The sequence below is a fragment of the Ranitomeya imitator genome, chromosome 1 (assembly GCF_032444005.1).
Source record: "Ranitomeya imitator isolate aRanImi1 chromosome 1, aRanImi1.pri, whole genome shotgun sequence".
In the NCBI taxonomy this organism is placed as follows: Eukaryota; Metazoa; Chordata; class Amphibia; order Anura; family Dendrobatidae; genus Ranitomeya; species Ranitomeya imitator.
The window spans coordinates 70963459-71023443 of NC_091282.1; the positions used below are offsets into that span (position 1 = coordinate 70963459).

Sequence of the window (59985 nt, forward strand, 5' to 3'; positions counted from 1 at the left end):
AGTATTCCTGTGTCCCATGTGAGTTTAGATTTACCGGCGGTGCTAATTCCAGGTTAATAACGATTAATAACTATTTTATACTATGCATCTGATTATGAGAATGTATACACAGTCACTGACTTTCCGGCAGAACCCGCTAAACTTGAAATCTGATTTACTTTGTCTATTTTTGATTCATAAGAATAGGCCAAGGCTCACTCTTGTCTCTGGGTGATGTCTGGGTGTGGATAGCTCTTGGGAGAAAAAAAAAACAAAAGCAATAAAAAAAAATGCAAGTGGCTCCATAATTAAGGGGGTTAAATAAGTTTATACCGCAGCTAGGTTTAAAAAAAAAAGTCTCTATTAGATACTTGCATATTCAGCTGTTGTATAAGAGGTAACCGGCTTCTGATTGGGGAATTATTGCACCTCTTGTTTTCGTTCTTTATGCCATTATAATAACACGCATTGTACAATGTACATAATTTGGGGGAGTGAGTCAGCGCCCGGTGGCACGCACGCCGTGACTCACGCAGAAAGGCCGGCTGCCTCCCTCCATACCGCTTCCAATTATTGCAGTATCACTTGTCAAGTTGGGTGTGAAGTTTATTTTTAGCTGCGATCAGACGAAAGGGGAAAGAAGAGCGTTCAGATGTTGGGTGTGTGTCACATGACCATGGGCCCCCTCACATGACCCCGCCGGGAAATACTGACAAAGCAAAAAACAAGAGATTTCCCAGGAACACAATGTTTATAAAGAAAAAGTAGCTGTATATACATATATAACTATATACATAATATACCCAGGTTATACCAGCTGTACATATATAACTATATACAGAAGATGCCCAGCTTATACCACCTGTAGATATCTATATAATTGTCTAAGGGGCACTTCCGTCTGTCTGTCTGTCTTTCTGTCACGGTTATTCATTCGCTGATTGGTCTCGGCAGCTGCCTGTCATGGCTGCCGCGACCAATCAACGACGGGCACAGTCCAGAAGAAAATGGCCGCTCCTTACTCCCCGCAGTCACTGCCCGGCGCCCGCATACTCCCCTCCGGTCACCGCTAACACAGGGTTAATGCCGGCTGTAACGGACCGCGTTATGCCGCGGGTAACGCACTCCGTTACCGCCGCTATTAACCCTGTGTGTCCCCAACTTTGTACTATTGACGCTGCCTATGTGGCATCAATAGTAAAAAATGTAATGTTAAAAATAATAATAAAAAAAAAAAAACCTGCTCTACTCACCCTCTGTAGTCCGCTGACCTGCTCGCGCCGGCCACCATCTTCCGTTGCAGGTTCCGGTGGCAAAGATGGTATGGGAGAAGGACCTGCCATGATGTCACGGTCATGTGACCGCGACGTCATCACAGGCCCTGCGCGCCTGCGCGAGAAGGACCTGCCATGACGTCACGGTCATGTGACCGCGACGTCATCACAGGTCCTGCGCTCATACCAACCCTGGGACCGGAAGCTTCCGTGGACTACAAGGGGCCCTCGGAAAGGTGAGTATATGTTTATTTTTTATTTTTTAAACTCTGACAAACCTGGCTGGGCAATATACTACGTGGCTGGGCAATATACTACGTAACTGGGCAATATACTACGTAGCTGGGCAATATACTACGTGGCTCTGTGCTGTATACTACGTCACTGGGCAATATACTACGTAACTGGGCAATATACTACGTAACTGGCCAATATACTATGTGGCTCTGTGCTGTATACTACGTCGCTGTGCAATATACTACGTGGCTCTGTGCTGTATACTACATCACTGGGCAATATACTACGTCACTGGCCAATATATTACGTGGCTCTGTGCTGTATACTACGTCACTGGGCAATATACTACGTCACTAGGCAATATACTACGTGGCTGCGCAATATACTACGTCACTGGGCAATATACTATGTGGTTGGGCAATATACTACGTGGCTGGGCAATATACTATGTGACTGGGCAATATACTACGTGGCTGGGCAATATACTATGTGACTGGGCAATATACTATGTGACTGGGCAATATACTACGTGACTGCAATATACTACGTGGCTGGGCAATATACTACGTGGTTGGGCAATATACTACGTTGCTGAGCAATATACTACGTCACTGGGCAATATACTACGTGGCTGGGCAATATACTACGTGGTTGGGCAATATACTACGTAGCTGGGCAATATACTACGTGACTGGGTAATATACTACATCACTGGGCAATATACTACGTGACTGGGCAATATACTATGTGGCTGGGCAATATACTATGTGGCTGGGCAATATACTATGTGGCTGGGCAATATACTATGTGGCTGGGCAATATACTACGTGACTGGGCAATATACTACGTGACTGGGCAATATACTATGTGGCTGGGCAATATACTATGTGGCTGGGCAATATACTACGTGGCTGGGCAATATACTACGTGGCCGGGCAATATACTACGTGGACATGCATATTCTAGAACACCCGATGCGTTAGAATCGGGCCACCATCTAGTATAGCTATAAACACAAGATGGCCAGGTTATACCAGCTGTGTATGCAGAATTATGTGCAAAAGATCCAAAGCTTACACCAGCTGCACATATATTATTATGTACAGAAGATGCCCATGTTATACCAGCTGTACATATAACGTGGATATCTTCTGTATATAGTTATATATGTACAGTTGGTATAACCTGGGTATTTTAAGCATATAATTATATCCTGTATGTACAGCTGATATAACCTGGGAATCTTCTGTATATAGCTATATATGTACAGCTGATATAACCTGGGTATATTATGTATATAATTATATGTGTACAGCTGATATAACCCGGCATCTTCTGCATATAATTATATATTTACAGCTGATATAACCTGGGCCTCTTCTGTATATAGCTATATATGTAACATAGTAACATAGTTAGTAAGGCCGAAAAAAGACATTTGTCCATCCAGTTCAGCCTATATTCCATCATAATAAATCCCCAGAACTACGTCCTTCTACAGAACCTAATAATTGTATGATACAATATTGTTCTGCTCCAGGAAGACATCCAGGCCTCTCTTGAACCCCCCGACTGAGTTCGCCATCACCACCTCCTCAGGCAAGCAATTCCAGATTCTCACTGCCCTAACAGTAAAGAATCCTCTTCTATGTTGGTGGAAAAACCTTCTCTCCTCCAGACGCAAAGAATGCCCCCTTGTGCCCGTCACCTTCCTTGGTATAAACAGATCCTCAGCGAGATATTTGTATTGTCCCCTTATATACTTATACATGGTTATTAGATCGCCCCTCAGTCGTCTTTTTTCTAGACTAAATAATCCTAATTTCGCTAATCTATCTGGGTATTGTAGTTCTCCCATCCCCTTTATTAATTTTGTTGCCCTCCTTTGTACTCTCTCTAGTTCCATTATATCCTTCCTGAGCACCGGTGCCCAAAACTGGACACAGTACTCCATGTGCGGTCTAACTAGGGATTTGTACAGAGGCAGTATAATGCTCTCATCATGTGTATCCAGACCTCTTTTAATGCACCCCATGATCATGTTTGCCTTGGCAGCTGCTGCCTGGCACTGGCTGCTCCAGGTAAGTTTATCATTAACTAGGATCCCCAAGTCCTTCTCCCTGTCAGATTTACCCAGTGGTTTCCCGTTCAGTGTGTAATGGTGATATTGATTCCTTCTTCCCATGTGTATAACCTTACATTTATCATTGTTAAACCTCATCTGCCACCTTTCAGCCCAAGTTTCCAACTTATCCAGATCCATCTGTAGCAGAATACTATCTTCTCTTGTATTAACTGCTTTACATAGTTTTGTATCATCTGCAAATATCGATATTTTACTGTGTAAACCTTCTACCAGATCATTAATCAATATGTTGAAGAGAACAGGTCCCAATACTGACCCCTGCGGTACCCCACTGGTCACAGCGACCCAGTTAGAGACTATACCATTTATAACCACCCTCTGCTTTCTATCACTAAGCCAGTTACTAACCCATTTACACACATTTTCCCCCAGACCAAGCATTCTCATTTTGTGTACCAACCTCTTGTGCGGCACGGTATCAAACGCTTTGGAAAAACCTGGTATAACCTGGGTATCTCCTGTATATAGCTACAGTGCCTAGGGAAAGTATTCGGCCCCCTGGAATTTTTCAACCTTTTTCCACATATCATGCTTCAAACATAAAGATGCCAAATGTAATTTTTTGGTGAAGAATCAACAACAAGTGGAACACAATTGTGAAGTTGAACGAAATGTATTGGTTATTTTTAATTTTTGTGGAAATTCAAAAACTGAAAAGTGGGACGTGCAATATTTTTTGCCCCCCCCCCCTTACTTTCAGTGCAGCAAACTCACTCCAGAAGTTCATTGTGGATCTCTGAATGATCCAATGTTGTCCTAAATGCCTAATGATGATAAATATAATCCACCTGTGTGTAACCAAGTCTCAGTATAAATGCACCTGCTCTGTGATGGTCTCAGGGTTCTGTCTTAAGCACAGAGAGCATCATGAAGACCAAGGAACACAACAGGCAGGTCCGTGATACTGTTGTGGAGAAGTTTAAAGCCGGATTTGGATACAAAATGATTTCCAAAGCTTTAAACATCCCCAGGAGCACTGTGCAAGCAATCATATTGAAATGGAAGGAGTATCATACCACTGCAAATCTACCAAGACCCGGCCGTCCCTCTAAACTTTCATCTCAAGCAAGGAGAAGACTGATCAGAGATGCAGCCAAGAGGCCCATGATCACTCTGGATGAACTGCAGAGATCTACAGCTGAGGTGGGACAGTCTGACCATAGGACAACAATCAGTCGTACACTGCACAAATCTGGCCTTTATGGAAGAGTGGCAAGAAGAAAGCCATTTCTCAAAGATATCCATAAAAAGTGTTGTTTAAAGATTGCAACAAGCCACCTGGGAGACACACCAAACATGTGGAGAAGGTGCTCTGGTCAGATGAAACCAAAATCGAACTTTTTGGCAACAATGCCAAATGATATGTTTGGCATAAAGGCAACACAGCTCATCACCCAGAAGACACCATCCACACTGTCAAACATGGTGGTGGCAGCATCATGGTTTGGGCCTGCTTTTCTTCAGCAGGGACAGGGAAGATGGTTAAAATTGTTGGGAAGATGGATGGAGCCAAATACAGGACCATTCTTGAAGAAAACCTGTTAGAGTCTGCAAAACACCTGAGACTGGGAAGGAGATTTGTCTTCCAACAAGACAATGATCCCAAACATAAAGCAAAATCTACAATGGAATGGTTCACAAATAAATGTATCCAGGTGTTAGAATGGCCAAGTCAAAGTCCAGACCTCAATCCAATCGAGAATCTGTGGAAAGAGCTGAAAACTGCTGTTCACAAACGATCTCCATCAAACCTCACTGAGCTCGAGCTGTTTGCCAAGGAAGAATGGGCAAGAATTTCAGTCTCTCGATGTACAAAACTGATAGAGACATACCACAAGCGACTTGCAGCTGTAATCACAGCAAAAGGTGGCGCAACAAAGTATTAAGTTAAAGGGGCCGAATAATATTGCACACCCCACTTTTCAGTTTTTGATTTTCCACAAAAATTTAAAATAGCCAATAAATGTCATTCAACTTCACAATTGTGTTCCACTTGTTGTTGATTCTTTGCCAAAAATTTACATTTGGTATCATTATGTTTGAAGCATGATATGTGGGAAAAGGTTGAAAAGGTCCAGGGAGCCGAATACTTTCGCAAGGCACTGTCTATATGTACAGCTGATATAACTTGGGTATATTATGTATATAATTATATATGTACAGCTGATATAACCTGGGTATATTATGTATATAAACAGCTGATATGACCTGGGTATCTCCTGTATATAATTATATATATATATAATATAACGCTGGGAGCGTCACTCTGTCCGAAGCCTTTATAGACTGCGCAAGCGCCGGCGTAGTCTGGACCCCACAGAGTGACGCTCCCAGGAGATCGCGGTATGCGTAAACACTGAACGCACATCGCGATCTCCAAAGGAGAGGCAGGGACCGCCAGGAGGGTGAGTATATTCACCTGTCCCCGTTCCAGCGCTGCGTGCGGCTCCGTCTCCCGGGTCCTCTGCCTGTGACGTTCACAGTTCAGAGGGCGCGATGACGCGCTTAATGCGCGCCGTCCTCTGACTGAACTGTCACAGCCAAAGGAGCCGGAAGAAGCGGCGGGCAGCACTGGAATGGGACAAACAGGTGAGTATAGCAAGTGCTGGGGGGGGCCTGAGCTGGCGGCGATACCGGCACCTGACCCCCACAGCGCGCCGGTGTCCCCGCCTGCTCAGGCCCCCCAGTACTCGGCGCCCAGCGACGATAGGTGAGTATGGTATTTTTTTTAATATATCGCAGCAGCATACGGGGCATATATTATGGAGCATCTTATGGGGGCCATAAACCATAATGGAGCAGTGTACGGGGGCATATATTATGGAGCATGTTATGGGGGCCATAAACCATAATGGAGCAGTGTACGGGGCATATACCATGGAGCATCTTATGGGGGCCATAAACCTTTATGGAGCAGTGTACGGGGGCATACAATATGGAGCATCTTATGGGGGCCATCAACCATAATGGAGCAGTGTACGGTGCATATAATATGGAGCATCTTATGGGGGCCATCAACCATAATGGAGCAGTGTACGGGGGCATATAATATGGAGCATCTTATGGGGGCCATAAACCATAATGGAGCAGTGTACAGGGGCATATACTATGGAGCATCTTATGGGGGCCATCAACCATAATGGAGCAGTGTACAGGGGCATATACTATGGAGTATCTTATTGGGGCCATCAACCATAATGGAGCAGTGTACGGGGGCATATACTATGGAGCATCTTATGGGGGCCATAAACCTTTATGGAGCAGTGTACGGGGCATATAATATGGACCATCTTACGGGGGCCATAAACCTTTATGGAGCAGCGTATGGGGCATATGGATGGGAGCAGCAAATTACAGAACGGTGGCGCAGGATGGGAGCAGCAAATTACAGAACAGGGGTGCAGGATGGGAGCAGCACATGACAGAATGGGGGCGCAGGATGGGAGCAGCACATGTCAGAATGGGGGGCAGGATGGGAGCAGCACATGACAGAATGGGGGCGCAGGATGGGAGCAGCACATGTCAGAATGGGGGCGCAGGATGGGAGCAGCACATGTCAGAATGGGGGCGCAGGATGGCAGCAGCACATGACAGAATGGGGGCGCAGGATGGGAGCAGCACATGACAGAATGGGGGCGCAGGATGGGAGCAGCACATGACAGAATGGGGGTGCAGGATGGGAGCAGCACATGTCAGAATAGGGGCGCAGGATGGAAGCAGCACATGACAGAATGGGGGCGCAGGATGGGAGCAGCACATGACAGAATGGGGGCGCAGGATGGGTGCAGCACATGACAGGATGGGGGTGCAGGATGGAAGCAGCACATGACAGGATGGGGACGCAGGATGGAGCAGCACATAACAGGATGGAGACCATATACCAATATAAATGCTCGCCACCCGGGCGTAGAACGGGTTCAATATATATATATATATATATACAGCTGGTATTACTTGGGCATCTTCAGTATAAAATTATATACTGACAGCTGATATAACCTTGGTATATTCTAAATATAGTTATACAACCCCTGGGACATGCCTGCTGTTTTTGACCGATTTGAGAGAACAAGCACACAATATCTTTCTCAATCCACCATAACACCTCCGCCTGCACCTCCCTCATGGTCCAGCAATTTGTCTGGTTCACCGTACTCCGCCATCTCTCTGCACTGCAGCCAGCCCACGGCCCCACAGTTGTGGTCACGTAAAAGATTGTTTCCTCCTACACATGACAAAGCTAAGAAGTTGAACTCCATCACCTCCAATGTGTTGGCCACAGAAATGCTGCCTTTCCGCTTGGTAGATACAGACGGTTTCCGAAAGCTCATGGCCGTCGCAGTCCCCCCAGTACTAGTTGCCCAGGCGCCAACGCAGTACGGATGTGGAGCATATCATGTTTATGGAGTGGGCAGAGATTAAGGACCAAAGACATACTGATAGGGAATTTAGATTGTGAGCCCCAACGGGGACAGCGATGATAATATGTGCAACCTGTAAAGCGCTGCGGAATATGTTAGCGCTATATAAAAATAAAGATTATTATTTTTAGGACCTCTGCACTCTTCTGCACAGTTTTGAAATGGCTACTAAGATGGTTAGCGATGATGATGCCATCATCAACATCACTATTTCGGTCATCTGTATGCTGGAGAAGATAGCATGCGGGAGGAGGAGGTGGTCACAGAGGAAGAGGAGGAAGCAGAGGAGGATGCGTAAGATATAACATTGTCTCAAAGTTCCAGACTGTTGTCACACAGGCGGGTGCCAAGGGAGGGTGGATTACTGTGATCGAGGGGGGCTGGTGATAACAGGCAAACTGTTATTGAAGGTGCAAGATCCGAGGAACAAATGGAGGAGGAAGAGGTGATGGGCAAGCAACTGTAAGGAGATGAAGAGGATAATCCTCCCCTCTCTGTTGTTTATAGTTGGCGGGAGGGGAAGGAGGAAACCAGTATCAGTGTTACCCAGCCACCAACACAGCATGGGCTTGGACCTCGTGGAAGAGCCCGACATATGAGTGCCTTCTTGCTGCACTATCTGCAACATGCTGCCCGTATAGTTATGATTAGGAATACTGCTGACTATTGGGTTGCCACTCTGTTAGATCCACGTTATAAGACCAAATTTTGCCAGATGCTTCCCGCCCTGGAAAGAGACGCGCGAATGCTGATGTATCGAAACACGCTTTTACACAACTTTAAAACAGCTTTTGCCCAAGACAGCAGTGAAGCACACAGTTCGCCTCGTAGCTCTACACTTCCAACCTCCGGCACATAAATTCATCAACGCCAAAACATAGGAAGCAGCAGCAGCAGTAGTGTAAGTGGCAGAAGCATTTTCTGGAAGCCTTGTTTTAGACCAGCTCATGCACCAGTCTGACATGTGGTGAATGAATTGCGAGGATGGTGCAGGAGTATCTAGAACTGAATATGAATGCCATCAGGGTGGGTCTGGACCCTTTCACATTTTGGTCTTCAAAAATGGATGCGTGGCCTGAGCTCATCCTCTTGGAGGTTTTATCATGCCTGGCAGACATCATTCTCTCAGAACGTGTCTTTGGCACTGCTTGTGGTGTCCTGATGGATAGGCGCAGCCGGCTGTCCCCTGAAAGTATAGACTGCCTAACTTTTATCAAGATGAACAAGTCATGGATCTCGAAAGACTTTTGCACTCCAATCACAGACTCTACGGCCTAGGCGATGTTGAAGTTTTTAGTGTGCTGCATTGATCTTGCGTAATTGCACTCTATGATATTTTTAGCGTGGCTTCTGGGCCTGCTGCTACTGCTCCTGCAGATGCTAACACCAATTTGTGGAAAATGTGAACCGTCATAGTTGGTCTCCATCTGCTGGGTTGGCTGTGGTGGAAGATGTGTCGGTCCCTATTATACTGTTTCTACTCTCGTGAGATTTATGCCACTTCGGTGGTGTCAGGCCCTCATTTTTTGAAATGTAAAGACTCCTGATTGGGTCTCCATCTGCTGGATAGGTTGTAGCGGAAGAGATATTGTTCTCCATTATACTATTTCTACCCTGGTGAAATTGTTGTCACTTCAGTGGTGCCTGGCCCTAATTCTTGGAAATGTGAACACTCCTGGTTGGGTGTCCATGTGATGGGTTGGCTGTAGTGGAAGAGATGTTGATCCCTATTATACTATTTCTACTGTGGTGAAATTTATGCTACTTTGGTTGTGTCTTCCACTAATTGTTTGAAATGTGAGCACTCCTGATTGGGTCTCTCCATCTGCTGGGTTGGCTGTAGTGGAAGAGATGTTGATCCCTATTATACTATTTCTACTCTTGTGAAATTTATGCCACTTTGTTGAGGTCTGCCCTGGTTGGGTGTCCTTCATGTGTGTTGCCTGTAGCAGTAGGCCTCCAAGACCGTCAGGCCTCCCCCTCCTTTGAGCATGTGGTATCAGGGCTCCCTGCACAGCTGGCCTACACCGATTCCTCACCCACCTCGTCTTAATTTGAAGTTCAATTCAAATCTGTAAATGCTGGCCCAGACCCTGATATCTTATTCATGGCTGATTGCTGCCGTGCCATGTTTCAATTTGTACTGTGGGTGAAATGAAGCTACTTTCCTGGTGTCTGTCCCTCATTTGATGTGTTTTGGCAGCTTTTGGGCCCGTTTGAAGATGTGTATACGTTTGTTTTTGCCTCCCATTGACTTGAATGATGTTTGACTATATTTGGGAATATTCAACTAATAAATTGGCGAATATTGCAAATAAGACGATCGTAATCTAAACTGAACATTGAAATATTCACTCATCTCTACTCATGACAATGAATATTTACCACAAATTCAACTAGCGGTAAATAGGTAACCCAATCCTCCTGATTCTCAGACACAAAACACCTAAGATAAGTCTCCAGATTCTGGTTAACTCATTGAGCTTGCCCAATAGACCGCGGGTGAAATGCAGAAGAGAATGACAGATGGATTCCCAAACGGGTGCAAAACGCCCTCCAAAACTTGCAAATAAACTGCACCCTTCGTTCAGAAACAATATTGGTCAGGATCTCATGTAATTTTACAATTTCCCTGACAAAAATTTGCGCCATGGTTGGACAAGTGAGCCCAAGGTGTCCTGGGAATCTCCAATAGTTGGAGTGAACCCGACGGTCAAGTATCAGAGGTCTTACAACGTGCGTAAACACTGCAGACGGCTACATACTCCCGGACCAAATCGTGATGATTACTAAAGACTCTCAGACGAGGATTTACAGACACAAACAGTTTACCTAACAGATAGGCAGCAGGAGCATCTCCCTGAGCGTCAACAACCTCTTTTTTAAGATCGTTGCATACAGATGCCATAACCACCCCTTTTTGTAGAAAAGGTACTGGTTCATAATTATTTCCATCCCCAGGAAAATTAGATAAGGCATCTGCCTTAATGTTTTTTTCCCCAGCCCATATGTGACGAAAAAGTTAAACCTGGTGAAGAACAATGCCGATCTTGCCTGTCGAGGAGTTAAACGTTTTGCATATTCTAAATATATATGTGGAGTGCGGCACTGCAGGTGGAGGTCTCTACAATATCAGATCCTTTCAGTGAAGATCTTCTACAAAAGAAAATGTTCCTGATTTATCCATCAAAGCTGGATATGGACAGAGACAAGATGGCGGAGAAAATATTACACCTCACACTAGAGATCCTCTTCCAGCTTACTGGAGAGGATTACACAGTAGTGAAGAAGACCTCTAGTGATCGCTGTCAGGACCCTGTGTCTGAGGGATGGGGAAGACCCCTGAGCCCAATCACGGGGCCTGCACCTCACCCCCTGATCCATGAAGACATCAATGATCAGAAGATCCTAGAACTCACCTACAAGATGATTGAGCTGCTGACTGGAGAGGTTCCTAAGGTGTCATGATGTCGCCATCTATTTCTCCATGGAGGAGTGGGAATATTTAGAAGGACACAGAGATCTGTACAAGAACGTCATAATGGAGGTTCCCCAGCCCCTCACATCTCCAGATCTATCCAGTAAGAGCACAACACCAGAGAGATGTCCCCATCCTCTTCTTCCACAGGACTGTGACCAAGAAGATCCCAATGCTCCTCAGGATCATCAGGGTGAAGACCTGACCCATATTAATGCTACAGAGACATATGTGAGGTGGGATGAGTGGTATAAAGAGGAGATTCCTACATATGACTACCCAGGAAAGCCTAAGGCCAGAAATAAACCCCATAAATCACTGTACATGGAGACTATGGGATCAGATCATTTCTGTCCATGTTGATTGTGGAAACAAAAAAGCTTTTCTAAAAGCCTCAAACTTCTGTGTGTGAATCAGAACTGAAAACTAACGTGATAGAAGATTACAGTGCGGGGAAGATGGGAAACCTTCATAAAGATGGCCGGTGGTGATGGAGTCAGTGACCGACTCTGGCCAAATATGTTTCTAGAGCCGTAGTAGAAGATGAAGATGTCGTCCTCATCATGAAGTAGTTATTTCTCATGTCTCGTGTAAAGAATATCTCCTGCAATATTCTGAATATACAAGATTCTTATGATCTGTAATTACCATAACCGGATGAACTGCTCCCTCCAGAAAATGACGTCACTCTTCAAAAGCCCACTTGAAAGCCAAGAGTTCTGTTACCTATGTCATAATTTCTGTCTGCAGACAACATTTTTTTCAAAAAATATGGACATGGACACCATTTACCAGGAGATGCACCATGCAACAGTGCAGACCCCACCTCAGATGTGTCAACCTGGAAAATAAAAGGCTGAGTGACATCAGGCTGTATGAGGATCAGCGCAGATGCAAAACACTTCTTCGAGGTATCAAATGCCTCCCTGGCTGGACTGGACCACTTGGAAAAGTCTGTCCCCTTCCTAGTCACATCCGTCAGAGGTTTGGCTACTACCGAAAAGCTGTTGATGAACTTACAGTAGTAGTTGACGAAACCCAAAAACCTTTGTAACGTGTTCAAATCCTTAGGATGATCCCAATCCAATTCCACCCGGGCTTTCGCTGGACCCATGTGAAAACCGGTGGAGGACAGCCGATATCATAGGAAAGGGATCTCCTCAACCAGGAACACACACTTCTCGGGTTTGACATACAATTTAGTGTCACAGAGTACAATATATGACGTGCCTGACAAGTACCTGGTGTGACTAAGGTGAATAAATTAGCATGTCATCCAGATACTGTAGATCACAACGAATCTGCCTACCAGGTGACTAAAGATGTAATTTATAAAGTGCTGAAAGATGGCGGGCACGTTCATCAACCCAGATTCTCATAGTGTCCCTCAAGCGTATTGAACGCCGTCTTCCACTCACCCCCATCTTTAATACGGATGATATTATACGCCCCCATGAGGTCCATTTTAGAGAACCATTTTGTCCCTACAATTTGATTTATGAGATCAAGGATGAGAGGGAGCTGATACGGATCATGGACAGTGATCGCATTGCGTTCCCGGAAATCCAGTCAAGGCCATAACCCCCCCATCTTTTTTTGTTTCCAAAAAAAAAACCACGCCAATGGGGGATGAGGATGGTCTGATATGGCCCTTAGCCAGGATTTCCGTGATATAGGCCTTCATGGCCTGTCTCTCTGGACCAGGGATATTATAGAGTCTGCTTTTGGGCAGCTTGGCACCAGGTTGAGATTAATGGCGCAATCATAAGGACAATGGGGAGGAAGTTCTTGGCTCCCCTTCTCAGAGAACACATCCCCAAAATCCGACAGGTAACTAGGCACGGACTGGGTATCCACCCCAGCCAGCAGGGTACCCATGCAGTGTCCTTGACAGTACACATTTCATTTAGCTACTTCCTGAGTCTGCCAATCTATAACAGGATTATGTAGAGTGAGCCAAGAAAGTCTCAGTACCACAGGTGAGGGCAGGCCCGCTAGCCCATAACAGTCCAAACACCTCAGTATGCATGGCCCCCACCTGAAGCCGTAAGTCTCGGACAATTTGAGTAAAGTGCCCCTGTCTTAGGAGGGCGGAGTCGATGGCAATTATGGGTATGGATCTGGACAGAGTATGTGGGATGAGGCCTTAGAGGCCCACGTAGTATATAACACAGGCACAGGCCACGCAGTATATAACACAACCCACGCAGTATATAACACAGCCACGCAGTATATAACACAGCCACGCAGTATATAACACAACCCACGCAGTATATAACACAGCCCACATAGTATATAGCAATGTGGTCACCATATCCCTGTTTAAAAAAAAAAAAAGATATATACTCGCCCTCCGGCGTCCACCGAAGCTGTCCCGATGCGCGCGTTCCCAGTGATGCATTGCGAAATTACCCAGATGACTTAGCAGACGTGCATCAGTGGACAGTGGAAGGTGAGAATAGCACAGTTTTTTTTTAAATTATTTTTAACATTATATCTTTTTACTATTGATGCTGCATAGGCAGCATCAGTAGTAAAAAGTTGGTCCGGGATAGGGCGACACACTGGCACTGATTGGAGGGGAGTAGGGAGGGGGCAATGACTTGAGGAGAGTAGGGAGGGGCATATGCCACATTTGCAATAGGGCCGGTGACACAAATGGTCATGCCGGGATAGGAGAGACTTGCCACTGCAGTCCCCTATGAATATATCTTATACATAGAATTCCCACTTTCTTAGATACCTAATATTAGAGAAAAAACACCAAAAAATAGGCAAAGATGCTTACCTGTCTAAATAGGCCTCAATACAAATGCACAAGCAGGGTGCAGCGGACCCAAACAAAATAGCAAGTGCACAGGTGCAATACCTAATGAAACAGCCAGCCTTCAATAAGGGTTTGGCCGTGTGGTACACCAATGCACTAAGATAAAATACTCTGTATGTGGCATGTTCACACAAGGAATACAAAGCGTCTGGCTACAGCCTATTAATGACGCCATATGGCGGGCTGCCCAGTGCTAAAATGCATCCCGTGCGAACAGAGGCCACAGTGTACAGAACAATTTGGGCCCAGCTGCACCCTGCAAAAAATATACGTGCAAAAAAAACATATAAATATATGTAAGGTATTAGTTGATATTAGGGCCATAATATGGAAGCTGGCAACCCACGCCAAGGGTCCTTACGTATTGCCAGTCCTACTCTAACATGAAAAACACCAAAAAAGGACACATTCAAGAAAAAACACCAAAAAACAGGCAAAGATGCTTACCTGTCTAAATAGGCCTCAATACAAATGCACAAGCAGGGTGCAGCGGACCCAAACAAAATAGCAAATGCACAGGTGCAATACCTAATGAAACAGCCAGCCTTCAATAAGGATTTGGCCGTGTGGTACACCAATGCACTAAGATAAAATACTCTGTATGTGGCGTGTTAATACCTAATATTAGATTGGATTCCCCTGATGAATCAGTTGCATCGGGGAGGAAACGCGTAGGGATTGCATACATTATTTTGGGTGACGGTGGGTACCCCATAAATAGAAATATTTGGGGACTGTCCTTGCCAGGAAGGAGCAATGCATGGGTACAACAGGGCAGACTAGATATTTTTCCTTTCCCTAACATAAATTGCTATATATGCTCCTGTCCGTGGTGGATTCAATATGGGACAATGAGATGTGGTGAGACCAAACCATTTTTTTATTGAGCACTGTTAAACACGAGCACTTTGTTTGTTTTTCTTTTGGTATTTTGTGTCATGAATGTGGATGGTCCGGATCCAATTTTAAAAGGTTATTATTATTGAAAGTTACATTTTATCTTTATATAGTCAGGACCCTTATAGCTAAGTTGTCTGTTCTTCAAAGTAGCCATCTTTTGCTTTGATGACTGCTTTGCACACTCTTGGCATTCTCTTGATGAGCTTCAAGAGGTAGTCACCGGGAATGGTCTTCCAACAATCTTGAAGGAGTTCCCAGAGATGCTTAGCACTTGTTGGCCCTTTTGCCTTCACTCTGCGGTCCAGCTCACCCATAATCATCTCGATTGTGTTCAGGTCTGGTGACTGTGGAGGCCAGGTCATCTGGCGTAGCACCCCATCACTCTCCTTCTTGGTCAAATAGCCCTTACACAGCCTGGAGGTGTGTTTGGGGTCATTGTCCTGTTGAAAAACAAATGATGGTCCAACTAAACGCGAATCGGATGGAATAGCATGCCGCTGCAACATGCTGTGGTAGCCATGCTGGTTCAGTATGCCTTCAATTTTGAATAAATCCCCAACAGTGTCACCAGCAAAGCACCCCCACACATCACACCTCCTCCTCAATGCTTCACGGTGGGAACCAGGCATGTAGAGTCCATCCGTCCACCTTTTCTGCGTCGCACAAAGACACGGTGGTTGGAACCAAAGATCTCAAATTTGGACTCATCAGAGCAAAGCACAGATTTCCACTGGTCTAATGTCCATTCCTTGTGTTCTTTAGCCCAAACAAGTCTCTTCTGCTTGTTTCCTGTCCTTAGCAGTGGTTTCCTAGCAGCTATTTTACCATGAAGGCTGCTGCACAAAGTCTCCTCTTAACAGTTGTTGTAGAGATGTGTCTGCTGCTAGAACTCTGTGTGGCATTGACCTGGTCTCTAATCTGAGCTGCTGTTAACCTGCGATTTCTGAGGCTGGTGACTCGGATAAACTTATCCTCAGAAGCAGAGGTGACTCTTGGTCTTCTTTTCCTGGGGCGGTCCTCATGTGAGCCAGTTTCTCTGTAGCGCTTGATGGTTTTTGCCACTGCACTTGGGGACTCTTTCAAAGTTTTCCCAATTTTTCAGACTGATTGACCTTCATTTCTTAAAGTAATGATAGACACTCGTTTTTCTTTACTTAGCTGCTTTTTTCTTGGCATAATACAAATTCTAATAGTCTATTAGTCTATTCAGTATCACTATCAGCTGTGTATCCATCAGACTTCTGCACAACACAACTGATGGTCCCAACCCCATTTATAAGGCAAGAAATCCCACTTATTAAACCTGACAGGGCACACCTGTGAAGTGAAAACCATTCCCGGTGACTACCTGTTGTGAATTCTGTTGTCGAACTCCCTCCTGTGGTCGTGAATGGTACTTCGGCGAGTTCTGTCTATGGGCTCCCTCTGGTGGCTGTGAGTGAAGCTGCTGCTTCTGAGGTTCCTTACACAGGTGACATGGTTTATCCTTTGGTTGACTGCTCTATTTAACTCCTCTCAGATCGTTACTCCATGCCAGCTGTCAATGTTTTTGCATTCGTTCAGTTCGCTCCTGGATCTCTCTGGTGACCTGCCTTCTCCTGCAGAAGCTAAGTTCCTGATAATCATTATTTGTTCATTGTTTTCTTGTCCAGCTGGTTTTCATGATTTTGTCTTGCTAGCTGGAAGCTCTAGGATGCAGAGTGGCCCCTCCGCACCGTGAGTCGGTGCGGAGGTCTTTTTTGCACACTCTGCGTGGTCTTTTGTAGGTTTTTGTGCTGATCGCAAAGTTACCTTTCCTATCCTCTGTCTATTTAGTAAGTCTGGCCTCCCTTTGCTGAAACCTGATTCATTTCTGCGTTTGTGACTTTCATCTTTACTCACAGTCAATATATGGTAGGCTTTATTTTCTATCTCTAGGGCTAGATAGTTCTTAGGCTGTGACGAGGCGCCTAGGTCTGGTCAGGAGCGCTCAACGGCAATTTCTAGTGTGTGTGATAGGATTAGGGCTTGCGGTCAGCAGAGCTCCCACATCCCAGAGCTCGTCCTGTATGAGGTTTAACTATCAGGTCATTCCGGGTGCTCCTAACCACCAGGTCATAACACTACCTCTTGAAGCTCATCAAGAGAATGCCAAGAGTGTGCAAAGCAGTCATCAAAGCAAAAGGTGGCTACTTTGAAGAACCTAGAATATAAGACATATTTTCAGTTGTTTCACACTTTTTTGTTAAGTATATAATTCCACGTGTGTTAATTCATAGTTTTGATGCCTTCAGTGTGAATGTACAATTTTCATAGTCATGAAAAAAAAAAAATCTTTAAATGACGTGTCCAAACTTTTCGTCTGTCCTGTATATGACACAATTTCTTATTTTCACATATACTATTGACGTATGAAATAAAACTGAACACGACGGTTAACTTAAGCCGTGTTCTCACTTGCCACAATGTTAGGCTACGTTCACATTTGCGTTGTTGGGCGTTGCGTCTTCGATGCAACGCATGCAAAACGCATGCAAAAACGCATTGTTTTGTGACGCATGCGTCCATTTTTGGCTTGATTTTGGACACACAAAAAATGCAACTTGCAGCGTCCTCTGCGCCCTGACGCTTGCGCCAAAAATGACGCGTCACAAAACGCAAGACAACGCATGTCCATGCGCCCCCATGTTAAATATAGGGGCACATGACGCATGCGTCGCCGAACCTGCGCCTGACGCAACGCAAATGTGAACGTAGCCTTACTGTAATTCAGCTGCGTTTTTTTCTGCACATCTGCACTAATATACACACAGCACTCTGCTCTGATCTTTGTGTTTTTGCTGATTTTTTTATGCATTTTTCCCTATTTAACAATGCGTTTTGGTGCTCATTTGAAGTGATTCATTTTAATGTTTTTTTGCGCAGAATGCCCAGGATTCTGTATTTTTTACATGCCTATGAAGGGAGAAAAAAAAAGTCCCATAAAATGCGAGAATAGCCGGAATTTTCATGAAATGACATCGACATTGGTGAAAAAACCGCAGCCAATATGTTAAGTGTGAACATGGCATCAGTCTGTTGTGCTGTCCCATGGACTATTGCAGGTGAGTTTCTTCTGCAGTGACCCCTGACAAGGCTGGGGTGGGATGCAGTGTGGGGGGCACATAGTATTATCCCTGCTCCCCAGTACTGGATGACGTCACAGCCCTGACACACTACAGTCACCCTGTGTCATCAGACCGAGCGCCGACTCTGGCCACGCCCCCTTCCTGCACAGCCCATTATCCTTCCCTTCTGGGCGGGGCCGTGACGTCACCACACCCTGTGACATCACAAAAGGAACTAGCAGCGCCTCGCTTGGCTGTACAGCCGGGAGACCGGAGAGTGAAGCGCTCCGGACGTCGTAACCGGCCCCGCTCACCCGCAGGAGGAAACGGCTCAGTGCTGAGGGCCCGTCTGCCCTTACTGCAGCTAGAGCCGGGCGGCCGCACACTCCAGGCCGGGGATTACAGTAAGGCCTCTTTATCCTACACACAGAGAGAAGCCGCCCAGGGGCCCCACAGGAGCAGAGTGAGGCCTAGGAAGCGAGGGGGCCCCTGAGTGCAGCCTGAGAGCCCCGGAGGGGACAAGACTGGCTGCTGCCCCTAATACCACCCGCAGCAGGCTGGGCCCAGGAGCTGACACTCGCTGGAGACAAAGGGGCCCTATAACCCCTCTACCACAAGGCTGGGCCCAGGAGCTGGCCCTCAGCATAGACAAAGGGGCCTTATAACCCATCCCCCACAAGGCTGGGCCCAGGAGCTGGCCCTCAGCATAGACAAAGGGGCCCTATAACCTTATAACCCCTCTACCACAAGGCTGGGCCCAGGAGCTGACACTCGCTGGAGACAAAGGGGCCCTATAACCCCTCTACCACAAGGCTGGGCCCAGGAGCTGGCCCTCAGCATAGACAAAGGGGCCTTATAACCCATCCCCCACAAGGCTGGGCCCAGGAGCTGGCCCTCAGCATAGACAGAGGGGCCTTATAACCCATCCCCCACAAGGCTGGGCCCAGGAGCTGGCCCTCAGCATAGACAGAAGGGCCTTATAACCCATCCCCCACAAGGCTGGGCCCAGGAGCTGGCCCTCAGCATAGACAGAGGGGCCTTATAACCCATCCCCCACAAGGCTGGGCCCAGGAGCTGGCCCTCAGCATAGACAAAGGGGCCCTATAACCTTATAACCCCTCTACCACAAGGCTGGGCCCAGGAGCTGGCCCTCAGCATAGATAAAGGGGCCTTATAACCTTATAACCCATCCCCCACAAGGCTGGGCCCAGGAGCTGGCCCTCAGCATAGACAAAAGGGCCTTATAACCCATCCCCCACAAGGCTGGGCCCAGGAGCTGGCCCTCAGCATAGACAAAAGGGCCTTATAACCCATCCCCCACAAGGCTGGGCCCAGGAGCTGGCCCTCAGCATAGACAAAAGGGCCTTATAACCCATCCCCCACAAGGCTGGGCCCAGGAGCTGGCCCTCAGCATAGACAAAAGGGCCTTATAACCCATCCCCCACAAGGCTGGGCCCAGGAGCTGGCCCTCAGCATAGACAGAGGGGCCTTATAACCCATCCCCCACAAGGCTGGGCCCAGGAGCTGGCCCTCAGCATAGACAAAGGGGCCCTATAACCTTATAACCCCTCTACCACAAGGCTGGGCCCAGGAGCTGGCCCTCAGCATAGATAAAGGGGCCCTATAACCTTATAACCCATCCCCCACAAGGCTGGGCCCAGGAGCTGGCCCTCAGCATAGACAAAGGGGCCTTATAACCCCTCTACCACAAGGCTGGGCCCAGGAGCTGGCCCTCAGCATAGACAAAAGAGCCCTATAACCTTATAACCCCTCTACCACAAGGCTGGGCCCAGGAGCTGGCCCTCAGCATAGACAAAAGAGCCCTATAACCTTATAACCCCTCTACCACAAGGCTGGGCCCAGGAGCTGGCACTCAGCATAGACAAAAGAGCCCTCTAACCCCTCCCCCACACAACTTTGGGCCCAAGAGTTGGCAGAGACAAAGGGGCCCTATAACCCATCCCCCACAATACTGGGCCCCAAGATCTGATACTTGCTGGAAACAAAGGGGCCCTATAACCCCTCCCCCACAAGTCTGGGCCCAAGAGCTGGCACCTGGCAGAGACAAAGGGGCCTTATAACCCATACCCCACAAGACTGGACACTTGCTGGAAACAAAGGGGCCCTTTAACCCATCTCCCACAGAACGCTGGACCCAGGAGCCAGGACATCTATAACCCTATAGACTTCTATCAGAGTGGGCCCAAGAGCTGACGCTCGTTCTGGACTGTGCTCGTGCCTCCTTCTGCAGGACGTCTGTCTCCAGAGCTGACGCTCGCTAAGTACGAGGGGGCCGGTACGTGGTGCAGGACTGCTCGGTGATCTGCCCGTTCTCTCCGCCATGGCGCAGCAGCAGATGACCAGCTCGCAGAAGGCGCTGATGCTGGAGCTGAAGTCACTGCAGGAGGAGCCGGTGGAAGGTTTCCGTATCACCCTGGTGGATGAAAGTGACCTGTACAACTGGGAGGTGGCCATCTTTGGGCCTCCCAATACCCTCTATGAGGGGGGGTACTTTAAGGTGAGTCTGGCCCGGTGCTGCGGAGTGTAAGACCGGGAATAATGGTTGTCACTTATATGGTTATCGCTGTAATATTCAATTCTGGCCATTTGTTTACATCCCAAACAGTTGGGGAAATGCTGCTGAAGCCAGGTGGCATACGTGTACCCGTAAGGACGGGGCAGAGGTCACCTGGCAGAAGATGGCTTTGTGCCCATGTGACGTCGCAGGGCAATGGGCCACAGCAGCACAGAACGTGTAGCCCTGGACGTCTGTGTCATAGCCAAGACTCGGACGTCCTGTACTGATACGTGGGCAGGACACACGGCTGCATGCCACGGCACAGGAGAGGTTGGGGTCCGCCATATGCTGCAAAGTAATCGCCCAATAATCGTGCAAATGTCTGATGTGGCCTCAGCTTTTCTGTCTGTTCATCGTAGTTTGCAATATTCTGTGCAAAATCCCAAGTGTCCGAATGTCAACTATAGCCTAAGGGATCATCAGTCTACAGCTGTTGTAGTACTACAACTCCCAGCATTTCCTGACAAAGCAGGATGAAAGTTGATTTCAGGTAGCAACGACACCGCAATAATGCAGAAAGAATAGTGTCCTTTTGTTTTTCTATTTTACCGCATGGTAGACTTGAGGCGTCGCCTGTTCCGCCAGCCCTCAACAAATTTGCGTTTTTGTAAATTGGTGCATTACTCACCAGTGACCAGCAGTATGCTAGGACTTGTGGTTCCACAACAGCTGCAGATCCCTCCCTCTAGGAGGCAGTGGGGTCAATCCAAGGATCTTCTCGTAGAAAACAATCCATAAAATGCAGGCAGCGCTAGCTCAGAAATAGTCATCAACACTTTTGGTAGGAGGCACTGGTGTTGGGGTAATGTCATATCTGTACAATTCATAACTCCATGATAGAAATGCTCAGGCTGCTCTAGGGATGTGCGGTGCCTATTGTGCTGGAGACACTTCTTACTTTTGCCCAACTACTGGTTATCTGTTGGAATCTTATTGGCTATACACATGGGATCACTTTGCGGGCTTGCTCACACGGGCATGAGAGAATCCCAGCACAGGTGTGAAGAAGACGGAGAACTGCGCGAGTCAGATGACATCAGAGTGCAGTCAAATGTTTCACTTGCACCCATAGACGAGAATCATCATCGGATGCATGAGAAAGTAATCGCTGCCCTGCCCCATAGTATAACATTGCGCCAAGTACTATCTGATAAAACATCGTATAGCTCTGGGCCGTGTTATGCGGCAGCGTGAGCGAGCCCTAAAGCTGTGTTCAGGTGGATGTATTTTAAGGTCTGTATTCCATGAGCTAACCGTGAGACTCCTAACCTGATTTCAAATAAAACTCCATGCTGCAGTGTAAAGTAACGTGGTGTTATAGTTTTAATCCTACATCCAGTTTATCAGATATATTGTTGCTGACCATCCATAGGCAAGTCTGACTTGTGAAGGGCGATAAGCCCAGAATAGGATGTAATGTTAAAATTCTTGAACAGAGAAAGTGTATTTGTTCTTGAATGAAAATCTCCATAGATGACACTGCATGCAGCTTTCTGAGTGATGCAAGATACGTGATTGTTGAGCACCTTCCCCCACCCCTCTCACTGATTAATCAGATATTTGTATATATTTTATTACTGTGTATTCCCCATGTAACACATGCATGCTTCATTCCCCCTGATCTGTACTTTTGTGCATCCAGGCTCCCTGTAAAATGGTGGGGACCGAGCTGGATGTGCGCAGCGTGCTGTAGGGAGAACATGCTGTGCATGTAGGAACAGGCTTCAGAGTCCTGCACACGGCAGATGTTGTGTCCCGGGGCTCACTCCTGATGTATGGGGCTCTGATCATCGCCCTGTCTGACGGCTATACCGAGAAATGCAACGCTGCAGTGTAAGCTGCGGGCACTGACCGTGATTGGGTGCGTCATGCAAAAAAAAAAATATATATATCACACCAGAATTTTTAGGCAAGTTGTATTTTAGAGCATTATTTTTATTATTGATCAACCACTATGTTCTCAATCAACCCAAAAGACTCCAGAAATATCAAAACTTAATATTTTTGGAAGTTTAGATTTGGCTATCTGTTGGTGTAGGTAACGATTACTGTGCAGAATTATTAGGCAACTTAAAAACAAATCTATTCCCATCTCACTTGTTTTTTCACTAGGTAAACCAATATAACTGCACAAAATTTAGAAATAAACATTTGACATGCAAAACAAAACCCCCAAAAATTAGTGACCTATATAGCCCCCTTCCTTTATGATGACACTCAGCAGCCTCCATCCATAGATTCTGTCAGTTGCTTGATCTGTTTACGATGAACATTGCGTGCAGCAGCCACCACAGCCTCCCAGACACTGTTCCCAGAGGTGGACTGTTCTCCCTCCCTGTAGATCTCACATTTTACGAGGGACCACAGGTTCTCTATGGGGTTCAGATCAGGTGAACAAGGGGCCATGTCATTATTTTTCCTTCTTTGAGACCTTTACTGGCCGGCCACGCTGTGGAGTAGTTGGAGGCATGTGATGGAACATTGTCCTGCATGAAAATCATGTATTTCCTGAACGGTACCGACTTCTTCCTGTACCACTGCTTGAAGAAGTCGTCTTCCCGAAACTGGCAGTAGGTCTGGGAGTTGAGCTTCACTCCATCCTCAACCCGAAAAGGTCCCACAAATTCATCTTTGATGATCCCAGCCCATACCAGTACCCCACCTCCACCTTGCTCACGTCTGAGTTGGAGTGGAGCTCTCTGCCCTTTACTGATCCAGCCTCTGGCCCATCCATCTTGTCCATCAAGAGTCACTCTCATTTCATCAGTCCATAAAACCTTTGAAAAGTCAGTCTTAAGATATTTCTTGGCCAAGTCTTGACGTTTTATCTTATGTTTCTTGTTTCTCGTTTTTTCAGCCTTCCTTACTTTGGCCATGTCCCTGAGTATCGCACACCTTGTGCTTTTTGTTACTCCAGTAACGTTGCAGCTCTGAAATATGGCAAAACTGGTGGCAAATGGCATCTTGGCAGCTTCACGCTTGATTTTCCTCAATTCCTGGGCAGTTATTTTGCGCCTTTTTTGCCCAACACGCTTCTTGCGACCTTATTGGCTATTTGCCATAAAATGCTTGATCGGTGATCACACTTCAAAAGTTTGGCAATTTCAAGACTGCTGCATCCCTCTGCAAGACATCTCACAATTTTGGACTTTTCAGAGCCCATCAAATCTCTCTTCTGACTCATTTTGCCAAAGGAAAGGAAGTTGCCTAATAATTAAGCACACCTTATATAGGGTTTTGATGTCATTAGACAACACCCCTCCTCATTACAGAGATGCAAATCACCTGATTTACTTAAAGGGAACCTGTCACCCCCAAAATCGATGGTGTGGTAAGCTCACCGTCATCAGAGGCTTATCTACAGTATTCTGTAATGCTGTAGATAAGCCCCCGATGTAACCTAAAAGAGGTTAGATTATACTCACCCAGGGGCGGTCCTGCTCCGATGGGTGTCTCAAGTCCAGAACAGCGCCTCCCATCTTCATTCCATGACGTCCTCTTCTGGTCTTCACACCGCGGCTCCGGTGCAGGCGTACTTTGTCTGCACTGTTGAGGGCAGAGCAAAGTACTGCAGTGTGCAGGCGCTGGGCCTCTCTGACCTTTCCCTGCGCACTGCAGTACTTTGCTCTGCCCTCAACAGGGCAGACAAAGTGCGCCGGAGCCGCGGCGTGAAGACCAGAAGAGGACGTCATGGAATGAAGATGGGGGGGGCCCCGGAGCAGACCTGAGGCACCCGTTTGACCAGACCGTAGCGGCACGGCCCCTGGGTGAGTATAATCTAACCTCTTTTTCTTCTCTTTCAGGTTACATTGGGCGCTTATCTACAGCATTACAGAATGCTGTAGATAAGCCCCTGATAACGGTGAGTTTACCTCACCATCGATTTTGGGAGTGACAGGTTCCCTTTAATTGGTAGTTGGCTCTCAAGCCTGAACAGCTTGGAGAGTAGGACAACATGTAGAACAAGTATCATGTGATCAAAATACAACTTGCCTAATAACTCTACATGCTGTGTGTGTTAAAAAAAAAAAAAAAAAAATCTCTTCTATATAATTGTCTAAGGGTCACTTCTTTTTGTCGCGGCCTCTGTCATGGAAATCCAAGTCGCTGATTGGTCGTGGGCATTTTGCCACAACCAATCAGTGACTGGCACAGTCCGGCGGTAAAATGGCCGCTCTTTCCTCCCCGCAGTCAGTGCCCGCTCCATACTCCCATCCAGTCAGTGCCTCACACAGGGTTAATGCCAGCGTTACCAGAGCCCGGTGTAACGCACTCCATTAATGCAGCTATTAACCCTGCGTATGCAGCATCAATAGTAAAAAGATCTAATGTTACAAATAATAAAAAAAAGGTTATTCTCACCCTCCGATGTGTGCGGTGTCCTCGGCAGTGCAAGCGGCAGGTTCCAGTGCCAAGGATGCTATGTGAGAAGGACCTTCCATGACGTCACGGTCATGTGACCGCGACATCATCACAGGTCCTGCCTGGGACCGGAAGCTGCCGCGTACACCGCACACAGGCAACAGGACTACAAGGGGCCTACGGAAGGCGAGTATATGTTTATTTTTTTATTTTAAGTCTTTTTTTTTATTCTGCTACATACGTGTCTGGGCAATATACTACGTGGCTCTGTGCTGTATACTACGTGGCTGGGCAATATACTACGTGGACATGCATGTTCTAGAATACCCTATGCGTTAGAATCGGGCCACCATCTAGTATATATATATTTTCTAATTATGCCAATATAGGGGGTGTCACTGCACCCATGTAGACCCTCACCCCCACCACTTAACAATGAGCTGATTGTCCTGGGGAAAGTAAAGGTAACTAGGGAATAATTTGGTGCATCTGTGTCAGTTACACAAAATTACACTCGTCTGCACACTTTATTTTCATGGGATTTTGCAAATTGAAAGGGTCATTCCCACTTTATACAGTGTGTGGCATTTACTCTAGCAATATGTGGGACCCCTCTGATGCCCAGTCATGTTTCCTCTGCACAGCAGTGCTAGTGCAGGGAACCTCAGCGTGGCCCTGTTTATGTGAATGGGGATCTACTGCGGAGTGCTCTGCTGTGCAGAAAAAGAAAAACTTTCAAAAAGGGTGAGCCGCTGTAATCTGGTGACCCAGGGCCCTTCATTTTCAGGCTGGATCCCCTCGCTGATAATAAAGGGATGGCCTATCCCAGCAGGCCCTAGGATGGGGAATGTATCAGTGGTGTGCGACGCTGCAGCCTGTGCTCAGTTACCATCCACCACTGTCCTTGTACAGGGCCGGCCGTGCCCAGATACCGCCCCAGTCTGTAATCCTAATCTGCAGTTTGGCTGCTTCTGGGTGACAAGGCTCCTATCTGAGCTGCCAGCACTGTCACTTCCACAATTTGGCTAGGTTTGTGCACAACCTCTAGAAAAAGGACCCTAATCCCTCCTTTGAACCGAGCCACCCATCTCCCCCCCCACCTAACTAGGCAATGTGACCATTGTGGAGTGAGTGGGGTTACTAGGGAGGGTTTTGTTTAGGTGAAAATGTGATGTCAGCTGTGCACTACATTCTGTGAATAATGAGGTCAGATGGAAGGAATATGATGTGCCTGCTACCTGTGGGTTTCCCCACCCTCTGGCATCCATATTTGCTGGCCGTGTGATACAGCAGAGCCGATGGAGTCTATTACACAGCGATTTGACGAGTGAGTCAGCGACAGACAACGTCTTGTGACGTTAGACCTGCGTGTCTTTCTGGAATGGCCGGTTTTCTCTAAATCTCTGATCCTACGCATCTCAACATGCAAGAGTAAGCAGTGCTGTCTATTAGAGCTCCCAGATAAAATTAAGCCCCCAGGTTTCAGTTTCTGGTCAGACTTAGAAATTTGCCATTCAGATGGCTAGGGAAAGTTGGGAACTTTTTTTTTTTTTTTTTTTTTAGAAGTTGACAGTGACCAGCAACTTTAGATTCTGTGAGGCTGATATTGACCAAAGCATGCAAGTGAAATGACCTGGATCTGAGGTCTCTGATCCCTCCCACTGCTTCTGAAATTACCCGGATTGGAGGTTTCTGATGGCACAAAGGGTAAAAAAAAACTCTCGCTCTCTCGTCACCCAGCGCTCATATACTGTGTGTAAGTATTCAGCAGATGTGTGGGGAAAGCTGGGTGACGTGAATGATTTTGGGGTCTTGCCAAGCTTTCCAAGAAACCTTTGTTTTCATTATAGAGGAGACCAGATGAGTGGTCTCTGTGCCAGAAGTCCGAGCTTTCCATGGTGCCGTAGCCCTGGCACTCGCCGTTCATATACGCTATGTGGGGTCATCAGATTCAGTCCTTCATCCCTGTACAAATCTTATATTAAGTCTGACAGGACAGCTGACCCTGTGAGGCTGGGGCCCTGCTGATAACTGCTTGTTACTTGTTTGCTGTGAACATGGTCACCCTGTTTACCTTCTGTTCCACATTCCCTGGCAGTGGCCCTCGGTGGGTCACCTGATGACCGCTTATTCTCCGAAATGAGGACAGCCGTGTTGACTCAACAAGTGGACTTATGTCTTTTGGTTAAGAGACTCTTCAGCTTTATGTAGTTCTTATCTATAGTAGGGGGGGGGGGAATCTATTTGTTTCTGAATTTTGCAGCAATCTTTTGATTTGTTTTGGAAATCCTTTTAAAAGTTGCACATGTTGTCTTAATCCGACAATCTGAAAACTTTGTCAGACTCCTCTTTTAACCTAGGTACTTGTTACTTATATAGCGCCATTAATTCCTCAGTGTTTTTACAGACACTTTCATCGCTGTCCCCATAGGGGTTCATAATCTACATTTCCTATCAGTATGTCTGTGGAGTGTGGGAGCAAACACGGGGAGAACATACAAACTCCTAGCCGATGTTGCCTTTAGTGGGATTTGAACCCAGGACTGAAGTGCTGCAGTACTAACCACTTGGTCACCATGCTGCCCCAGGTAGTGACTAAAACAGGATGGGGGGGGAGGGGAGCAAAATGTAGATTTAATCTTGTGGGTAAGCAAAGGTGTCAAGGAATATTAGTATAAGGCCATGTGCGCACGTTCAGGATTTTTCACGTTTTTTTCGCGTTTTTTCGCTATAAAAACGTGAAAAAAACGCTTACATATGCCTCCTATTAATTACAGTGTATTCCGCATTTCTAGTGCAAATGTTGCTTTTTTTTCCATGAAAAAATCGCATTGCGGGAAAAAAGCAACATGTTCATTAAAAATGCGGAATTGCGGGGATTCCGCACACCTAGGAATGCATTGATCTGCTTACTTTCCGCATGGGGCTGTGCACACCATGCGGGAAGTAAGCAGATTATGTGCGGTTGGTACCCAGGGTGGAGGAGAGGAGACTCTCCTCCACGGACTGGGCACCATATAATTAGTAAAAAAAAAAAAAGAATTAAAATAAAAAATAGTCATATACTCACCCTCTGATGGCCCCGGTGTCTTCCCGCCTCTCTGCGCTGCATGCTGCCGCTTCTGTTCCTATAGATGGTCTGTGTGAAGGACCTATGATGATGTCGCGGTCCTGTGATTGGTCGCGTGACCGCGACGTCATTGAAGGTCCTGCACACACATGCCATCTATAGGAATGGACGCCGCTGAGGAGATCGGCTGTCTGCAGGGTGAGTATAAATATTTTTTTATTTTTTTTTATTATTTTTAAACATTCTATTTTTTACTATATATGCGGCTTCATCTATAGTAAAAAGTTGGTCACACTTGTCAAACACTGTTTGACAAGTGTGACCAACCTGTCAGTTTTCCAAGCGATGCTACAGATCGCTTGAAAAACTTTAGCATTCTGCAAGCTAATTTTGCTTGCAAAATGCTAAGAAAAACGCAAAAAAAAACCAAAACGGATTTCTTGCAGAAAATTTCCGGTTTTCTTCAGGAAATTTCTGCAAGAAATCCGGACGTGTGCACATACCCTAAAAAAAGGAAAGCATGAGTAAGCAATAAAAAAACATGTGTAGATATAGATATATATATATACAGTACAGACCAAAAGTTTGGACACACCTTCTCATTTAAAGATTTTTCTGTATTTTCAGGACTATGAAAATTGTACATTCACACTGAAGGCATCAAAACTATGAATTAACACATGTGGAATTATATACGTAACAAAAAAGTGTGAAACAACTGAAAATATGTCTTATATTCTAGGTTCTTCAAATTAGCCACATCTTGCTTTGATAACTGCTTTGCACACTCTTTGCATTCTCTTGATGAGCTTCATGAGGTAGTCACCGGGAATGGTCTTCCAACAATCTTGAAGGAGTTCCCAGAGATGCTTAGCACTTGTTGGCCCTTTTGCCTTCACTCTGCGGTCCAGCTCACCCCAAACCATCTCAATTGGGTTCAGGTCTGGTGACTGTGGAGGCCAGGTCATCTGGCGTAGCACCCCATCACTCTCCTTCTTGGTCAAATAGCCCTTACACAGCCTGGAGGTGTGTTTGGGGTCATTGTCCTGTTGAAAAATAATAATAATAATAATAATAATTTTATTTATATAGCGCCAACATATTCCGCAGCGCTTTACAAATTATAGAGGGGACTTGTACAGACAATAGACATTACAGCATAACAGAAATACAGTTCAAAACAGATACCAGGAGGAGTGAGGGCCCTGCTCGCAAGCTTACAAACTATGAGGAAAAGGGGAGACACGAGAGGTGGATGGTAACAAATGCTATAGTTATTCGGACCGGCCATAGTGTAAGGCTCGGGTGTTCATGTAAAGCTGCATGAACCAGTTACCTGCCTAAGTATGTAGCAGTACAGACACAGAGGGCTAATACTGCATAAAGTGTATGAGAACATGATGCGAGGAACCTTTTTTTTTTTTTTTTTTTTTTTTTTTATTATAAATAGGCCACACAGGGATCGTTAGGTTAATGCATTGAGGCGGTAGGCCAGTCTGAACAAATGAGTTTTTAGGGCACGCTTAAAACTGTGGGGATTGGGGATTAATCGTATTAACCTAGGTAGTGCATTCCAAAGAATCGGCGCAGCACGTGTAAAGTCTTGGAGACGGGAGTGGGAGGTTCTGATTATTGAGGATGCTAACCTGAGGTCATTAGCGGAGCGGAGGGCACGGGTAGGGTGATAGACTGATACCAGGGAGGAGATGTAGGGTGGTGCTGAGCCATGGAGTGAAAAATAAATGATGGTCCAACTAAACGCAAACCCGATGGAATAGCATGCCGCTGCAAGATGCTGTGGTAGCCATGCTGGCTCAGTATGCCTTCAATTTTGAATAAATCCCCAACAGTGTCACCAGCAAAGCGCCCCCACACCATCACACCACCTCCTCCATGGTTCACGGTGGGAACCAGGCATGTAGAGTCCATCCGTTCACCTTTTCTTCGTCGCACAAAGCCACGGTGGTTGGAACTAAAGATCTCAAATTTGGACTCATCAGAGCAAAGCACAGATTTCCACTGGTCTATTGTCCATTCCTTGTGTTCTTTAGCCCAAACAAGTCTCTTCTGCTTGTTGCCTGTCCTTAGCAGTGGTTTCCTAGCAGCTATTTTACCATGAAGGCCTGCTGCACAAAGTCTCCTCTTAACAGCTGTTGTAGAGATGTGTCTGCTGCTAGAACTCTGGGTGGTATTGACCTGGTCTCTAATCTGAGCTGCTGTTAACCTGCGATTTCTGAGGCCGGTGACTCGGATAAACTTATCCTCAGAAGCAGAGGTGACTCTTGGTCTTCCTTTCCTGGGGCGATCCTCATGTGAGCCAGTTTCTTTGTAGCGCTTGATGGTTTTTGCCACTGCACTTGGGGACACTTTCAAAGTTTTCCCAATTTTTCAGACTGACCTGACCTTCATTTCTTAAAGTAATGATGGCCACTCGTTTTTCTTTACTTGGCTGCTTTTTTTTTTTTTCTTGCCATAATACAAATTCTAACAGCCTATTCAATACGTCTTTTAACTGACCTGAGATATAAGAGAATGGCCTCCCCATACAGATAACAATCCAGCATCTGTTGGTTGTACACTATAGCTGACAACTTGCTGTATCAGCCACGATCAGTATTTGCACCTTCTAAATCTGTTTAACCCCTTAGATGCTGCTGTCAATAGTGACTACATCATTATAAATGGTTAACAAAGTGTGGGGGCTTCTTCTTTATCCCAATTGGTGCCCTCAGATCATGATTTTGTTGTCCTGATGTTTGCGATGGCAATTCATTACCAAATAGCGGCCTTAGAGTCTGACGGCTGTAGTAATCTGTTTAGAAGTTAGCAACATTTAGGTGGTAAAAATACACATTTTCATTTCTGTCATGCCACTTTGCATTAATTCCTGTAAAGCACCTGAAGGGTTAATAAACTACCTGACAGCAGTTTTCAATATGTCAGGGGGTGCTGTTTTTAAAATGGTATCACGTTTAGGGGTTTCCCAATATATGGGACCCCTAAAGTCACTTCAAACATGGATATGTCCCTAAAAAAATAAATGTGGTAAATTTCTTTGAAAAAATGAAAAATTACTGCTACATTTTTAAACCTCCTAAAATGCTAACAAAATAAAAGAACATTTTACAAATGATGCTGATGTAAAGCAGACATGTGGGAAATGTTATTTAATGGTTTGCTGTTGTATGACAATCTGGATTAAAGGGATAATCATTCAAATTTAGACAATTGCTAATTTTTTAACATTTTTCTCAATTTTTTTTATATTTTTTATAAATAAACACAAAAAATATTGAACTAAATTTACAATTATCATAAAGTAAAATGTGTCACGAAAAAACAATCTCAAAATCACTGGGATTTGTTGACGCGTTGCAGAGTTATTACCACATAAAGTGACACTGGTCAGATTTAAAAAATTTGGCTCGGTCACTAAGGGGTTAAAATGACGTCCTCAGGTCACATGCCCCTGGCTTTTGTTGGCAAATATTTTGGCAGGAGATAAAGTTTCTCAGTCTAGGGAAGCAGTGAAACCTTGGGAGGAATGATATTGTAAAGGTGCCCATACCAGCCACGCTTACCAAGCTCCGTCGTACAAGCAACGACTTCTAGTTGACCCTGACCATTTTCACAGCCATCTGATGTGTATAAAGACCAGGGCTGTGGAGTCGGTATAAGATACTCCGACTCCTAAAATACATAATAAATTGGGTTCAGTAGTACAATACTGTAAAAGTTATGAAATGTCCTGTAAATGTCTGTTCTGTTCCTGATCTAAGGCGCTCTGCTTTTAATTGAGATGAATCTGTGCTGCACTTTATGCACATGCTCAGTAGTTACCAGGGCTGGGGAGGCGGAGTTGAGATGAATCTGTGCTGCACTTTATGCACATGCTCAGTAGTGACCAGGGCTGGGAAGTTGGAAACTGATGCATCATGAGTTGGGGGTTTGGCTTGCAAACTCCACATCCCTGCATGAAGCGATTGTCTGCGAGAATCGGATCACACTCGTCAATGGGTGCGAGAAAAAAAAATCACTCGACACACAGCATTTGTGTGATGTACCGATTTATTTATTTTTTTTTTTTAATGCACAAGTCTCAATGTCATGCTCCCTACATATAGTAATCTAGCACCCTTTACTGCCTTTCATGTGCCACTAAAGGGTGTTTAGTCTTATGTAACCTAACAAAAAAAAAAGTGTTTAAAAAAACAAAACGGGTCTCCCCAATTTTTGATAACCTGCCAAGGTAAAGCAGACAGCTGCGGGCTTATATTATCTGTCTGGGAAGGTCCCTGTTTATTGGGCCCTTCCCAACCTAAAAATACAATCCCGCAGCTGCCCTAGAATTGGCACATCACATGAGATGCATCAATTCTGGCGCTTGACACCAATTGCCCTGGTGTGATGGCAAACTAACCCGAGATTTAAAAACAAAAACCTATATACACAAAGAATGTATTTGAATGAATACTCTCCCACACAGTTCTTGTTTCACCAACTATTTTTTATTTTTAAAATGAGCAGTTCAGGGAATCCGCTGCAGCCTACAAGTGGATACCTGGGGGAAAAAAAAAGAAAAATAAGGCCCCTTTCACTCATTCATTTTTTTGCCATCAGTTGCAATCCGTCGAATTTTGAAAAAAAAAAAAACAAAAAAACGGATCCAGCGACTAATGCTGCCGGATCCGTGTGGGTTTTTTTTTTCTTCTTATAGACTTGTATTTGCGACGGATGTTCTCAAGTTTCATCCGTCATTCACCAGATCAGTTCGAAAATTTTGTCCGGCGGCCGAAGACCGAAAAACGGACAGCGACTGCTCCGTCGCAGTCCATCGTTTGCTAGAATGGAAGCCTATGGCACCGGATCCGTCAAATGATGGAATCCAGCAACTGATTCCGTTTTTTTTTTTTTTTTTTTTTAACTGAGCATGTTCCGTTACAGTTGGCCAGATCCGCTAGTCAGATCCATCCAAAAAATGGATCTGTTGCATCAGTTTTTCACAATCTGCGACAGATCCGTTGAGCCAACAGATTGTGACTGACTGCAAAAAACTGATTTCATAAGCTAAAAAAGGTGAATGTTTATATGTAGCGGTCCTGTGACATTATCAATCATTTTATCTCTATCATTTTATCTACATGGTTATATAAGACTAGATGGTGGCCCGATTCTAACACATCGGGTATTCTAGAATATGTATAGTAGTATATAGCACAGCCCATGCGGTATATAGCACAGCCCATGTGTGTGTGTATATATACTGTATTTTAATTTTGGGGTAAATGGTTTAACTTCACATGTGGTATGTACAGTATGTAAAAGATCATGTTATCGCATTGTATACTCCATGCATGTGAGGAAGAAAATCGCATACTTGGATTGCACTCGCATTACACAATAAAAACCGATTTCCCTCTGACAACTGTCGGGGCTACAATGTGTTGGTCATCCTTGTGTACTAGATCTCGGCACACCGAGCTCGATCTGCTGATTTCTCACCAGGGCTGTGGAGTCTGTAACCTAAACCACTGACTCTGGCTCCTCAGTTTCCCTGACTCCACAGAACTGGTCACTACTGAGCATGTTCATAAAGTGCAGCACAGATTCATCTCAACTAAAAAATAAAATCATTTAAAAAAAAAAAAAAAAAAAAACTATAGAGTTTAAAAAGCTACTAGGATACAAAATTTTGTAAACGCGGATATCAAGAAATGTATTGACACATAACACATTGGTGTACCTAAAAAGGCAACCATGTAAATGGTAATAGACAGACAACAGTAGCAAATAAATATAATTATCCAACTATTCAATAGGCGTGTTATCCTGAGTATGAATAATCATAGATCCAATGAATGACTAGCACACACAGTAGAACATAACTATCCAAGAGAATCTATTATGTTAACTCTTTTTACTCTTTGTGCTGTGTATGTGGCCTATTGATTTAATACATACTAATATAGCAATAATTGTCTCCACAGCCAATAAGCACACACATCGCCATAAATAAATATACTAAACATGCACAATGTTTTTACATTAATATGCAATTCCAACAGTATTTAGTAATAGATTTATATATTACCTGTAGTCACGGTGCATGCAAGAGTGGGGGTATTGAGCAGCCTCGACGCGCGTTTCACCTCAAATCCGCTGTAAGTGGCTAAACGCGTATCAGGGCTGCTCTATACCCCCACTCCTGCATGCACCATGACTACAGGTAATAAATGTCTATTACTCAATACTTTTGGAATTAAATATGCACAATGTGTTTATATTATCTTTTTGGACTAAATAGCTTTGTTCTGAGGGGATTATATTTGTTTTAGAAGACTATTAGATGCTCCAAGTCAAATAAAAGCCAAGATCCTTAGATTAGGGATAGAACAGGCATTTATAGGACATTTCATAACTTTCTCAAATTATGAAAAATTGTACAGCACATCCTTCATTTATCTACTGTGCCAAATTTATTCTATATTTTGGGAGTCTGAGTCTCCCCTTTTTTTATGGACTCCACAGTCCTGGTCATCGCACAGGTTGAACAGAGACTAGTCACAAGGGCAGAATTATGCAGCAGGACAGCACGGTGGTTCAGCGGTTAGCACTGTTGCTTTGCTGCGCTGGGTTCAAATCCCACCATGGACAACATCTGCAAGGAGTTTGTATGTTCTCCCCGTGTCTGCGTGGGTTTCCTCCGAGTTCTCCGGTTTCCTCCCTCATTCCAAAGACATACTGATAGGGAATTTAGATTGTGATTTAATGAATATACGTTTTAAAGAGGAGCTCTTCTCTTGTTAAGAAAATTGACTTTAAAGCTTATCCCAGAGCTTCCCCGATACTGCCGTATTTCTCGTGCGAGAGTCACATTGTAACACTCGTACTGGCTGTCGGCTCTCCTGACCTGAGCTTGACAGCTGCATAGTAATCCGTCATGCTCGGGGTCAGGAGAGCTGCCGGCCAGTCCATGCAGTACGATGCGATTCTCTAACAAGAAATACAGCAGTGAGTCTCTGCCCTTACAAAGATATGTTTTTGGAGTGGACCATGTGAAATTTCTGTATGCAGTCCACCTGGGCGTTTCTTCAGCTTCTTCTCTGGTGGGCTACTTGCTATAGTTTTTGTTGATCTCCTGCTGATAAAACCTATTTTTATCACTAGGGGACTAGTAAATCTGCTGCCATTTAAATAATCCATTTTCATGTGCTCACCCCCACCACTGACAGCTTTCTTCCTATGCACAGCGTACACCGTGAGCAGACAATTGGTGGCATGGGTTGGGGCATAGAGTTCAGCATTCCAGGAACTGATGGGGGGAAAAAAGTGTGTATATACGTGGTATATCTCGATTTTTCAAAACCGTTTGATACCGTGCCGCACAAGAGGTTGGTACACAAAATGAGAATGCTTGGTCTGGGGGAAAATGTGTGTAAATGGGTTAGTAACTGGCTTAGTGATAGAAAGCAGAGGGTGGTTATAAATGGTATAGTCTCTAACTGGGTCGCTGTGACCAGTGGGGTACCGCAGGGGTCAGTATTGGGACCTGTTCTCTTCAACATATTCATTAATGATCTGGTAGAAGGTATACACAGTAAAATATCGATATTTGCAGATGATACAAAACTATGTAAAGCAGTTAATACAAGAGAAGATAGTATTCTGCTACAGATGGATCTGGATAAGTTGGAAACTTGGGCCGAGAGGTGGCAGATGAGGTTTAACAATAGTAACATAGTAACATAGTAACATAGTTAGTAAGGCCGAAAAAAGACATTTGTCCATCCAGTTCAGCCTATATTCCATTATAATAAATACCCAGATCTACGTCCTTCTACAGAACCTAATAATTGTATGATACAATATTGTTCTGCTCCAGGAAGACATCCAGGCCTCTCTTGAACCCCTCGACTGAGTTCGCCATCACCACCTCCTCAGGCAAGCAATTCCAGATTCTCACTGCCCTAACAGTAAAGAATCCTCTTCTATGTTGGTGGAAAAACCTGCTCTCCTCCAGACGCAAAGAATGCCCCCTTGTGCCCGTCACCTTCCTTGGTATAAACAGATCCTCAGCGAGATATTTGTATTGTCCCCTTATATACTTATACATGGTTATTAGATCGCCCCTCAGTCGTCTTTTTTCTAGACTAAATAATCCTAATTTCGCTAATCTATCTGGGTATTGTAGTTCTCCCATCCCCTTTATTAATTTTGTTGCCCTCCTTTGTACTCTCTCTAGTTCCATTATATCCTTCCTGAGCACCGGTGCCCAAAACTGGACACAGTACTCCATGTGCGGTCTAACTAGGGATTTGTACAGAGGCAGTATAATGCTCTCATCATGTGTATCCAGACCTCTTTTAATGCACCCCATGATCCTGTTTGCCTTGGCAGCTGCTGCCTGGCACTGGCTGCTCCAGGTAAGTTTATCATTAACTAGGATCCCCAAGTCCTTCTCCCTGTCAGATTTACCCAGTGGTTTCCCGTTCAGTGTGTAATGGTGATATTGATTCCCTCTTCCCATGTGTATAACCTTACATTTATCATTGTTAAACCTCATCTGCCACCTTTCAGCCCAAGTTTCCAACTTATCCAGATCCATCTGTAGCAGAATACTATCTTCTCTTGTATTAACTGCTTTACATAGTTTTGTATCATCTGCAAATATCGATATTTTACTGTGTAAACCTTCTACCAGATCATTAATGAATATGTTGAAGAGAACAGGTCCCAATACTGACCCCTGCGGTACCCCACTGGTCACAGCGACCCAGTTAGAGACTATACCATTTATAACCACCCTCTGCTTTCTATCACTAAGCCAGTTACTAACCCATTTACACACATTTTCCCCCAGACCAAGCATTCTCATTTTGTGTACCAACCTCTTGTGCGGCACGGTATCAAACGCTTTGGAAAAATCGAGATATACCACATCCAATGACTCACCGTGGTCCAGTCTATAGCTTACCTCTTCATAAAAACTGATTAGATTGGTTTGACAGGAGCGATTTCTCATAAACCCATGCTGATATGGAGTTAAACAGTTATTCTCATTGAGATAATCCAGAATAACATCCCTCAGAAACCCTTCAAATATTTTACCAACAATAGAGGTTAGACTTACTGGCCTATAATTTCCAGGTTCACTTTTGGAGCCCTTTTTGAATATTGGCACCACATTTGCTATGCGCCAGTCCTGCGGAACAGACCCTGTCGCTATAGAGTCACTAAAAATAAGAAATAATGGTTTATCTATTACATTACTTAGTTCTCTTAGTACTCGTGGGTGTATGCCATCCGGACCCGGAGATTTATCTATTTTAATCTTATTTAGCCGGTTTCGCACCTCTTCTTGGGTTAGATTGGTGACCCTTAATATAGGGTTTTCATTGTTTCTTGGGATTTCACCTAGCATTTCATTTTCCACCGTGAATACCGTGGAGAAGAAGGTGTTTAATATGTTAGCTTTTTCCTCGTCATCTACAACCATTCTTTCCTCACTATTTTTTAAGGGGCCTACATTTTCAGTTTTTATTCTTTTACTATTGATATAGTTGAAGAACAGTTTGGGATTAGTTTTACTCTCCTTAGCAATGTGCTTCTCTGTTTCCTTTTTGGCAGCTTTAATTAGTTTTTTAGATAAAGTATTTTTCTCCCTATAGTTTTTTAGAGCTTCAATGGTGCCATCCTGCTTTAGTAGTGCAAATGCTTTCTTTTTACTGTTAATTGCCTGTCTTACTTCTTTGATAAATGTAAGGTTATACACATGGGAAGAAGGAATCAATGTCACCATTACACACTGAATGGGAAACCACTGGGTAAATCTGACAGGGAGAAGGACTTGGGGATCCTAGTTAATGATAAACTTACCTGGAGCAGCCAGTGCCAGGCAGCAGCTGCCAAGGCAAACAGGATCATGGGGTGCATTAAAAGAGGTCTGGATACACATGATGAGAGCATTATACTGCCTCTGTACAAATCCCTAGTTAGACCGCACATGGAGTACTGTGTCCAGTTTTGGGCACCGGTGCTCAGGAAGGATATAATGGAACTAGAGAGAGTACAAAGGAGGGCAACAAAATTAATAAAGGGGATGGGAGAACTACAATACCCAGATAGATTAGCGAAATTAGAATTATTTAGTCTAGAAAAAAGACGACTCAGGGGCGATCTAATAACCATGTATAAGTATATAAGGGGACAATACAAATATCTCGCTGAGGATCTGTTTATACCAAGGAAGGTGACGGGCACAAGGGGGCATTCTTTGCGTCTGGAGGAGAGAAGGTTTTTCCACCAACAAAGAAGAGGATTCTTTACTGTTAGGGCAGTGAGAATCTGGAATTGCTTGCCTGAGGAGGTGGTGATGGCGAACTCAGTCGAGGGGTTCAAGAGAGGCCTGGATGTCTTCCTGGAGCAGAACAATAATGTATCATACAATTATTAGGTTCTGTAGGAGGACGTAGATCTGGGGATTTATTATGATGGAATATAGGCTGAACTGGATGGACAAATGTCTTTTTTCGGCCTTACTAACTATGTTACTATGTTACTATATGTATGTGTGTTTTTATTTTTTCTATTTTTGTTATATCCTCTTAAGTGTTATTAATCCTATAGAGCTGTCAGCCCGTGCCTCTGACCCCCTCCGTGTTGATGATGTGCCAGTGTGGCCTTGGCTCTGGCCTTGTGAAGTTGGTCTTGGGTTGCCATGTGCTGACAGAGCTGCAAGCAATAAATAGCCTGGCAGGGAGCCCATGGCTGGAGTAATCTGCCTGTTTCTACCTTGTCCATTCAATGACCCCAAGGTTAACCGTTTAGTTGCAGATGGGCTGCAGTTTAGTTGTACATGGGGCATGGGTCTATGAATGGGTCACAGTCGCTGATCTTGCAGTACCTGGATGCTGCATGTAATGAAGTGATGCATCCGCTCTGTTTTGTGCACAACTTTACTGAAAGTGTCTCTCGGTGCACGCAATACTGGCGTATTGCTGCTATACACCCAATCTGCTGAAGTCCTACCACTGTGCTTGGTCATTGACTATATGACCAATATATCAGCTGATGTGTTCCTGTACAAGTGCACTCTCAGATGAACCGAGTGTGCATGTGAATGAAGGGCTGATAGAGAGGGGGGCGAACTGTTTTTAGACCTACACATAAATGTGCCGCAGTTCGACCCATAACCTATTCACAATTGGACTTCATTTTGTACACACGTGCTTAACCCTTAGCGACTTGTGATGAATACATTTGTCTCAGGTTGCGTGCGTGTGAATCGAGTGGGCTCTTTAAGTTGTGGTGGGTACTGGCTGTTATACAGTGTACACCTGCCTGTAACAGCAGCGACTGTAGCTAGCTCTGGTTGCTGCTAGTTAAAGATTTTAAATGCTTCTGTCAATCTGACCCCGAAATGAAAAGGGACGTTCACAACAGAGTGGTACTGATGGGTTATCGTAGGAGCTTGGGTGTTTTCTAAAGTTCCCAAACCAGTAATAATGTTACTCGGTGAAGGAGACTGTAATATATACTTATATATATTGCAATACTAGGGTTAGTTTCTGCAGGTTCAATATCACTCACACTCTCTCACACTGTGTAGTTATAGCAGAGCTGTTGTGTATCATTACAAACACTTCCAGATTTCATCTGACAGCAGTCAGTGTGAAGTGAGCGCTGACAGCACTGGGATATAAGATATAGGCGGTTTTGTGATGATTCGTGACTCTGATGTACAACTCCCACCCAAAAAGGAGAAACCATGGTGGAAATATATTTGGGGTGTTTTTTATCTTTGTATGCAAATTATTTGACCTGATCTGCCATAAGTTCTTTGGACTCTGATGTTCAGAGGTGATGCACACAACTACCCTGCTCCATGCAGGGACTGGCAGAACTCCTGTTATTTTACAACTACAAGTTGCTGATTCCAATTAGGACATTACCTGGCACTGTATATATCAAACGGAAATTATTCTTAAAGTATTCTCGGGAACCTCCGTGTCTATCGTTATAAATAATTAACACCTCCAGTGCTTCCATGTACTGATCAACCTTGTTTCTTCTTTTGCAGGCTCACATAAAATTCCCCATAGACTATCCGTATTCTCCTCCAACTTTCCGTTTCTTAACAAAGATGTGGCATCCCAATATATACGAGGTAAGGCAAATCTGTAAACATTGCAGTTTTTGCACAGGCTTTTACTTCCCGTTTCTGTTAGCTTTGCCGTAGAGACTGGAACAGAGCCAACAGAGCAGTCACATTCATTAAGTTTAGAAGCTAAGTACGTTATAGGCATCGTCCTCAGAAAATCAAACCATTGTTTATCGATCCTGGAGAGGAGGGGGAAGAGATTACTCTCGTGTATTTTTATCTTACAGATAGACCGCCTCACTCTCCCTTCCTTCAGGCTTGGAGTTCCACTGGATGTTGGAGTTGTCCAAAGAAAGGGAGAGTGAAGTGGCGCTTGTGTTTTTATAAGAGGAGATTGTGTGATGTGATAAATCCCTGGGGGGGTCTCTACTGACTTTATTCAGTTTTTTTAGAATGGCGATGTCTGCATCTCTATCCTTCACCCACCTGTAGATGACCCACAGAGTGGAGAGCTGCCTTCAGAGAGGTGGAACCCCACCCAAAACGTCAGGTAAGCGTAATGGTGAAATACTTGTAAAATAAGAAGGCTTTATTGTAATAGGGCAGTGGTCCCCAACTCCAGGCCTCGAGGGCCGCCAACAGTGCAGGTTTTCAGGATTTCCTTAGTATTGCACAGGGGTTGGAATCATCACCTATGCAGATGATCACATTACCACCGATGCAATACTAAAGAAATCCTGAAAACCTGCACTGTTGGCGGCCCTCGAGGCCTGGAGTTGGCGACCCCTGTAATAGGGTCTCAGTCACACAGCTGTTGTGTGGCCCCCTTTTACTGTCTGTATATATGACTACTATGCCACCTGTATACCAAACAGTCATCCCATCGTCTCTCCTCCCAGGACTATCTTGCTGAGTGTGATCTCACTGCTGAATGAACCAAACACTTTCTCCCCGGCCAATGTAGATGCTTCTGTAATGTTCAGGAAATGGAGGGACAGTAAAGGAAAAGACAAGGAATATGCAGAAATCATAAGGTGAGTTGTCTCTACCAACAGTGAGGCTGCTGTCTATATAAAGAGACTTCCATCGCCGTACATTTTTATCAATACAGAGAATTAAAGTAGTTCTGTTCTTGTGCATAGGAGCAGTATTATAGTAGTTATTCTTGTATATAGGGGGCAGTATTATAGTAGTTATATTCTTGTACATAGGGGGCAGTATTATAGTAGTTATATTCTTGTACATAAGAGCAGTATTATAGTAGTTATATTCTTGTACATAGGGGCAGTATTATAGTAGTTATATTCTTGTACAAGGGGCAATATTATAGTAGTTATATTCTTGTACATAGGAGGCATTATTATAGTAGTTATATTCTTGTACATAGGAGCAGTATTATAGTAGTTGTATTCTTGTACATAGGGGCAGTATTATAGTAGTTATATTCTTGTACATAGGAGCAGTATTATAGTAGTTATATTCTTGTACATAGGGGGCAGTATTATAGGCGTTATATTCTTGTACATAGGGGGCACTATTATAGGCGTTATATTCTTGTACATGGGGGCAGTATTATAGTAGTTGTATTCTTGTACATAGGGGACAGTATTATAGTAGTAATATTCTTGTATATAGGGGCAGTATTATAGTAGTTATATTCTTGAACATAGGAGTAGTATTATAGTAGTTGTATTCTTGTACATAGGGGGCAGTATTATAGTAGTTCTTGTATATAGGAGATGGGTATTGGATGTAATTGATTTCTTAGTTTTACAACATTTGTGTCCATCTATTGTCCTTCTACACAGGAAACAAGTGTCGGCGACTAAAGCAGAAGCAGAGAAAGATGGCGTGAAAGTTCCCACCACCTTGGCAGAATATTGCATTAAAACCAAAGTGCCTTCTAGTGACAACAGCTCAGACTTACTTTACGACGACTTGTATGATGACGACATAGACGATGAAGATGAGGAGGAGGAGGATGCCGACTGTTATGATGATGACGACTCCGGAAATGAAGAGTCTTGATGCTCTCAATCACGTGTGCTTGTTCTCTTTCCTTTCTCACGGCCTGACCCTTAGACCCTCCTGCGCTCTTGTTCCTCGGCCTCTCCTGCTGCCCCTCCTCCCTTGCTGACTCAGGCCACAAATGGAGTAGTGTCGGCCTGGCAAGCGTTCTGCTGGGCCCGAGCTATAGGATATAAAGAGACCAGTCTTCTGCCGTATAGCGCAGGGGCACACTTGGATTTTTTTTTTTTCGTTCTCCATTTCTATGGACCTATCAAGGCAAATACAAAGGGATGGAAAAAAAACAAAAACAAACTGCACCACACAGAATTTCTGAAATTCTCGCTGCCGACCTGCAAGCGTCGGTGCTAAACTATTCTTTACTTTTTAATTTCCTACAAATCACTTCTCTTTCCTGTTTATATACCTTTAAGCGATATTTGAAATAAGGAAAAGGCAAAAAAAATAAATAAAAAAAGAAACCATAAAAAAACAAAAGGAGAAAAAAAAATACAACAAAAAAAAATCACAAAACTGACAGTTTGACTTGTTTGGTTCACGTTTCAACCTGCGTGGATGCTTTCAGCCAGAGCAATGTCCCTTTTCTGCTAATTTCCTTTGTCCAGAGGGCCTCTGGTTTTATTTTTGGGTTAATTTTGAGGTTTTTGTTTTTTAATATATTTTGTAGCTTTTTACCCTCCTCCCTTACAACAGACTGGAGTATTCACATAAGGGTTATGCCAAGGTCTAGCTCCAGTGATCATCTGTGTTCCATGTTATGTTTACCTCAGCCAGACCATCACCCCTCGCCCCACGATGCCTCGTCTCGACCTCACGAAAAAAAACTAAACACAAATCTGTGATAAGGCTGCATTTCCAACATGGTGTCTCTGCAGAGGCGGAGAGCGCTCACTACTACTAGTACTGCTGCTGCTGTTTGTGCTGATGGCTTTTTGTGATGTTATTAAAGGTTTGAAAAAATAAAAATAAAATATATAGATATATATATACTGTATATATAAAGCTATAAAAGAAGCAGAGTATAGAACAGAAGATGCCTTTTTTTTGGTTTGCGGCACAATTTTCAGCACCGTGTTGTTACTACATCCTTTAGGCTACCCAGGAGATGTTTGTGTGCAAGAGGTCATGGCTTTGCAAATTGTTTTATTTAGTTTCTTATTGACTTTTTAGAATTTTGTTTTTTGACTATATAATATATTTTATGTTTCTCCCCACCCCTCCCTGTGTATCGCCGGCGCTCATGTCATCTCAACAGTTGCGGGGCACTTGTGGTATGTTTGTATGTGGGTGTCTATCACTGTTAAGCAGAAGAGGACTAAATAATAAAGTTAAAAAGCGGAAAAAAAAAGTGATCGAGACTGATGCTCTTTTTCAATCCTGCAGGACCGAGGGCAGATAAATGTGAGTTGTGATTGCAACTGGTCTGTCGGTCACATAACAATTTAGATGTTGGCATTTTTCATGTTTTGCTGCCTCGCAACCTGGAATTTCACTTTTTTTATTTTTTTATTTAAAGGGTTTGTGTCAGTTCATGTAAAGAACATGCCTGCAACTGTGAATATTTTGGCTTTCTTTTTACTGTGACACAAGCAACAAATCAGACAAAACTGAAAACTTGTGTACGTAACTATTCACCCCCCAAAAGTCAGTACTTTGTAGAGCCTCCTTTTGTGGCAATTCTAGCTCCAAGACGCTTTAGATAAGTCTCTGAGCTTTCCACATCTTGCCACTGGGATTTTTGCCCATTCCTCAAGGCAAGTGTGTTCCAGCTCCTTCAGGTTAGATTGTTTCCTCTAGTGAACAGCAATCTTCACGTCTGACCACATATTCTCTATTGGATTAAGGTTTGTGTTTTCACTAGGCCACTCCAAAACATTTACCGTATATACTTGAGTATAAGCCGACCCCCTAATTTTGCCACAAAAAACTTGGAAAACTTATTGACTCGAGTATAAGCCTAGGGTAGGAAATGCAGCAGCTACCGGTAAATGTCAAAAGTAAAAATAGATACCAATAAAAGTAAAATTAATTGAGACCTCAGTAGGTTGTGTTTTTGAATATCCATATTGAATCAGGAGCCCCATATAATGTTCCATAAAGCTTATGATGGCCCCATAAGATGCTCCATATTAAAATATGCCCCGTATAATCCTGCATAAAGGTTAATAAAGGCCCTATAAGATGCTCCATAGACACATTTGCCCCATATAATTCTGCACAAATGCTGATTATGGCCCCATAAGATTCTCCATAAAGATATTTGCCCCATATAGTGCTGCACAAACCTTGATTATGGCCCTATAAGATGCTTCATACAGACACTTGCCCCATATACCGTAATGCTCCACAAATGTTCATTATGGCCCCATACATACACTTGCCTCATAGTGCTGCACAAACGTTATGGCCCCATATAGTGCTGCACAATCGTTATGGCCCCATAGATGCTCCATACAGACACTTGCCACATTTGCTGTTGCTGTGATAAAAAAATAAAAATCACATACTCTCCTCCATCGCTCAGGCCCCCGGCACTTTCAATAATCACCTGCTCCTCGTTCCGGCGCCGCTCCATGTTCAGCACTGACGTTCAGCAGAGGGCGCGCACTAACCACGTCACCGCGCCCTCTGACATGAGCGTCTCAGCTGAAGACAGCGGCGCCGGCACGAGGAAAGGTGACTATCGCGCAGCGCTCCCCTCCCCGATATACTCACCTGGTCCTGGCGCTGTGCAGTCCCTGCTTCCCTGATGCCGCAGCTTCATCCTGTACTGAGCGGTTACCGCTCATTACAGTAATGAATATGCGGCTCCACCTTCATATTCACATAGAGGTGGAGCCGCATATTCATTACTGTAATGAGCGGTACCATGTGACCGCTCAGTACAGGAAGAAGCTGCTGGCGCCGGGGAAGCCCGGGACCTGAAGGGACTGCGCCAGGAGTAGGTGAGTATAAATAGATAGTCCCCGCTCCCCCTACCTTGCTGACCCCTGGTATGACTCGAGTATAAGCCGAGAGGGGGACTTTCAGCCCAAAAAAGTGGGCTGAAAATCTCGGCTTATACTCGAGTATATATGGTACATGTTTCTCCTTAAAGGGACTCTGTCACCTGAATTTGGCGGGACTGGTTTTGGGTCATATGGGCGGAGTTTTCAGGTGTTTGATTCACCCTTTCCTTACCCGCTGGCTGCATGCTGGCTGCAATATTGGATTGAAGTTCATTCTCTGTCCTCCATAGTAGACGCCTGCGCAAAGCAATCTTGCCTTGTGCAGTCGTGTACTATGGAGGACAGAGAATGAACTTCAATCCAATATTGCAGCCTGCATGCAGCCAGCAGGTAAGGAAAGGGTGAATCAAACACCTGAAAACTCCGCCCATATGACCCAAAACCAGTCCCGCCAAATTCAGGTGACAGGTTCCCTTTAAAATACCCCAGTGTTGCTTTAGCAGTATGCTTTGGGTCAATCACCTCTATGTAACAGAACCGATCGGGTTGTGGTAGCTTCTAGTCTCTTATGGAGACTATTGAAGCATGCCAAAAAAAAATAAGTTTTTAGAAATATATAAAGGTTCAAATCACCCTCCCCCTCGCCCCCCCCACTTTCTCCCCATTCAAAATAAAACAAAAATAAAATCAAACATACACATATTTGGTATCACCACGTTCAGAATCGCCCGCTCTATCAAAGAAAAAGGATTGACCTGATCGCTAAGCAGCGTAGCAAAAAAAGTCAAAACAAAATTGTTTTGGTTTTTTTTTTGTCGCCACAACATTGCATTAAAATGCAACGGGCGACCAAAAGATCGTATGTGCACCAAAATGATATCATTAACAAGGCAGCTCGGCATGCAAAAAATAAGCCCTCACCCAACCCCAGATCATAAAAAAATGGAGACATTACGGGTATTGGAAATGGCGCAAATTTGGAGAATCATGACAGGTCAATTTTAGCATTTAGCGAACCTAGTAAAAAAAAAAAGCCAAACAAAAAACAAATGCGGAATTATACTTTTTTTTTTTTTTTTTTTGCAATTTCAACACACTTGGATTTCTTTCTTTTTTTTCCCATTTTCTAGTACACGACATGGTAAAACCAATGGTGTGGTTCAAAAATACGACTCATCCCGCAACAAACAAGCCCTCACATGGCCATATTTACAGAAAAAGAAAAAAGTTATGGCTCTGGGAAGAAGAGGAGCGAAAAACGAAATCGCAAGCCTATTTCCCCCCCCCCCCCCCCCCCAAAAAAAAAAAAGTTTCAGAGGATAAATACATCAAGCTGCTGTCCATAAAATATGTATATGACCCATTTTAGCATATGTTCGTGCAAGGTTTGTGACACCAAGATATATATAAAAACAAAAAAAAATTCTCCCATTTGTTGTTTGGAACACCATTGGAAGCATGATCTACAAATTTGAATTAAAAGAACGGACTTGTCCTGTGGACTGTTATTTAAATCTACTGGTAAATTATATATATTTTTGGGGGGTGTGGGGGGGGGTTTCTCTTACAACAAAAAAAAAGTCCACATGTACTTATGGTGTGAAACACTGCATCGCCATCTAGTGCCTACATAAGGAAAAGTCCATTAAAAGATGAACAGGACCCAATTCATAATTTGTGGTGTTATAAGTGCATAGATGTAAAACAGGGCCAACCCCCCCACACACAAAGTTGATAAAATTAATAAGAGTCCTATACAATTAAGTGCATAGCGTGTGTTAAGAATTTGAAAATGCTGCCATGGGCTCTGCCACATGAGAACGACCCTGTGCTAATGGCTGACTAGTGTAAATGTAATGCCTGCCCCCCCCCCATCTAAAACGCTGCACCTGTCCTGATGTTGTATACTACTCAAACGTAACGCGCTTCCTATCGGAAATCAATTTAACAAATTTACACCATAATTAAAGGCTTTTTTTTTTTAAATTACCTTTCTGATCACTGGGGGTCTTGACTGCTGGGACCACCAGCGATCACGCCTTTGCAACTCCATACTGTATAGCGTGGAGGTGCATATGATTTTCTCTGCTCCATTCATTGTGTATAGGACTGTCAATTACAGCTCTCCGCTATTACCAGCAGTCCCATAGACCATGCATAGAGTGGAGGCTTGATATGCGCACATTCCCTCCATGCAGGATACCAGCTGCAGTTTTGGAAACGGGTCCCCAGCGGCCGGACCTTTAGCAGGGAAGATGGGGTGGGTAATAACACTTAAAGTTTTATAGCTATAAGATTATTTAAGTGTACTGGTTTTACAAGTTGTGGTGTTTTGTTTTTTTGCCTTAATACTACTTTTTCCTTGCTGCAAATCATTGATGGCACTTATCAGACATGTGGACGAAGCTTTACTCTGGAAGGCTCGCTGTTGACCAAGAGTTTAGACTTGCTAATCCAAATGAGAACCATTGTGGATTCAAGCCACTCCATTTCATTACCCTAGATCAGTATTTCCCAAACTCCAGTCCTCACGGACCCCACGGGTCATGTTTTCAGGATTTCCATAGTGTTGCACAGGTGAGACAATTCCTGATGCCTTGATGATACTTCCACTACTTTCGCAATATTAAGGAAATCCTGAAAACATGACCTGTGGGGTCCGCGAGGACTGAAGTTTAGGAAAAGCTGCCCTAGATCAATGTTTCCCAAACCCCGTCCTCACGGCCCCCAATATATCATGATCTCAGGATGTCCTTAGTATTGCATGGGGGAGAGAGCCTGTGGCCGTTTCTGATGCCTTAATAATAATTCCATCACCTGTGCAATAAGAAAATCCTGAAAACATGATGTGTTGGGGGCCGTGAGGACCAGACATTGCCTTTGATGGACAGATTTCTCACTGTGTGACTCAGGAGAGAGCTGTCAATCAACTGGATCGGGGCGAGAAGAAACTGGTGGGGACTTGGACTAGTCAGCCAAGACTTGGGGCAATTCATCAATGGTTTTATGTCAGAAAACTGCTGTAAAGGACTTTGTTGTGCAAAAATGTTTTGCAACCTTTTACCGAGATGCGTAACAATGTAATAACTTTTGGCATTGAAGCAGTGATGCTGAATAGGATGAGCTGGGATGGGCCATAAAACTCATTCGTTCATAGGGCTGGCGTTTGCAATAAATCGGTTTGTGTTTATGGCCAGTGTTGGGTGCGTACGATTAGTTGCCACAGGATGGACGCTATGACATATGTCCACCATAGTGACCTAGGAAAAGAAATGGTCTTTCATGCTGTAAATGTCTTCTCTCGTATTGTTGAATGGCTGGCACTCAGAGGTGGACACAAATTAATTGTTTCCCCCTCTTACTGTTACAAACAGTTAATCAGTTTGTACGTAGCAGAACATAGAGACTAAATATGTTAATATCGCCATAACGGAACTCTAGAATGTGAGACTTCTTCGAGAAAAACATTGGGTGGGTTCCAGTACCACCCATAAGGTGACACAGCAGGAAAGATCAAAAAGCCAATTTTCTAGTCTGTGACATTGCGGACACTACCCTGAAACACGGTCCCTGGAAAATTCCGTCAGGTCTATCGAACCGCTGCAACACTCTGTATTCTAAAGCAGCAAAAGTGCATGCAAAATTATTTCACCTGTAAAACTTGTTGAACATATGAAGCGATGATCAAGTGAGCGCTTTACACGCCTGTACAATACAGTTTTTATTATGAAAAGCTCAAGACTGTCACACAAAAAGATGGCACCTTGCCCTTCGCGTGGTAGACCTCATCAATGGTTGACTGGATCCAGTGGGCTATGGTGGCTTTGGACAGCACAGGCTCTGCCTGAGACCTTCCAGGAGAATAAAAAAGGGAGTCCGACCACAAAGAGGGCAGTTTGAGAGAGACAAATGTGTAATGTGCAGATTACTTCCATTGTATCGATGGACCTCTCTCTGAGGTAAGAGAAAAAGAGGCAAAATGAAGACCGCACAACGTTCTCCGTCAAGGACAAGGCTACCGGTTCTGAAACTCGCCTGATGGAAGGTTACATTCTTAGTGGCTGTTATTTGTTTTACTCCTTTACATAGCGCTATTAATTCCACAGCGCTTTACAGACATTATTGGCACTGTCCCTCCCGATGGGGCTGACGATCTAGAATCCCTTATCAGTATGAGGAAACCCACGCAAACACGTGGAGAACATACAAACTCTTTGCAGATGTTAAAAACAAGAAAGATACCAGTCATAAATTCCAATATACATATATCAATGGCGACTCGAGCACAATATCATCGCAGGAGAGAAAAAGAGTCAAAAAATTGCCGATATATTACAAAATAACAATATTTATTTGAAAAATCAAACACTAGTTTGCACATAAAAAATTCATAGTATCACAGAAATTAAGTATATAGGATTTTATCATCAATGTGACTACATCCATGGATGCAAAGAATGACCCAAGAATACAGAACGGGACATGTACTGCCACAGCAGGATCAAGGAATTATGCAAAAGACATCATGTCCAAATTGCTATAAAGTGTTTAAAAGTGCATATGCCTCAAATATATAGTGATTTTGCAAATAGTGCTTCCATATAAGCAGTTAGTTAATCACTATATGCCTCTGTGCACATAATCCAAAATAGTGTAATTGAATAAACGGAATAATTACCCATAAGTGTGCCGTCTGGATCCTGGGCACCTTACCCCAACGCGCGTTTCGCGTCAAATCGTTACCGCTTCTGTGTATCAGTGGGTGTGTGGCCTGGGTCGGTGTGTGATTTATGCTCCCATTACAGCATAGGACGGAGGTTGAATGCTGAACTGAGAGTGGGGAGATAGATTAACCCTTGCAGGCACAACCCCAAGTCGTGCTGAGAGCTGGCACGTGACGAATAAGTGGCAGCACGGAGAGGGATCCGTGACAATTGGCAGAGCGGTGGGATAGAATTATTTCTATTAGAACACTAGATGGTGGCCCGATTCTAACGCATCAGGTATTCTAGAATATGCATGTCTACGTAGAATATTTCCCAGCCACATAGTATATTGCCCAGCCACGTAGTATATTGCCCAGCCACGTAGTATATTGCACAGCGACGGAGTATGTTGCCCAGGCATGTAGTATATTGCCCAGCCACGTAGTATATTGCCCAGCCACGTAGTATATTGCCCAGCCACGTAGTATATTGGCCAGCCACGTAGTATATTGCACAGCGACGGAGTATATTGCCCAGTCACGTAGTATATTGCCCAGCCATGTAGTATATTGCACAGCGACGGAGTATACAGCACAGAGCCATGTACTATACAGACTTAAAATAAAAAATAAACATATACTCACCCTCCGTTGAAGTCCTGGCCCTGCGTGCGGTGCACCCGGTAGCTGCCGGCCCCAGGGTTGGTATGGGCGCAGCACCTGTGATGACGTCGCTGTCGCATGACCGTGACGTCATGGTAGGTGCTTGTCGCATACCATCTTTGCCACTAGAACCTGTCGCTTGCATGGACTGGCCACCGGAGCGTGGAAAGGCACCGGAATGTGAGTATATGATGATTTTTTATTATTTTTTGCATTAGATCTTTTTACTATTGAGGCTGCATAGGCAGCATCAATAGTAAAAAAAAGTTGGTCACACAGAGTTAATAGCAGCGTTACTGGAGTGCGTTACACCGCGGCATAACGCGGTCCATTAGCGCTGCCATTAACCCTGTGTGAGCGCTGACTGGAGGGGAGTACGGAGCGGGCACTTACTGCGGGGAGGATGGAGCGGTCATGTTGCCGCCGGACTGCGCCCCTCGCTGATTGGTCGGGGCAATGGTCATGGGCGTTTTGGCACGACCAATCAGCGACTTGGATTCCATTATTCCCTGTACTAAAGAATTGGTATCCTTGCGAGGAGTGCACCAGTTCTTCAAGGTTCAACTCAGTGCTTACTTAAACATACTTGCAAACAATTTCACCTCCCCTTTTTTTTTTATTTGGCAAAGGCTGTTCATCGATATGGCAGGCCAGTGCAAGGAGCAGAGCAAAGAGGCTCCCACCGACCTCTGTGAGCAGAGAGTAATAGAGACGGCCGACAGATCCAGGGAGCTGCTGATACACGCCTTGGTCAAGCAGGACATAGAGCAAAGTGCTGAAGCATCTGACCAAGGAGAGAGTCCACCTCAGAAAGACCCAGCAATGCCAGCTCTTGCACCAGAGATACCTGGTGGAAATGCCAGTGCTGAGGAGGCTATGGACTGTACTTTACAAATGGACTTACAAGAGCTGGGAACAAGTGATCCCAATCTGCGCATGCAACTTATTCTACAGTACCGACAGGCTGCAGAACGCCGGAGGGAGAGAGCTTTCCAGCTTCAGATGGCTCAAATAGGGGTATCAGTCCTCAGCTAACCCCCTCCCAGGACATAAATCCGAGGAGACCACATCTGGAAAACTTCCCTGTGATGGAGAAAGATGCAGACTTAGATTCTTTCCTTTGGTGGTTTAAAAAAAAACTCCAGGCAATACCATCTACCCCGTGAGCAGTGAGCGCAGTATCTAATCCCAGGGTTGAGAGGCAAAGCCCTGGAAGTTTTTGCTGGCCTTCCACCAGAACTAGATGGGAACTATGAGGCCATAAAGGAGGCCCTGATCATTAAACACAACCTAACACCAGAAGGGTATCGGAGGAAGTTCCGGAACCTACAATGTGGATCAACTGACAGCTATGCAGATGTGAGCACCTTGAGGACCATGTTCCATCAATGGATATGGGGACTTTCTGTTAACAGTTTTGAGGACTTAACGAATCTTATGGTCAAGGATCAATTTCTTCACATGTGCCCCACGGATGTATGACAATTTGTGTGTGATTGGGAGCCACAAACTGCGGATCAGGCTGCAAAGATTGCAGACTGCTATGTGGCTAACAGGATGCCTGAGGTGCGGAAGCCATCGGGATTCAGCTGGAGGGGAGGTAAGCCAAACGGGGACCCTTCTCCCTCTGCCGGCCGATCACCAGTGCTGTCCAAGCCCACCTCCTATGGGATTCCGGGGAATAGACATTCTCTAGGTGATGCACGCCGGTGCTTCTCCTGCAACAAAGTGGGACATGTTAGCGCTGTCTGCCCTGATAGGGAGAAACTTCCAACTACCACCACAAAGCAGTCTGTGTCCCCACTGTATGTCCTCTTTGTGGAAGGCTCTGATGCGAGGGCTAATGAGAACTGTTAATCTGTCACTGTTGGCAATAAAGTCATCATTGGTCTCAGAGACACTGGAGCAGAGGTGACCCTGGTGTGTCCAGCAATGGGAAACCCTGCCGATATCATACCAGGAAAGACGATGTCTATAACCGGGATTGGAGGGGTCAGCCCTGCCGTTCCCATGGCCCGTGTGTACCTGGACTGGGGAGCAGGGAAAGGATTGAGAGAAGTGGGAGTATCAGTGGCTATTCCCACCAATGTGTTGCTAGGCACGGACCAGGGGTGGATAGAGTCCCACTATGTTCCTCCCTTGCAAGTAAATGCTACAGAGAATGTGGAAGCAAGTGACCCACCTGAGATCCCGTGTGAGGAGGGAAAATGTCCCAATGCACAGGACTGTACATATGTGGCAGCTGAGACTCAGAGTCAGGCTGTGGCTCAGACTCAGACCAAGAGATTGGAGGATGAGTCTCAAATAGAACTACCAGAACAGGAGGCCCATACTGTGGCCCCGGAGCCTCCTCACTTGGCAGACCCAACAAGGTCCCTGATAACAGATACTGAAGACTCAGCTTCAGACCAGTGCCTGGCAGTCACACTAGGCCAGGAGCTGCAGGGTGACAGTCAGAGCTTCCAGGAGGCCCTGCGGACAGATGTCAGTCTGGAGGGGCTCAGATGTCTTGCAGACCAACCCCCTGCTGCTTCTGACAAAGAGGGAATATAGTGGGACCAGGGCAGACTGTATAAAGAGACACTCCCCACGGATACTACAGAATCTTGGGACTATGAAAGGCGGCTGGTCGTTCCTTATCCATTTAGGGAACAATTATTGAGAATTGCCCACGAAATTCCTCTGGCCGGACACCTTGGAATACAAAAGACTAAAGCTCACCTGACACATAACTTCTATTGGCCCAAGATGGGGACAGATATTGCCAATTACTGTCAATCGTGTAGTTTGTCAGAGAGTTGGAAAGTCTGGGAATATACAGAAAGCTCCATTGATACCACTGCCTGTGGTCGATGAGCCTTTCCAACGAGTGGCTGTGGATATCATAGGGCCACTTGCAATCCTAGCAGCTCTGGCAAAAAGTACATCCTCACAGTGGTGGACTATGCTACACGATACCCGGAAGCTGTGGCACTGTCCTCCATCCAAGTAGACAAAGTGGCGGATGCCTTCCTGACTGTGTTCTCTCATGTGGGTTTCCCCAGGGAAATGTTAACCAATCAGGGAACCCAGTTCATGTCTGATCTGATGGAAAGCCTCTGCGAGAAAATACAAGTGCAGCATGTTGTCACCAGCGCCTATCGTCCCCAAACCAATGGACTCTGCGAGCATTTTAACAAAACATTAAAGCAAATGCTCAAAATGCTGGTGGAGACTGAAGGGAAAGTCTGGGAGCGGTACCTCCCCCATCTGTTGTTTGCCTACAGAGAGGTACCCCAGGCGTCTACAGGATTCTCCCCCTTTGAACTAGTTTATGGGAGGAGGGTCTGGGGGCCACTTGATTTGATTAAGGACTGTTGGGAGGATGACCCCAAAACTACAGGGGTCTCAGTAGTTGAATATGTGCTGCGGCTCAGAGAAAGAATGCAAAAACTGAGCAACCTGGCCCATGAGAACATGACGCAGGCCCAAATCAACCAGAAGGTCTGGTACGACCATAATGCCAGACTGAGGGCCTACGAGGAAGGGCAGAAGGTTTGGGTGTTGGGTCCCTGTGTTACGGAATAAATTACAGGCCGTGTGGGAGGGACCAAACACTGTACATAAGCGGCTGAATGATGTTAATTATGTGGTGACACTAGATGAGCATGCAAAGCGTCAGAAAGTATTTCATGTGAATATGCTGAAGGCTCATCATGACAGTGAGACCTGTGTCTTACCTGTCTGTAGCCTGCCTGAAGGGGGAGAGGCTGATCTGTTACTAGAGGTGGGGGCTGGACACAGTACAGATTCCCTGGAGTCAGCAGAGTTTAACCCTGAGCTATCCCACAGTCAGGGGTCTGAGCTGATGGGGGTGCTCAGCGAGCTCACTGAAGTCTTCACAGGGGAGCCTGGGAGGACGCACTTAGCAGCTCACCATGTGGACACTGGTACTAATCCCCCAGTACTGCAGTCTGCCTACCGGATGTCAGCAGAGGTGAAGGCACACATGAGGGAGCAGGTAGAACAGATGCTGAACCTCAAGGTAATACAAAAATCCCAGAGTGCCTGGGCCTCGCCTGTGGTTCTTGTCCCAAAAAAGGACCGTACTACCCGGTTCTGTGTAGACCACAGGAAATTAAATGTACTGACTACATGTGAGGTCTACCCCATGCCGAGGATAGATGAGCTGTTAGAGCAGCTAGGTAAAGCATCATACCTCACCATCATGGACCTAAGTAGGGGATATTGGCAGATACTCCTGACCAGAGAAGTGGCTTATGCCACAATTGAGAAGGAATGTTTGGCAATTGTGTGGGCTCTGCAGAAGCTGCAACCATACCTCTATGGGCACAACTTCACCGTGATCACAGATCATAACCCATTGAGTTGGCTCAACAGAGTAGTTGGGGACAACGGGAAATTGCTTAGATGGAGTCTGATATTACAACAATATGATTTTACAATTCAGCATAAGAAAGGAATTGATCATGGCAATTCTGATGGCCTATCTCACCAAGGTGGGGCGGAACCAGATACATGCTCGGGAGCTGACCTTTAAGTCAACCCCCATGCATGTTCATAAGTAGGGAGGTGTAGTGAAAGTGTGTATTTATATATATATGTGCAGTGAACTATGTATAGGTTTATTGTGTGACTAGTAATAATTGAACATCTGTCCTGAAGGCTGCAGGTCTCACCCAGGTGTTAATATGTATTTTCCTGAGACAGCAGACTTCTGTCTTCAATCTCACAAGGGGGTCATGCTGGGAACCAAGAAGAAAGGGAACATTTGACACCTCTTAGCTCTTTGAAGAGAGATGTCAATTACAGCCTGACACTATCTATCTGTGGGAAGGTTTACACAAAGAATCTCAGGGAAAATATATTAATTGGGGGCGCAGTCGTGGTCCAATCAAAAACAAGCAATTTGAATATCAACTTCAGGGGCTGGCCTAGAAATCTGACCGCCAGGGTGACTCTATAAATTTTGATTGTATACATTCAAAATTGTTCACATGAGGTCAGCCTGGGAAGCTGATGTGTTCCAATCCATATCCACCCCCCTCAGGGAGCAGAAGCAGACTAAAAGTTAGCTATTTCTGTATGTTTTCTCCTGTTTATTTTATACTGTTTTGCATAGTTGTATGTCTTTTTATTACCATATTTTTATACCTTTTTCTTTACTGTAAGCACTGAACCTTTTTGTATTAAAGCATAAAACTTTTAACAGTTGAACCTTGTATGTTCTAAATAATCCATAGCCTAAGGTGTGTGAGCCTCATAAGTGGTAGACAGTATTAGTAATTTCCGGGACTCATCGCCAGTGTATTCGGTGAGTGGTGGCAGCGTGTATGAGTGGGTGTGTGGCCTGGGTTGGTGTGTGATTTATGCTTCCATTACAGCATAGGACAGAGGTTGAATGGGAGATAGATTAACCCTTGCAGGTACAACCCCAAGTCACGTGCCGAGTGGTCACGTGATGAATTAGTGGCAGCACGGAGAGGGATCCGTGGCAGCGTGGCTTATGAGATTTCTATATATAGACCGTGCACAGATTAAATCCTCTTCTTTTGATGCTGTATCCTGTTGCAAGATGGATCTTAGCGTGGAGAGCTTCACTCTGAATCTGGAGTTATTGAAATTGGCTTTTGCTGTGGCTTGTGAGGAAGAAAGGAGAAGAGAAAGACGGAGAAGACTTCGTCGTCGCTATTGACATCGCATTGTTGAAGTCCGAGAGAGCTGTGGAGCCTACCACTCATTGTACACCGAGCTTCATGAAAACCCGCAAAAGTTTTTCGAGTACACAAGAATGTCTCAACAGAGCTTCCAAGAATTGCTGCTACGTGTCAGAGGATCCATAGCTATGCAGAGCAATTCCTGCTGAGGAACGTCTGTTGGTGACCTTAAGGTACGTAATTTTGAAAAATAAACACCTGTCTTTAATATTATTGTTCTAAAAGCCATTTACTGATTTTTTCCTTCCCATTTTCTTTTCCACAGATTCCTGGCTACCGGATAGACCTTAAGATCTCTAGATTTCGGATTGGACTGTCCACGCTTTCTGGGATTGTTGGAGACACCTGCCGTGCATTGTGTGACGTTCTGCGTGCAGAATTACTCCAACTCACAACTGAACTCTGGCTGAAAAATTCAAGTTGTCACGATTCACACCGTGACCGTCACCCCGTCACAGATCGGGGTGACTTTAGGCCAACAGACAGCTATCACACGTAAAGGGGGGCTTATCTTAGTTATCCCTCCACTCCACAATGTGATGAAAAAACACACACAAGGCTATTGACCTCTTAGTTTACAGCAGGGGCTTATTCTAGGTATCCCACTGCTCTGCAATATACCACGAACTGCAGGGATTTATATATATCCCGCTTACAGTTCCACTTGAAACTTGCAGCTCTCTGGCGCCCCCTTTCTCTCAGGTCAGATTAGGTACTGCACCAGGGGTAGTCACCAGAAAGGCTGCCTGCTATGTACTGGCTATTGGGCACGCTGCAGCGACACGATAAACTACTCCCACTAAGGCAGGAACAATAATTATCAACGCCGCAGTCGCTACAACACCACCCAACTACCCAGTACAAAAGTACCAGCTTCAATTAAACGGGGCCGAAGCTAACCCAAAACAGAAGACTTAGGGTACGTTTTAGAACAGGAAGAACAAACTAGTAATTTATATATTTTACTCCGTTAAAATTAAGGCAGTGTTTATAAAAAGTTATATAAAGATATTACAATATGAATTGGCCCAATATTTATGGACGTAACTGTTTATCACCCATGGTAATTCTGCTTCATGTCACCTGGCTTATCCATGGTTTTTCCCTTTTTTATACTATGTTGTGCATAAATATGTGATTCTTCAGAATTTGTTTTAGTCTTTGCCTGATGGAGACGTATGTAGTCTCGAAAGCTTGCAATTTGTTACCATCTTTTCAGCTAGCCATTAAAAGGTATCAACCACTGAGGACTCAATTCGAAAAATTCAAGGAGATTTGTAATTTTCCAAACTGTGTGGGGGCTGTGGACGGCAAACACATTCGGATTCTAAAACCTGCTGGAAGTGGATCCCAGTACTTCAATTATAAAAAATACTTTTCCATTGTTCTCATGGCAATTGCGGATGCTGAATGTCGATTTGTCGCTGTTGGCTCATTTGGATGAGGAAATGACTCACAGACTTTCAAAAACTGACATGGGACGTTTGTATGCTAATAATTTTAATTTTCCACCACCACAACCTCTTCCGAACACCGAAGAACCGCTAATGCCATTTGTTGTTGTTGGGGACAAGGTGTTTCAAATGTGTGCCAACCTCATAAAACCATACTCGAGTCGGGACTTGAATCACACAAAAAGGATTTTCAACTACAGACTGACAAGGGCACGAAGAACTGTGGAGTATGCCTTTGATTTGCTGACAGCTAAACGGAGCATTTTGGGAACACCAATCAATCTTAAAGTAGAAACAATTGATGACGTTGTGAAAGCGTGTGTTGTTCTGCATAATTACATGCTGGCAAAAGAGCAACCCCACTTCGAACTTGAGGAACCTGTTAATACCACATTGCCGGATTATCATGCTCACCCTCTGAGGACTACAGTGGAAATTGCCCAAATGAGGGATAAATTGGTTGCCTACTTTGTCTCTGATATTGGACATTTGGCATGGCAGGATGAAATGGTTTAAGCTGTAAATAAGTCAAATGTACCTGTAATGTTATATACCTGTACTTTTTTCTGACTGTAATATTAACACCTTGACTGTAACAGCGCCCAAACAGTGGTTTACCCCCACATATGGGGTATCAGCGTACTCAGGACAAATTGTACAACAACTTTTAGGGTCCATTTTCTCCTGTTACCCTTGGTAAAATAAAACAAATTGGAGCTGAAGTAAATTTTTTTTGAAAAAAAGTTAAATGTTCATTTTCATTTAAACATTCCAAAAATTCCTGTAAAACACCTAAAGGGTTAATAAACTTATTGAATGTGGTTTTGAGCACCTTGAGGGGTGCAGTTTTTAGAATGGTGTCACACTTGTTTTTCTATCATATAGACCCCTCAAAATGACTCAAAACTCCCTAACATAAAATAATTTTGGTTCCAAAATTGTGCTAATGTAAAGTAGACATGTGGGAAATGTTACTTATTAAGTATTTTGTGTGACATATCTCTGTGATTTAATTGCATAAAAATTCAAAGTTGGAAAATTGCAAAATTTTCAAAATTTTGGCCAAATGTCCATTTTTTTCTCAAATAAACGTAGGTATTATCAAAGAAATTTTACCACTATCATGAAGTACAATATGTCACGAGAAAACAATGTCAGAATTGCCAAGATCCGTTGAAGCGTTCCAGAGTTATAACCTCATAAAAGGACAGTGGTCAGAATTGTAAAAAATGGCCTGGTCATGAACGTGCAAACCACCCTTGGGGGTAAAGGGGTTAAGAGACCACCACATCAAAACCCTGTCATGGGCAGCCCAATCTTTAGACCAGAACCCCATTGAAAACCTCTGGAATGTAATCAAGAGGATGATGGATAGTCACAAGCCATCAAACAAAGAAGAACTGCTTAAATTCTTACCCTAGTAGCAGTGTGAAAGACTGGTGGAAAGCATGCCAAGACGCATGAAAGCTGTGATTAAAAATCATGGTTATTCCTCAAAATATTGATTTCTGAACTCTTCCTGAGTTAAAACATTAGTATTGTTGTTTCTAAATGATTATGAATTTGTTTTCTTTGCATTATTTGAGGTCTGAAAGCACTGTTTTTTTTTGTTTGTTTGTTTTGACCATTTTTCTTTGTCTGAAACAAAATACAAATTTTATTGCTTGGAAATTCGGAGACATGCTGTCAGAAGTTTATAAAATAAAAGAGCAATTTACATTTCACTGAAAAATATACCTATAAAGAGAAAAATCAAACAAACTGAACATTTTGCAGTGGGTAAATGTCCTGAAGGGGCTTCTCTTGGAAAGGATTCTGTGATCATTCTGAAAAAGCAGTGGTGGATGAATACTATTGATTAGACCACGTCTAACATTTCTGCTTTCTTTGATGGATTTCTTCTTTTTTCAGTTTAACAATTTGTCTGTTTCTCTTCCATTGAGATGTCCTCGGACAGCATATTGTGGGTTCACAGCAACAGCTTCCAAATGCAAATTTCTAACCAGGAATCA

At 44.6% G+C, this 59985-nt stretch overlaps 1 protein-coding gene across 1 annotated transcript; it reads left to right on the forward strand.

Moving 5' to 3' along the window:
- Positions 1 to 18556: 18556 nt before the first annotated feature.
- UBE2R2 (ubiquitin conjugating enzyme E2 R2) lies at positions 18557 to 43834 on the forward strand. The gene is made up of 5 exons (XM_069747557.1): positions 18557 to 20866; positions 40438 to 40524; positions 40911 to 41008; positions 41358 to 41492; positions 42267 to 43834. The coding sequence occupies exons 1-5, from the start codon at positions 20690 to 20692 to the stop codon at positions 42484 to 42486; spliced, it is 717 nt and encodes a 238-aa protein (XP_069603658.1). The 5' UTR covers positions 18557 to 20689; the 3' UTR covers positions 42487 to 43834.
- The last annotated feature ends 16151 nt before the right edge of the window (positions 43835 to 59985 follow it).

What these genes read in the sequence shown, in the direction of transcription:
- UBE2R2 (XM_069747557.1), top strand. Translation starts at nt 20,690, where the DNA reads ATGGCGCAGCAGCAGATGACCAGCTCGCAGAAGGCGCTGATGCTGGAG. An exon ending in ATGAGGGGGGGTACTTTAAG is followed by an intron (nt 20,867 to 40,437) that starts GTGAGTCTGGCC and finishes CTTCTTTTGCAG; the next exon opens with GCTCACATAAAATTCCCCAT. An exon ending in GAATATGCAGAAATCATAAG is followed by an intron (nt 41,493 to 42,266) that starts GTGAGTTGTCTC and finishes CCTTCTACACAG; the next exon opens with GAAACAAGTGTCGGCGACTA.